The sequence below is a fragment of the Cannabis sativa genome, unplaced genomic scaffold (assembly GCF_029168945.1).
Source record: "Cannabis sativa cultivar Pink pepper isolate KNU-18-1 unplaced genomic scaffold, ASM2916894v1 Contig7, whole genome shotgun sequence".
In the NCBI taxonomy this organism is placed as follows: Eukaryota; Viridiplantae; Streptophyta; class Magnoliopsida; order Rosales; family Cannabaceae; genus Cannabis; species Cannabis sativa.
Genome location: NW_026870043.1, coordinates 1,320,612 through 1,392,700, shown reverse-complemented (window position 1 = coordinate 1,392,700; position 72,089 = coordinate 1,320,612). Strand labels below are relative to the sequence as shown.

Here is a 72,089-nt window from a genome sequence, read left to right as displayed (position 1 = left end):
AAATTGAACAATTAGAACTCGAAAAATTCAATATATAAAATTGTTTTTGTAAACATGAAACACTAATCAAGTTTCTACTAAAGTTTGGAATAAATAAAACATTTTCTAAAAGTAAAAATCTTTTTGAATGAAACTTAATACGGGTCGTTCGTCTAGCTTTGACCGATACTAACTCGTTATTTCCAACTTTAAGCTTTAACTCTTCTGGGTGCAGATTTTTCCAAGTTTCAAGCAGCTGCAGTGAAGAACAAACATGGTTAGTAGACCCAGAATAAACAATCCATGTGGATTTGTCATTCTCTAAAACACATGATTCAAAGACAAAAGCATTACCTTCCTTTGAACTGTTTAGAAGCCGGGGACATCGTTCTTCTTGATGTCCCTCTTCATTACAATTCGAACATAGAAGATTATGTCTAATAATTGTACTTGAAGAAGCAGCTTTGTTAGAGCCTTCATGTTTAATCCTCTTCCTCTGATTAAAGTTGGCAAAACCAGGAGGTGGCATTGCAATCAAATTCCGTTCATGAGCTCTTAATTCTGCTTCGAGCTTATCCATGTTGGAGGAGTTAAAATTGTTGATCATGTAAGATACAACAAATCCATTATACTCCGGAGGAAGACTATTAAGAATGAATTGTACCCATTGTTCCTTTGATAATTCAATTTCAAGTAGATTTGCCTTTTATCAACAATAGGTGCGAGTTAATGCAACTACCAGGATGCATTTTCACACTATAGAGTTCATTGGCTAAGACCTTGGCTAGGAGTGGATCGGGGTGAGGGTTATTCATATTGGCACTACAACACATCAATAAAACAGAAGTAAGGTTTTGGTTCAATAAATTCATACACATGTTTAGAAAATAACAAAGAATCACATATGTTATAAAAATACTAAATTTAACATAGTTTATTTTCCCAGGTTTCCAACAAACTGATACAGTGTCCCATTTAGGCAAGAGTCAAAGCATCATCCATTGAATAGAGTTGTCAATTAATCTAAAATGATAAACATTATAGCAACCTTTTATTCGATCAAGATTGGAATCCAACGCTGTCCCGTTTAGGCAAGAGTCGAGGCTATTCTATCTTATGAGCTTCAACCATTTTTTCATACTTATGTAAGTCTTATACAGTCGCAACCATTAGGGTGATCAATACTAATATAAAAAACTTACAAAAATACTTATCTTTCTAGATTAAATGATGCTAACTTGCTAATGAACGTTCCTCCATTAGGGAGGATTACTCACTAAAACAATAGTTATGTAAAACCAACAATGGAGATCAATACAACACACAAAACAACATGAAACCATCCAAATCACAAACAAATAGTTTTAAGTCCAAATTTCTTGCAAGAAAATCAATTACCATGGCTCTGAGGTCAGTTGTTGGAATTATTTTACCAGGATCTTAGATCTACTCACAAGTATGTTGATTAACATCCTAAATATGAACTTCTAAAACGATTAAAAGTAAACACATATAAAGTATGAGAAACCTTACATTGGGTGCAGCAGAATAATATGTCTCCTTCCACTCAGATCTCTAGCCCTTGTATCCTTTCTGTCGCAGAGTATTATCAAGATCTGAGCCCGAATATCCTTCTTTGTTGAATCTGGATTCTTCACGATCTTCCACATTATGATTGAGGTACCAGTTCCTGTGTGTGGGCACTACTCTATCACTAAGGGGTTTCGAAACAATCAAAGAAGAAGAAGAAAGAGAGGTGGCGATTAGGTTTTAAGAGAGAAGGCTCAGGTTTTTCTCTGAAAGGAATAAGATGCATTGTCACTTTCCTGAAGTAATCACTTTCTATTTATAGAATACCACATAGGGTTAGGTTTGAATTATATGGCATTAAAATAATGCAAATATTAAATGATAAAACCCTATGCATGTGGCCGGCCATGGCTTGTGGATATGGGCCTCACTTTTGCGATTTTGCTGTTTTATCATTTCTGCATCCCAATTTCTCAAAAACGCTAATTTTTAAAATTCAACCACTTAAATGTCAATTTCAACTATTTAATAACCATAATTAATTATTAAATAATATTGTCATTTATTATATTTATTAATTAGACTAACCAAAGTCTCTTAATTAACAAATATACCCTATAAACTCTTTCTTTACAGTTTCGCCGTTACTTAGTGATAAATTCACAAATAGACATAGTCTAACTTGAGAATTATAATTGATTAATTAAAACCAATTAAATGAGTCTTACAAGTAGTATTGTCTCAACTAGTGTGGGGACCATGGGCCTATATATCCGTGCTTCCAATAAGCAGATCAAGAATTTACCTCTTAAATTCACCGACTTATTAATTCTTCGTTGAATCCACACATAGAACCTAAAATTGCACTCTCAGCTATATAGAACGCTCTATATGTTCCACCATATAGACATGCTATTAATTATCCATTGTTACAATCCTAATTTGATCAATGATCCTCTATATAGATGATTTACACTGTAAAGGGATCAAATTACCGTAACACCCTACAATGTATTTTATCGTTAAAACACTTAACCCCGTATAAATGATATTTCAGCTAAGTGAAATGAGTACTCCACCATTTATTTTTGTTTGGTCAAGCTCGAAGGAAATCATCTTTTACTTTCTATTCGCCAGATAGAAGCTATAGATTCCATATTTATGTTAGCGCTCCAACTTAATTGCACTACCGTGTTACCAAAATGTACGTATCACCCTGACCCAAAAGTAGGCTTAACTAACAAATCAAAGATTACGAATAACACTCTTGAGACTGAACCTAATCATATCAGGATTAAGATCATTTGATCTAGGATCAACAAGGTGATATTGAATTGAATAGATATTACGGTAAGTTTAATAAATCTATGTCAAAGTTCAATATCAGTCCCTTCTGATGTATACTCCATGCATCCAACCCAAGCTTTACTTTAACCAATACTCTGGAAAGAACATAGCATTTTTCCAAATGCAAGTAAACTCTTTTGTAGATTGTCATATCAGGAAAACCCAAGTGTTCTGATAAATCTAGGAATCTTTAATCACATAATCATGTTTACTTTCCACTGTGCTGACAACACAATAAACAGGAACAAGTATGTGAAAAGGGTTTGGATGAATTTATAAATCAAATAGACACATAATTGATAAGGTGAACCAAAACATGCACAAATGAATGAAAAATACTTCTGTTTATTTAATGATATTGAATAATGCGGATTACATTGTAATGGAGTGTATTTAGGGCATAAAACCCAACATTGCCACCATTAGGGTGATCAATACTAATATAAAAAACTTACAAAAATACTTGTCTTTTGAGATTCTACGACGCTAACTTGCTAATAAACGTTCCTCCATTAAAGAGGATTACTCAATAAAACAATAGCTATGTAAAACAAACAATGGAGTTCGAATATCCTAATAATAATAAAGCTCGTTATTTAAAGTGTATTTTCTTCTAATATTTATTTTAATCAATTTATTTTAAATATATATTTATTTAATTAAAATTTCCAATTTACAATGAAAAATTTTAAATATAAATTTTAATTTAATATTTATAAAATTATACTTAGATGGATATGAAAAGAAAATGAATTATTTCTATTTTCGGAATAATTTCCAATAAATATTTAGAAAATTATTCAATTTAAGTTGTTTCAAAATTAATTTAAATTAATTTACAAATCAAATTTAATTTTCTATAAATATATATTGCATTTCCAAAATTGAAGTATTTAAGAATACAATTTTCGAAATTGCTTGTTAAAATAAAAAAAAAAATAATTCCTGGAAAAAATTATTCTAATTTTATGTTGGCCCAATATTAATTTACAGCAAAAAATATAATTTTTCTATTTAATTAAATATTAAAGAAAAATTTCAAATATTTAAGTATCATGATGAAAATCAACTTAAATATTAATTTTCTATTTAGTTCAATACACTAGAAAAATACTTCAAGCAAAACAGATAATAATTATCTAGACTTTCATTGACTAATTAATTCATTTTCTAATAATAATATATTTTAATTGATTTATTTTAATTAATCATTAAATTAAAAAATCATTGATTTCAGTTGGTTCAAAAATAAATAATTTTCAACTTTAATCTATTTTTCAAATAAAATTTCAAATTTTTGAATTAAAGAAATACAATTTCGAAATATTGATTAACAAAAAAAATATATTTGAAAATTATTCAAATTTAAGCTATTATGAAATTTTAAAGAAAATTTCCAACTTAAAATAATTTTCTATTTAAGTAATTATTATGAAAATAACAATATTTAAGTATCGTGATGAAAATTGAGTTAGATATTTAAATTTTCAATTTAATTAAATGTATTAAATTCGAGAAATAAATAATTAAGTATAGAGGAGACTTAATTATTAACTCTAGTTTAATACTAGGAAAATATACTTAACTTAGATTGTACCAAAATTAATTATTAAACAATTAATTTTACAATTTAAAATATTTTCCTAATTTAATATTAGAAAAAAATGACTAGTTCTAGAAATAACTATCTAGAATATATTTCAATAACTAAGTGTTTTTCAAAAATTTGAAAAAGTATCTAATTTAAGTTGTTATAGAAAAAAAAAATCTAAAATATCCAACTTAAATATTTTTCAAATAAAATTTGATTAAATATCAAAATTAAATTGTAACCACCTAATTTGAAAAATATTCCATTTTAAGTTGATGTATATTTAAAAAAATATCAACTTAAATATCTTAAGAATCTTCAATAACCAATTCTTAGAATTCCTCAACTTAATTTTGAAATTCAAAAGATATTAAAATTTAAGTTGATAAAAAAAATTAGTTAGAAATAACTAATTTACAACTTAAATATGAATATTTAATGAAATAATTAAAATAAGTTTCAGAAAGAATCTAGTTAGTTATAATTCTATATTTAATTAAATACAAGAAAAATACAGATAGTTTATCTAGAAATAATTTCGTTAAACTAAGAGTGTTTTTCTTAAATTAATTTAAAAAAAAATTGAAATTAATTATGTTGCTAATCAATTTTATTAGGTTGAACCAATTTAATTAACCTAGCACAATTATCAAAATCAGGCAAATGGGCCTTCACAGTTGGGGTAGTTCATGTGAGGGGGAGCTGGGTTCAGTATGTCGTACCCACTTCTACTTGCCCCCAACTCTCACATAAGGCCCAAAAGAGAGGAATTTAACCTTAAAATGAACAACAATTATTAATTGAATAGACCCATAAACTAAATGGGCCTAAATAAAATCTGTCAAGGTGTTACATTTTATTTAGCAACAACCTATATGCATCTAAACATAAAGCAAACATATAGGCTCACACAGGCACACAGATTTGGATGGATCCAATCATGTTACTAGGTCACACACAGATGAAAGAAGAATGTAAAATTTACCTGTTACAAATTATTTACTTGACCTATTGACAATTGAACCATGGGTTAAAATCACATCATTGGATCTGTCAACAAGTTAACCATGGCAATTTAGATCAAGCAATAATAGGTTTTATAAAACTTACATACAAGCTAAAACACATACTCCTGCAACAAGATGAATTTGGATAGTTGGATGTAGGATTTATTTAATTTTAAATAAATTAATTTATAAAAAAAATTCAAAAAATAAATAAATAAATAATAACAAAATATTTTTTCCTGTTTTTTAAAAAAATTAAATAAAAATTTTAAAATTAAAACCTACAATTTTGAAAAATTAGGTTTCAACTAACCTAAATATCATTTCAAAAAAATATGCTAACCATGTTTTAAATTTTTCATGTTATTTTATAAATTAAATATTCAATAAAATTGAATGATAATAAATATCTTTTCTGATTTTATAATTTAATTTAAATAAAAAATAGCAAAATTTAAAAGTTATCAAAATATCTTATATCTATTCAAAATATCATGATTATAGTAATCTTATTTTAAATTTAAATAAGGTCAAATAATTTAAAAAAATAGAATAATAAAAAAATTTAATATCTGATCGTAAATTTTAAAATAAAATAAAACAACCAAAATTTAAAAATAAGATAGATAATTAAGCAAAAAAGATAGATATTTACCTAATTTCAAGTTCAAATTACACTAATATCTCAAATTAATTTTAAAAATTCAAATTAATTTATTTCTAATAATTAGATTTGAAATATGAAAAGTAAAAAATCAAAATACAAAACTACATAAAAAATCAGAAGTTAATTCCATGAAATAATATGAGAAATTGAAGAAAAATAAAAAAAAAATGCATGTGGTACGGACAGTACCGCGTGTGCTAAACAGGGAGGTGGGCCGAGTTTCCTCGGTGCTGGAGGCTGCAAGCATCCATTTCGCGTGCGGATGAAGGGCATCAGGACAACCCGAGCATGTTTCCTCAGACATGGGCTGTCCGAACACTCACTCGTTGTCCGCGCGCGTGAGGGTGTGTCACCACCCTTATCTTTTTTCAAATCTTCAAAAAATCATAACTAATTCAAATAAAATCGAAATTAAGTTCTGTAAAAAGTGAATTGCTGAACTTTTTCCAAACTATCTGATAAAAGAAATTCCAGAAACGAAAATTCAATTATTTTCACAAAATTTCACAAGCATCAATCAATTATCATATAACACACAGATCAACATGAAACTATCCAAATCAACACATATCGTCGTTTTTATTCATATTTCATGAAAGTAAATCATTACCATGGCTCTGATACCAGTTGGAAATATTTTACTAGGATCTAGATTTACTACCATGTATGTTTCATTAACATCCTAATATGAATTCTAAAACAATGAAATAAACACATATAAAGTTTAGGAAACCTTACATTGGGTGCAGCGGAATATAATGACTCATTCCCTTCAGATCTCTAGCCCTTGATTCCTTTCTGTAGCAGAACATAATCAAGATCTGAACCTGGATCTCTTTCTCTCCTTCCTTGATACTGATTCTCCTTCTTGTTGATTGGATTCTTCACAATCTTCCACACTATGATTGAGATACTACTTGATGTATGTGGGCACTCACTCATTCACTCAAGGTTCGAAAATTTAGAGAAGAAAAGAGAAGAAGAGGGTGGAAGCTATGGTATAGAATATGAGACTCAATTTTCATCTGACAGAGTTAAGTGTGAATGTGAGCCATCACTATCTATTTATAGGTAACCACTTAGGTTTAGGTTAGAATTATTTGGCATTAAAATAATGTAAAAACTAATGATAAAAGCCATTAAGTGTGGCCGGCTATGAGCTTTGGATATTGGGCTTCACTTATGCAATTTTGCTGTTTTATCATTTCTGCATCTTATTTTCTCAAAAATGCCAATTTTCAAATTCAATCATTTAAATGCCAATTCTAATTATTTAATAACTAAAAAATAATTGTTAAATAATATTGTAATTTAATATTTTTATTAATTAAACATACAAAGTCTCTTAATTAACAAATAGAACCTAGAATCTCTTTTCTTACAATTTTGCCCTTGCTTAGTGAAAATTCATAAACTAGACATAGTCTAACTTTAGAATTATAATTGATTAACTAAAATCAATTAACTCAGTCTTACAAGCAGTATGGTCTCAACTAGTATGGGGACCATGGGCCTATATAACCGAGCTTCCAATAAGCTGAACCGAATTTACCAAGTAAATTCCCTAACTTATTAACTCCTTATTGAATCCACACTTAGAACTTGGAATTGCACTCTCAGTCATATAGAACGCTCTATATGTTCCACGATATAGATACACTATTAATTATCCATTATTATAATCCTAATTTGATCAATGACCCTCTAATGGATGATCTACATTGAATATGGACTAAATTACCGTTACACCTTCAATGTATTTTATCCTTAAAACACTTAGCTCCGTATAAATGATATTTCAGCGAAGTGAAATGAGATCTCAACCATTTATCTCTGTTTAGCCAAGCTCGAAGGATATCATCGTTTCACTTCTAAATTCCTATAGAAGTTATAGATTCCATATTTATGTTAGTGCTCCCACTCAATTATACTATCATGTTCCCAAAATGTACGTATCACCCTGACCCAAAAGTAGGCTTAACTAACAAATCAAAGAACATGTATAGTACTCTTGAGATCGAACCTAACCATATCAAGATTAAGATCATTTTATCTAGGATCAACAGGTGATATTGAATTGAATAGATATTACGGTAAATTTTAACATATCTAATCAAAGTTCAATATCCGTCCCTTCCAATGTATACTCCATACATCTGATACTTGTAAACTTTGCTAATGCCCTGGAAAGGACATACCACTTATCCAAGATGTAAGAATACCTATCGTTGATTATCATGCCAGTCTAAATCCAGTGAACTGACAAATCAGGGAATAAATTTTCAAACATATAATCAAGATTATATTCCACTGTGCTGACAACACTATAATCATTAACAAATTCATATGTTCTAGACTTAAATAGGATTTATACATTATATATATAATCATGAAATAAATCATGTGAACCATGCACTTTAAGGGATTCAGTTTTATGTTGTATTTCTTGAGGACTTTGAAGCACTCCTCCAAGACATCTATATGCCCCCAGCCTTCCTGAATTTGACGAGCATATCATCCACGTGCACTTCTACGTTTCGTCCGATCTAGTCTTTGAACATCTTGTTTACCAATCTTTGGAATGTAGCTCCGACATTTTTGAGAGCAAATGGCATGACCTTATAACACTACAGACCCATATCTATTAGGAAGCTTGTATGTTCTTGGTCCGATGGATGCATCTTGATTTTATTGTACCCCGAATAGGTATCCATGAAGCTTAATATTTTGTGCCCTGTTGTTGCGTCCACAAGTTGATCTATTCTTGAGTGTGGAAAGCAGTCTTTTGGACACACCTTGTTGAGGTCGGTGAAATCAATACATACTTGCCATTTTTTGTTCGGCTTGGGTACCAGTACAGGATTAGCAACCCAGGCTAGGTAGAAAGCTTCAATTATGAAATTATTGTTGTACAGCTTTTCTACCTCTTCTTTTAGCGCTAAGGCTCACTCCTTGTCCAACAATCTTCTCTTTTGTTGAACAGGCCAAAAATAAGGCTCAATATTCAGGACATAGAAATTATAGAAGGATCGACCTTGACCGTATCCTCATGTGACCATGCAAAAATGTCTAGGTTCGCTCTCAGAAATTTCATCAATGCTAATTTTACTTCGAGAAACAAACCTTTTCCAATTTTGAGTCTCCTGGTCGATTTCAATTTCTTCTAATTCTTCGACTAGACCAACATTGGTATTTTGTTCCCCAAGTCGGGGATCCACATCTTCATCCCCGCCTTGGGTGGTTCCCTATTTGGCAATGTTTCTTCCCTTGTCTGAACTCTGAGTAGAGGATACTTCCTTTATAGCCTTGGTTAGGGCAAGGTTGTAAAATTCCCGGGCAACCTATTGATTTCCTCTCAGGCACCCAACCCCATTCTTTGTTGGAAACTTGAGGCATGAATGAAATATCGACGAGATAGCCTTTCGGTCATATAAGCTGGTCGGCCTAACATGACATTAAAGACTGATGGAACGTCCAATATCAAAAATTATGCCATTATAGTTATGCTCCTCGGAGCTTCCCAGCAGAGAGGGGTAGGCAAATTTTCCCTAGAGGTGCAACACTTGTTGGGAATATTTTACCAGGATCTAGATTTACTAACAAGTATGTTGATTAACACCCTAAATATAAATTCTCTAAAAAAAATGAAATAAACACATAAGAGTTTAAGATAACCTTACATTGGTTGCAGCGGAATAATATGACTCCTTCCGTTCAAGATCTCTAGCCCTTGATTCCTTTATGTAGAAGAGCATTATCAAGTTCTTAACCTGGATCTCTTTCTCTCCTTCGAGTTTGGTTACCACCGTCTTACTAACTATAATTGAGTACTTGACTTGCTATGTGTGGGCATGGCACTCATTCACTATGGGTTCCAATATGTGAAGAACAATGAAGGAGGTGAAATCTCTATAGAAGGAACTCTCTCATCTAGGTTTGGTTGAATAGTCAAGTTGAAATTAATTGGATGAGTGAGAGTATCATGTTCCTTTTATAGTGTTTCAACTAGGGCTTAAGGTTGAATTATATGGATTAAAAAAGAATAAAATATTGGGCAAAAAATCACACTTCGCCGTACACTTAAGTGGACAAATCTCTAGTTAGATTTTTGCCACTTCATTTCAACCACTTATTCTTTTTTTCAATAATACAATATTTTCCAATTCAAACCCATAAATGCCAAAACTATATATTTAATCATTATAATTAATTACTAAATAAAATTTCCATTTATGTAATTTATTAATTAGACCATACAAAGTCTCTTAATTAACAAATTGATCCCAAAACCTCTTTTCTTCACAATTAACCCCTTGCTTAGTGAAAATTCATAAAAAAAGACATAGTCTAATTTTAGAATTATAATTGATTAATTAAAATCATTTAACTGAGTCTGCAAGCAGTATTATCTCAACTAGTGAGGGGACCATGGGCCTATATAACCGAGCTATCAATAAGTAGATCTAGAATTCACCAAGTAAATTCTCAACTCATTAATTCCTCATTGAACCACTACAGAACTTGGAATTGAATACAATCTCAGTTATATAGGACGCTCTCTATGAACCACGATATAGATATGTTATGATTATCCATTGTTACAATCCTAATTGTCAAGAATACTCTATAGATGATCTACATTGAATAGAGACAAATTTACCGTTCTACCCTTCAATCTATTTTATCCTTAAAATACTTAGCTACCTATAAATGATATTTTAGTAAACTAATATAATTACTGAAATGAGATCTCAATCATTTATCTCTATTCAGCCAAGCTCGAAGGAAATTATCGTTTCACTTTTATGTCCAGATAGAAGCTATAGATTCCATATGTATGATTAGCGCTCCCACTCAATTGTACTATCATGTTTCCAAAATGTACGTATCACCCAGACCAAAAGGTAGGCTTAACTAACAAATCAAAGAACACAAATAACACTCTTGAAATCGAACCTAACCATGTAAGGATTAAGATCCATACGCCTAAGATCAACCATTGATATTGACTTAGAAAGATATAACGGTAAGTTTATGATATTTTATCTAAGATCAATATCGTTCCCTTCCAATGTATACTCCATACATCCGATACTCGTAAACTTTGCCAACGCACTGGAAAGGACAGAACAATTATCCAAGGTGTAAGTATACCTATCACTGATTATCATGCCAGTCTAAATCCAGTGAACTGACAAATCAGAGAATTAAACTTTTGAACATATAATCATGATTATGTTCCACTGTGCTGACAACACTATAATCATGAACAAATACATATGTTCTAGACTTAATAGAATTTATTCATTAAATATAATCATGAAATTAAACATGTGAACCATGAAACATATAATGATTTCTGATCTTTATTAATTAGTAAATCTGACTATATTGAAATGGGTTTTATTTAGGGGACAAAACCCAACAAACTCACACTTGCACTAATATAAAACAAAAAGTGCATTTCAATTAATCTCAACACCTTGATATGCAGATCAAGTGCAGTACGTAGTATTCTCTCTGTAATAGGATCTGACAAGTTGTATTAAACACAACCTTTCTTCCACCATTACATTTCCTTAATCACAAAATCGTTGATATTGTGAAATTCCTCTCTATATGTCTACTCCTCTAGGGATACTGAATTATTTACTTTTTGGCAACTACTTTTGTGTTAGTCAGGAAGTAACACTAGTAGTTAATAAATGTTTGTACAATGCAAAAAAATGTATAGAGCTTTCCATAGACTAAATAAGTATATTTCCTGCAACTTTAACATTCAGTCTCTCTGGTAGACTTAGAGACTTCAGATAGGTTTTTACACTTCTCCAAAATCACTACTCCACCCCCAGAGTAATAACCATCTCATCAGCAGACTTTCTACCACTAAGGCAAGTCTAGAAACCTGATTTGGTGTAGTCTAAGAGTATTAAATACCACCCTTATCGACTAACATATAGTTCCTCTTCTTGATCTTAAAATTATTTTGATTGTCTTCCAATGTTCCTTTCCTGGATTAATCTAAAATCCCACTCAACAACAAGTGTCGTGTCTAATGCATTGCAAAGCATATCTGAGACCTCTCACTGTTGACTCAAAGATTGCCATTAGAAAAATGCTCCAACATCTTACTAAAATAAGTTTCTAGCACTAGAGTAATTAATTAACCAGGTATACCACAAGCCATAGGTTTAGATAAAGTCAAACCTTTAATACAAGGAACAAGATGTTTTGTTAAGTCCGTCGAAAAGACTTATTTTCAAAAATTTCCTTTCTTGTCCTTGTAATAGAAAACCTTTAATAACTCAGTATGAATAGTTTTAACCATAGTTCTATTGGCTTTACTTGTTAGTTCATTATTCTGACAATCCATTTCTTTTTTAAACAAACAATGGATTTTAATCACAAATGTCTCCAAAGTTATAACAAGTGGAGTTCCTTGAAACCCTCACACTACAACGAGGTACCGTGACTATCTGTCTAAGAATCTAAATGGTATTGACCTCTTCGATTGTGTCAAGACAAAAGAGGCAATGGGGCCATCTTATTTTGAATAAGATGATAGAACAGTTTTGGAATCAAGAAAAAAAAATTGTCTCCTCTATTTTGCTACTTTCTTTTCAGACTTAGTCATTTTCTTAGAAAGTAGTATTTGTTGAAACAAACAATTTCTTATCTAATGACTATGCGATGGTCCACACATAATCACATAGAATAGCTATCAAACATGAAAACCTTAGTTAACAGTTTCAGCTTTTCTAAAGATCTTGATCAGGTCATCCATGATTCTATTAATTGTTTACACTAAGTACACAACTATTCCATCATTCTAAAATTTTCTTATCACTAGGGTAAATCCCTAGAAGGACTTATGCAACTACAAGTAACTAATCATAGACCTTATACTTTCATCAATATACAAATCGAATTTCTAGGGAGGTAAGTTTGGATACAGTTCAAAAAAAAATGAACTTAATGATCTTTGAGCTGCATTTCCTGGGTTCTGTATTGCGGGATCCACTGCCGATGGATTTGCTAGATCGACCACGCCTGTACGAGTCTGCACCACCATCGTGCTTATGATTAAATTTGAAGTAAAGAGTGAGTTTGTCATTCTGTCTCTTAATAACAGCACCAAAATATTGACCTCGCTTTTGGCCAATGACAATAAGTCTTAATTGTAAGCGACAAGTAATATAATACAAATGTAATATAGTAAAATAAATAAAGAGATAGAGTTTTTGAAGAGGTTCAGCCCCGAGCAGTTCGGTAATAGCCTACTCCCCTTTATTTGTATTGACTTAAGAACAAAGAAGGCAGTGATTCCTCTCTTAGAGCTCTTACAATGATACTAGATATGTTTTTTCAACCTTTTGCCCAGTGAAAGTAAATCACTATTTATAGGGCTATAAGCTTTTAGGGAAATGTTTCCTTCTGTTTACAATGTCTATAATTGGTAAGATTACACATTAAATACAGAATACAATGACTAAGGGATTTGGACAGCTTGTCTTATCCTTTTGATATGATCCCAAAGTTATAGGGATTGCTTATGTAATTCACGATGTAAGTGTTGAAGTGGCTAAGTGTTGGCATGTTGTTCGGACTGTCCACTTGCCCAGTCAGGAAGGCTCCATCCGTGTAGATATATGCGGTGTTATGTTTGGCATATCTCTTTCGAGCAGGTGTTAGGTTATTTTTAAAATTAATTTCAGATTAAGTTTAGTATATTTTTAATTTAGTTTTAATCGTGTTTGGAGCATTTTCACGCTTGTTATCTTTTATTTTTGCACATTTAAAATGGAAGAACATTAGAAAAATATCAGAGAAAGAAGATGGGAAAAAAGATAAAAATATCTCACAAAAAGATGATATTTAAATAGAGAAAACTGTGCAAGAAAATAAAGCTACAACTTCAAGCCTGAATTCGACTATCTTATGATTAGATTTTTGAAAGAGTCAAAACTAAAAAGTTCTAGATCTCTCTTTTTTCTTTCCGGAACATCTTGAATCATCAAATTTTAAGCAATATCGAGAGAGATATGGCTAAAATACTATCAGTCGACACAGTAGAAAAATTACCGTCGAACTCCAACACGGGCAGCGGCATGGCTTTAGCATGCCGCAGCCCGCCCCCCTAAACAGCACAAAAATCGCATTTTTCTCTCACGTGGGTGTTGGGGGTTTCCTAGTTCGAATAGGCATTTAACATGTGCGTTTTTATATCTTTTTAGTCCCTGAAAGCCTATATAAAGGGTGAACTGGAGTTGATTTCAGTCAAGCAATGTGAGAGGGAAAAAGGAGTACGAATTTTAGAGACAGAAGTCAATACTAGAGGCATTCTGCAGAGGGTTTTTAGCATTATTTTATTCTCTATCTTCTTCTCTTTCTTAAAGTTAATATGTGCGATTGTGCTCTCATAAACATGTGTAGCTAAACATTTAATTAGGGTTAGATGGAGATTGTTTAACATTGTTTTATGGTTTTAATATGATTTATTTTTCCCCTAATTTCTATGTATTCTATTTCATTTGTGGTTAACTACTTTTAATTGCCTGATCACCAATTAACTGTCTATGATTTTGATGCGAGATCTGAGAAGTGTGTGTCAATTATGCTATAGTGAAATAGAACTAAATTTCGATATAGGACGAGAGTACCTATATGGTTTAGATAGCTTATAAGGTTTCTATGTTTAATGCCTGTTGCATGTTAAATTTATCACGAGAGTAGAAAATTTGCATGTAATTGAGATTTATATATCTGAGAAGACTATAAATTACCTTAGTAAAGCTGCTATTGCATAGAAATTAACATTAGGAAAATAATCATATTAGTCCATAATCAATAGAAACAATTGAAATCGAAGCCCTAGTTTTTATTAACTGTTAATTTTCTTAAATTGTTTCTCCTATCATTGTTTTTATTATTTTTCTAGTTTTAACCTATTCTTAATTTTTATTTAACAAAATAGAAGTAAAAGTTTAATTTTAGCGTATTTAACTACAATCCTCGTGGGATCGACCTCACTCTTGGTGAGTTTACTACTTGTCACGATACGTGCACTTGTGTGTGCAAAATAACACAGCAAGTTTTTTGCGCCGTTGTAGGGGATTGTTAGTTAATATTATTAAAAATTAAATTTTGTTCTAATTTGGTTTTTCTTCTTAGTTTTTGTATTAATTTTGTTGTTTCAAATTTTTATCTTTTTAGAACTAGTATAGTTTTATTTTTTTTAATTTTACTAATGTTTTATTGATGAGTTTGACCTGCAAGGTAAATTCAGATGTTATACCTTGAGGATTTTGCCCAACAACACAATGAACCATTCTATTCTGCTTGGAGGAGATTTAAAGAGTGTGGAGAGAGATGTTATCCCACTTTCTCAAGTGGATGTTTTACGTGGCTCTTTTATAATGGACTTAACGATGAAACAAGAAGATGGGTTGATTATGAAGTAGAGGCAACTAGAGCGCCTCTATTAATGAGAGGCTATGATGCAATAAATCTGTTGAATAATATGGCAGAATTTGATTACGACTGGCAGTGGGATCAATCACTTCAGGTTTGGAGTCACCAATACCCACCTTATTCCCCAAATTCATCTCAACAAACTGAAAAAGAGGAGTAACTACTAGCACTTCTACAATCACTTCCAGGAGAGATTAATCGCTTAACTGACATGGTGAGATCCTTATGTGATAATTCAATGGCTCATGATTCAAAATGTAATAACTCCAATGATGAAAGTTATGAGAGTTATTGGTACAATGAAGAAAGATTATTATTTGAATACAAGGAAGATAATGAGCCTACAATTGAAGATGAAGATCCTTTTGAAGTGGTATTAACTCAAAATTTGGCTACATTAGATTCTTGCTTGGTTAATAATGAATGTCGTGGAGTGAATGAAATCATGGAAGAGAATGAATTCATCCATGATCAAGAAATCATTGAACATGAAATCACAAGTGAGGGTATGGATAGCCAAGTGGAGAGTGAGCAACAAGAAGAATGGTTGTTGGATGAAAGTGTAGATACTGTGACATTGAGGAAGAACATGGCATCATTAATTCAACTTCATCAATGATATTGAAAAATAAACCACCAATGGATCCATATATTTCATCAACACCATATTATATCCTCTACGAGCTACGAAAGGCTTCTCCCGAAGCTCATCACCCAAAGTCTTATGTTGTTGGTACTGACTTTGATTCAAACTCATCGCTTGCCAAGCTTGAAGGGAAGTACAACAACAATTTTCAAGTTGTCTTGCATGACGCTTATTATGGGCGTCAACCGCTTATTGATATGGCACCCAGGTAAGTTTCCTTTCCTATTTCTTTAGTGTCACATTGAGGACAATGTGTCACTTTAGTTTGGGGAGTGACTTAAATTTTTATTTTTAGTTTTTTGTTTTTAAGTTTTATGTCTTTTAATTTTTAATTTTTAGCTTTTATTATTGTGAGTGAATTTGATTAATGTGAGTCAATTTGAAAGTAGGTAGATAGCATGATTTGAAAAGTTCATGTATTTTTCGAAAAATTCGCGTGCTTTGTGATATCACATTCTTCACTAATTTTAATTTTATACTTAAAAGAACATAGAATCATATTAGGTAATATTCTAGTAATTGAATTGGTTTACGTATGCTAATTTTATATGTGAAAAGTTGTTTGTAAAATTCTAGAACTTGCTTGCTTGCTATTTGAGGCGAAATAATAAATTATGCATGACTAGGAAAGTGATTTAGGCAATTTTTTGGATCGATTGTGCCTTTCAAGCCATTCCTGTAAATTTATCCTAGTTACCCTTTTTGAGCCTTAACCTATTCTTTGTTCTACACATATTGAGCCTAAAAAGATAAACCCATGAATATCCATGATATTTAACCCTAATTATACAATAAGTAGATCTTTAGTTTGGGGGAATTTTGATGGGAAGTTTATTGTATGTGTGTGGAAAAAAATGTGAAAATTGAGAGAATATAAAAAAGTTGATTGGCAACAACTTGAAAAAAAAAAGAAGAAAAATCTGACAAGCTGTGTCAAATCTAGATAAAAAAAAGATAAATATAAAGTTTTTGCAACCTTGTTGAAAAAATATCTCTCATGTAAGTGAATTGCATTCTATAATTTCATGAGCTAAATAAAAATAAATTGAAATCTGTCAAGGGTGTAATTGAACTGAAATTCTGGATTATATGTATAAGTAAATTTTTCATAATCATGTCATTGAAGCTACTTGAAAATTACTCATGTTTTGGAGATTGACTTGTTTAATGTTTATTTGGTATTTTACTCGAGGACGAGTAAAAGCTTAGTTTGGGGGAATTTGTTAGGTTATTTTTAGATTAATTTTAGATTAAGTTTAGTATATTTTTAATTTTGTTTTAATCGTGTTTGGAGCATTTTCATGCATGTTATCTTTTATTTTTGCAGATTTAAAATAGAAGAAGATTGTAAAAATATCAGAGAAGAAAGATTGGAAAAGAGATAAAAATATCTCACAAAAAGATGATATTTAAAATAGAGAAAACTATGAAGGAAAATAAAGCTTCAACTTTAAGCCTGAATTCGACTATCTTCTGATATGATTTTGGGAAACGTCGAAACATAAAAGTTCTAGATCTCTCTTTTATCTTCCGAGAACATCTTGAATCGTACAATTCCAACCAATATCCAAAGAGTTATGGCTAAAAAATATCAGTCAACGCAGTAGAAAAATCACCGTCGAACTCCAACACGGGCCGCGGCATGGCTTTAGCATGCCGCGGCCCGCCCCCTAAACAGCACAAAAATCATATTTTTCTCTCACTTGGGTGTTGGGGGTTTCCTAGTTCGAATAGGCATTTAACATGTGTGTTTTTCTATCTTTTTAGTCCCTGAAAGCCTATATAAAGGGTGAAATGGAGTTGATTTCAGTCAAGCAATTTGAGAAGAAAAAATGAGTACGATTTTCAGAGGCAGAAGTCAATACTAGAGGCATTCTGTAGAGGGCTTTTAGCATTATTTTATTCTCTATCTTCTTCTCTTTCTTAAAGTTAATATGTGCGATTGTGCTCTCATAAACATGAGTAGCTAAACATTTAATTAGGGTTAGATGGAGATTGTTTAACATTGTTTTATGGTTTTAATATGATTTATTTTCCCCCTAATTTCCATGTATTCTATTTCATTAATGCTTAACTACTTTTAATTTCCTGATCACCAATTAACTATTTATGATTTTGATGAGAGATCTGAGAAGTGAATGTCAACTATGCTATAGTGAAATAGAACTGAATTTCGATATAGGACGAGAGTACCTATATGGTTTAGATAGCTTATAGGGTTTCTGTGTATAATGCCTGTTGCATGTTAAATTTATCACGAGAGTTGAAAGTCTGCATGTAATTGAGATTTATATATCTGAGAAGACTATAAATTACCTTAGTAAACCTGCTATTGCATAGAAATTAACATTAGGAAAATAATCATATTAGTCCATAATCAATAGAAACAATTGAAATCGAAGCCCTAGTTTTTATTAACTATTAGTTTTCTTAAATTGTTTCTCCTATCACTGTTTTTGTTATTTTTCTAGTTTTAACCTATTCTTAATTTTTATTTAACCAAATAGAAGTAAAAGTTTAATTTTAACGTACTTAACTACAATCCACGTGGGATCGACCTCACTCTTACTGAGTTTACTACTTGTCATGATACGTGCACTTGCGTGTGCAAAATAAAACAATAGCAGGAATGTGAATTCGATTCCACGTGTCATCAGTATGTCACGCCACATCAGAGTACCAATTTTGGGATAACAAGAGGTATTGCTGACAGACCTCGTTTTACTCACAGATCGCGTCCCACTCATAGAGTTTGTCTTTGAGTGACTCGCGGATTTACTGGTTCCCATACCCTCTCAATCATTAGCTCGTTGAGTACTTTCTCCCCTTTGAGTTGGACGAATGTGTGTTCTTGACCTCCTCGAGGTCACGCTTGCTTCTTCATGCTATGCTCTTTTCCCCTAAGTGTGGTTTGTCGTATTTCCCCCATTAGGGTTTGTACGAGTCCTATATGGATTTGGGAAGAACTCTGGTGATTTCTTGTAGGTGACCTATGTTCTCCAAGTTGAGTCTTAAAATTCTCCTCATTGTCATGAGGAATTTCTCATTCATCCGTTTCCGGTTGCCTCCCATCTTCATTTCAGTGAGAGGGTTCTGGCTGATCATTCTAATTTTTAGGGGGTATCTCATTTTCCCCAATGTGTTCTTCTCGTGTAATTTCCTGTCTCCTAGTTTTTGAGCCACGAGGTCTGCCTCATGGTCTTCTCACTCCAGGTTCAGGTTGAGTTTGAGCATTCATCCCTTGTGTCACCCTGGCCGCAGCTGCATCACGTTCTAATTCAGCGTTCCGCCGATACGCCTCTTCCAGATGACATCTTAGGCGGCGGTTTTCCATTTCATAAGTACCTTCTCCCATAGGCTGGGCACCTCCATGATTGGGCTCTTCATCCCTCGTCCTAGGGCTCTGGGCCCTCCCACGCTTAGTTCTCTTCGTGCGTGCTATCCACGTACTAGGACCAACATCGGGTTGGGTTCTCTGTGAACATGTTGTCCGAATGCTGGGGCCACCCTCAGGTTGAGTCCTCTAGGAGCGGGTGATCTGTCGAGACCGTGGGTTGGTAGACCTTCTGGAGCCCATGGGCTCTTTCCCAGAACGATGATTAGTTTCCTCCTGTGGGTATTGACATTTTCTGGGTTTTTAGCCATGAAGGAGGTGGTTTTTCTTCAAAAGAAAAGAGGGTTTTTTCTGAGCTTTTTCACATGGGCTCTCAATGAAAGCACCAAACTGTTAATGCAGATTTTTGTTACTAAATTTGAGCCTAACCGTAACACTCTCACACAGAAAAAATAAAGTTTTAAAAGTAAAAGTATGAACACAGGGTTTCTTACGTGGTTTTGCAGTTAAAATTATGCATAGTCCACGAGTCAATCTTATTCAGATCTCTAATTGTTTTCTCAGGGCGTCTTTTGTATGAGTTTTTCCGTCCCGTTTTTGTTCATGCTTGCCACTACTTATAATTACATAGTGGGCAGTTAATTACAAAATTGACTATAATCTGTTTACAACAATCATCCCCTAAAATCAAGGGGTTTGATTACATATCACGTACTGTAAATTCGTTTATTATTTGAAAATCATACATATGTGATTTTTCCGATTTTACTAGGTCAAAATGATCGAGTATTTAAACATGTATTTAATTGTTGTATCTGGGGATGTCTCGAGAGAAGCTTAGTTCCAATGATCACAACAGCGAGTTGGGGCCATTTTTTCCTACCAAGGTCGATGATACACGTCTTGTGACAATCGCAGTTCTTATTTACAAAGAGTTCTTCGAGGCTCGTTTGAATCTTAGCTTTTGACTTGTCAGGAATGTAAGCCTCACGAAGAAAATTTTTGGAGTTAACTGGGTGAAGTTACTGGAAGCCTTCCCATAGCGAAATAGGCACCTCGCTTACTAGGTCTCGAAATAACCCGAATGTTGCACTTAGTTTGTTCATTATAAGTGCTTCTGCAGCTGATATGGGTCGCTTTTGTCTTCCTAGATGTAAGTTACTTGATGCCTAGCTATTCACATTCAGCGACATATGGTTTCTCGCAAATATACTAAGCAATAGCTTGTATATTGATTCCTCGATTAAGACCTTACAGTCAGTAGGTTACAAATATACTTTGACACTTACGTAATTAATGTGTTATTCCATACAAAGCAATTGCATCGATCCATATTCCTTTTATCCTAACACGTGTCCCCCACTGAGATGGTAGCTGAATTTTGAGTATAGCAATAGTTAATTATTAAATAAAATTGACATTTATCTTATTTTTTAATTAGATCATACAAAGTCTCTTAATTAGTAAGTAGACCCAAAAACCTCTTTTATTCACAATTAAGCTCTTCTTTAGTGAAAAATCAAAAATAAGACATAGTATAATTTTAAAATTATAATTGATTAACTAAAACCAATTAACTGAGTCTGGAAGCATTATTATCTCAACTAGTGAAGGCACCATGGACCTATATAACCGAGCTTCCCACAATGAGACCTAGAATTTACAAAGTAAATTCCATAACTTATTAATTTTGCCTTGCACCACCATAGATTTGGAATCGCACACTCAATGATATAAAACACTATATGTACGAAGATATAGATACATTATGATTATCTATTTTTACAATCCTAATAGTAAAAAATCCTCTAGAGATGATCTACCTTAAACGGGTTAAATTTACCGTTCTACCCTTCAATGTTATTTATCCTTAAAAAACTTAGCTACCTATAAATGATATTTCAGTAAACTAATATAATTACTAAAATATGATCTCAATCATTAATTTCTATTAAGTCAAGCTCGAAGGAAATCATCGTTTCACTTCTAAATAATTATAGAAACTATAGACTCTATATTTATTATTAGCGCTCCCACTCAATTGAACTACCATATTCTCAAGATTAAGTATCTACCAGAACAATTGGTTAACTTTCATGAACAACTTGAAGAACATAAAGATAGAACAGTAAGTTTATGATATCTTATCTAAAATCAATATTGGTCCAATCAAATGTATACTCTATACATCCGATACTTGTAAACTTCGCCAATACCCTAGAAAGGACATAACACTTATCCAAGGTGTAAGCATACCTTATTGCCAATTATCATGTTAGTCTAAATCAAGTTTACTGACAAATCATGGGACTTAAACTTTTGAACATGTAATCATGATTATACTCTACTCTGTTGACGACGCTATAATCATGAACCAATACATATATACGTTCTGAACTTAATAGAATTTACACATTAAACATAATCATGAAATAAATTATGTGAACCATGCAACATTGAATGGTTTCTAATCTTTTATTAATTAGTAAATCTAATTATATTGAAATGGGTTTTATTTAGGGCAGACATCCATGGGTTACTAGACCAATAATTTGTCTTTAAGGGGTCTAGATGGCCAAGCAACCTTAGAAAAAGGCTTGTCGACCAGCGTGTTCCTTTGACACGAACTTTGACTTTGTTTTTCTTTCAAGCCTTGATGAAACTAACGTTTCACGTGGCAACTCCTAGGGGTCTTTGAGTGCTCTTTATGAGCACGGGAAGACCTTGGAGGCTGCCCTCCTGGCGAGGGACCAGACTATATCTGAGATGGAGGCTATGAACCTAGAGAATCAGAGCATGATTTCCGGTTCGGAGACTATGCTTTGTACTAGGAACAAAGAAAACACCACGCAGGCTGCTACTATTACTAGGATGGAGGCTGACCTTATGGGGTGTGAAGAGTAGTTGAGAGCAACCCTTGCTGGCTAGCAGGCCATATGGGATGAGTATTTTGACTTGTCTTCAGAACTCATCTGTGAGTTCAAGCTGCGCAACTCCAATGTTTACCTTTCATACATGGGCAATGAGGCTTTCCTGGAGAGCATATTGGCTCAAGGGAAAGCGTTGTTCGAGAGACGGTTAGGAGTGTACCGGATTGTCGTCCAGCCAGAAGGCGGGATGTCTTACGATTACGAAGATGGGATACGTTCCTAAGAGGACTTATCCAAATGGGCTTGACCCACTTTACCTTTACTAAAGGACCCACTGATGAGCCTTCGATGCTGACCTGGACTCCACGTGTCCAAAGCTAAAAATGTGGATAACAATATATTTTAGCTATGCGGTCATTACAAAAGCCTTCTTCAGAAAGGACTCTTCGTGAAGAAGACTCTGTATTTATATCTAGTCATATAGAAGGCATTTTGATAATTAATATTTATAAATATTTTATATATTTATTAAAAAGTAAATAACATCATTTTAGTATCAGGTTAAATGTAATTTATTCATTTTTTTTGTTTAATTTCCTAATTAATCACAACTATTTATCAATGATGTATTGACTTATTTATCGAGATTTTGGGAAAACTAATTATAAATAATCAGAACTGAAGAAATAAATAATCAAAAGAGAAAAAGCAAGAAGGACACAAATAGTTGTTACGTGTTTAGGGAGTTAACTAGCTCTAGTCCATGAGTCGATTTTATTATGTAAATCTTTAGCTTGGAAAACCTTTGGGAATACAATAAATGTAAGTTCTCGAGTTTTTTTGAGCAAGTATTGTAAGAGAATTCAACATCTAATTTGTAGGATTCATTGGGTATTTATAGTATTTCAAGAATTACTCTTAGTTTTTCTTTTCCCTCTATTTGGAAGTTTATAATAAATTACACACTTGGGCTTCCTCGTGAAGTCTAGCCCACAAAGGAGAAGATATGTTGACTAGGCAGATTGGATTCGGTTGGATTTAATCAAAATCGTGTCCTACAATTGTGGAAATTAACTATGAATTAATTACTTGATATCTATTTTAGGAATTTTTTCTGTTTACCTTGATGCGGTTTTCTATTGAGATCTAGCGAACAAGTATTTCCTTATTTTTTCATTGAAATAAAAAGGGAAATTAGACTGGTCTTCAAGGAACACGATGTCTTACCCTTTTGGCCTAACGATACTGGACCTGCTTTCGGATACGAACTGTCACTAAGGAAGGTTATTCGATCACGGAGTTGTGATACGTTGTTGGAAACTCTTGTCTAAATGAGCCTGTCCCACTTTACCATTTTTAGGAGATCCACTAGTGGGTCCTTGATGCTAACCTAGATTCCACGTGTCCAATACCGAAAATGCAAATAATATGACTTGTTAATGCATCTTTTTGTTAACCAATATGAGCCTCACGGTATGACTCCACAAAGAAGAAATAAAAGTTGTAAGAATAAAAATATCAACACAAGGTTTTTTACGTGGTTTTGCAGTTAAAATTCTGCATAGTCCACGAGTCAATCTTATTCAGATTTCTGATTGTTTTTGTCAAGGCCCCTCTTGTATGAGTTTTCTCGTCCCCTTTTTTGATCTTGTCTGTCACTTTTTATAATTATATAGTGCACAGTTAATTACAAAGTTGAGTGTAATATGTTTACATTAATCATCCCTAAAATCATGGGATTTGATTACATATCACGTAGTATAAATGCGGTTTATGATTTGAAAATCATATAGCTATGATTTTCCCGCTTTTACTGGGTCATAATGATCGTGTTTTAAATCACGTTTTTTAATTATGGTTTCTGGAGTTGTCTCGACAGAAGCTTGGTTCAAGTTATCTCAGTAGCGAGCTTGGGCCATTTTTCCTTCTGAGGTCAACGATGCATGTCTGATGTCAATCGCGGTTCTTATGTACAATGAATTCTTCAGAACTCATATGAATGTTAGCTTCTGACTTGCTAGGGTTGTGAGCCTCGCTGACGCTAACGGGATGAAGTTATATGAGGTCTTCCCATAACGAGACAAGTACCTCGCTTACTTACTCTTGAGTCGATCCGTTTGTAACACTTAGCTCATACACTAAGGACTTTTGAAATTGGTATATGTCGCTTTTGTTTTCCAATGTGTACTGTCATTGATGCCTCGCAATTTGCATTCAGCGTCATATGGTTTCTTGCCAATATGCTAAGTACAAGTTTGTATATTAGTTCCTCGCCTAAGACCGTACAGTCTGCAGGTTACAAATATACTCTGATTCTCATGTAATTAATGAGTTATTCCTTATAAAGCGATTGCATCGATCCTTATTCCCCTTATTGTGACACGTGTCCTTCACTGAGATGGCAGTTGAATTTCGGGTATAACATTACTAAAAGTAAGTATATTCATCATGATTAGGAATTTGATGTAACTTTTAAAAATATTATATATATATATCCTACATTTATTTCTTTTATATAAAGTTATTTATTTTTGTGAATAGTTAGTTGCTTGTAATAGCCAAACAAGGTTATGCTTACACGAGCTTGTTGCCATGTGTATTATTGTTATTAGATGGACAGAACATAGGAAAGAAAACTTTGACAAGAGATCCGCCACTATTAATAAATAAACTAGAAATAAAAAAAATTGACACATAATTGCCACATAATTACGATGCTTAGAAATGCTAAGAGGCACCAATGGTGCCTAGAATTCTCGGTGTCATATTGCTATTGACGCAATTAAGTATCAGGTCTCATATACTTTAAGGTAATAACTTTCGGAAAATATCGATAACTAATCATAAGGCGTAACCTCTAGGTGGTGCTAGGCACCACTGGTGCCCAATAGTAATGCTCTCAATGTTATCAAGGTTCTTAGTACCACTATGAGATAGCATCGTATAATTGGTTAGCGATTTTTATAATCTTTATTAAAGTAAAATATAAAAACTGATATTGAATGACATCAATAGCGATATTTTTTTTTTGATGAATCAGTAATTTCATTACTCAAAAAAAAAACCTTTTTTTTTCTACAAACTAAAAGCAAGAGAGGCCTTTAACTTTATCTATACAATATTAATTACAACAAGTACAACCATTATCTATCACTTTGTTTAATCTTTTTTGGCATCAAAAGAATTATTCTATTCTTAACTACCCACTTTAATTGCTGCATTACTTCAGAAATCATCACCCTTTTGGAATTCCAAATTTTATCATTCTTAGCCATCCACAACATGTAAACAAGAGCAGCAATCCCAGCTGCAAAAATACTCCTTTTAAACCTGAAAATTTTGGCTTTTCTCACCCATTTCATCAAGCTCTGTAGTGATGTAGCAATGGTATTCAATCTCAGCCATTCCTTCAATGGCCTTAGGCAAGCTGAAGCAAAACTATAGTTGGAAAACAAGTGCTCTGCTGATTCAGCATAAATATTACAGAAAGTGTAAAAATCGTGATCAATCAGTCCATGTTTTAACAGTCTATCTCGAGTTTTGAGTATATTTACCATAGCTAACCAAAGTAGGAAGCTATGTTTTGGTACATTCAATCTAGACCAGACTTCATTGCTTCAAGAAACCTTCCCCCGATCCTGTTCAAACTAACTGTTACCATTTGCAATTTTATATTCTTTGGCAGCAAAGACATCTTGCTGCACTAGGAACTAATTTTATCTTTGAGCTCCACCATCTTCCTCCAATACAAACTCCCATTCATCGGAGCTTTGTACCCCAACCATGTTTGTAACACCCTAACTAACTTAGGCATATTACGTGATTTTAAAACATACTGTGCAGCTCGTTGCTAATCAACGAGGTTTATGGAAAAACGTGATTAATTAAAATTTTGCTTTTTAATTAAACTTATAAAACCCTATTACAAAAGACTCGGGATCCCGATTATAAAAATATTTACAAAAATTTTAATTGTTTAACTGTTACATAAAAATAAGGGTCGTCTAACGACCAGTTACAAAATCAGCCTTGCTGTCCCGAGGATCGTACGCTCCAGGCCTAACCGCCCCGACATGTACAATCTCATAAGCTCGCTCACGGTCCATCAGCTCTAGCCTTGCCTTTACCTACACATCAACGTAGAACTGTGAGTCGACAGACTCAGTAAGAAAAGCATAATAATACTCATACATAATTCTAACTGCCGTGTCCAACACGATACTGAGTCCCGCTACTGCCATGTCCAACATGGTACTGAGCCACTACTGCCATGTCAAACATGGTACTGAGCCACTACTGCCTTGTCCAACATGGTACTGAGTGCTGAACGTTCATAGGGACGGTACTATTGACACGTAACAACCTGATCGGTCGAACCGGTCATACTCCGGCTGCTGGTCATACTCCAGCCTGTACCGACGTGTTATTATATCCTCCTGATCGGTCGAACCGGTCATACTCCGGCTGCTGGTCATACTCCAGCCTGTACCGACGGGATACGTCAATAGCACGGAACCACCAACCAAGTGTCAGCCTGATCGGTCAAACCGGTCATACTCCGGCTACTGGTCATACTCCAGCCTGTACCGACGTGACAGGGTTGGATGGTTCGAAGCCAACATACAACTAATGTAATCTAATAGGCTTCCTACATGCTCGCTAAACATGTAATCTACATATGCATACTGTTATACTAATCTTACCTGGATTCCGATTTCAGGTGTGCCGGTCAACCTGACTAGAACTGAAGCTGAGCGGCGGATTACTGGCTCCTAAACCATAAAAATCACAACGCTATAAGTGACACGCTAAATCACTTCCCGGGGACCAAAACTAGGAACTAAAAGTTTCCCTGTCGATAAAAAGCATGGAAATACCCCCTAAAACATAAAAACGAGGAAAACTAGGGTTCTGAAAAATTCCCCAACCGGTAGACCGGTTGCCCAACCGGAATTCCGGTTCTGGGAATTACTGGACCCTCATCCGAATTCGGTTGCACAACCGGAATTAGGTTCCTCGCAGAATTTTTCAAAAATTCCTAACTCAACCAAATCAAACCCAATTGGTTCCAAACCTTCCAGACCTGCTCTAAATACCCCAAAGAACAAATCTAAGGCATCAAACTAACCCAGAATTCACAGATACACAACTTGCCATTAAAGCTCAAGCTTTGAGTTCTAAACTCAAACTTGAGCAATTCCCACAATCATGCATTCAAACAAGCTAGAATCTACTAAATCATGCATAAATAAGCCTCTGAAATCAAGTAAAATCATACACAACAACCCAGCAACAGATTCACAATATTTTCACCAAAATCACATATTTAAGCTTAAGAATTCCAAACCTTGAACAACACAACTATCATGCATTTCAACCTAACTAAACATAATTAATCCAACATTTTGAACATAAAAACAACAACAATCACAAGCAAGAACAACATCCAAATTAACATGCATTTACTCATATTTTTCATCAAAAACTCAAGAAATTAAGGAAGGGAGAAGATGAGCTAACCTAGCTTGCAAAGGATCTTAAGATGAGATGAATCAACAAGTAAAAATCAATGGAGAAAACCCACTCCTTGCTGCTCAATGCTTCAGCCGAAAATGAGAGGAAAAGAGAGAGCTTTTCTTTTTCAAAGTTTTTTCTAATTTTTGCTAAGTGTTGAAATGAGAGAAAATAAAAGAATAAAGCCACTTAACTATTTTATTTCAGCCACTAAAACACATAAAATAACTATTTAAATTCAAATAATCAAATCACATAAGACAAAACACTAATGGGGCAAAAAGACCATTTTGCCCCTCTACCAAAAAATCACACAAGTCATACTAAAGGGGTATTTTGGGAAATTCTAAATTCCCGGCCATTCTCGACATTCCCAATGTCTAAAACCCGTCCCCAAACTACTAATATACTAAGTTGTGATTTCTACTGAGCCAAACGCCGAGTTCCAAAATACCGGACACCGGAAATGCAAAATATGCAAGCTACTGAATAACATAAATAACAGTATAATAAATTATTTAAATAGCTATAAATAATTTCATAATTAATCATAAACAACTGCTAATTTCCAAATTAACTAAGCGGGCTTTACAACTATTCCCCCCTTAAAAGGATTTCGTCCCCGAAATCTAACCTGAATAAGTCTGGATATTGAGCTCTCATATCTGACTCTAGCTCCCAGGTGGCTTCCTCCACCTTGCTGTTTCTCCAGAGAACTTTGACCAATGCTATGGTCTTATTCCGAAGGACTTTATCCTTTCTATCCGGGATCCGCACCGTTTGTTCTTCATAAGTCATGTCCGTGTGAAGGCTCTCATAACTGAGTATATGAGAGGGGTCTGAAACGTATTTTCTCAACATCGAGACATGGAATACGTTGTGAACTGCTGACAAGGCTGGAGGCAATGCTAACTGATATGCCACTTGACCTATCTTCTCGAGAATCTCGAAAGGTCCTGTAAATCTAGGGCATAACTTGCCTCTTTTCCCGAAACGTTTAATCCCCTTCATCGGAGATACTCATAAAAACACATGGTCCCCTACTTGGAACTCAACATCTCTGCGTTTCGGATCTGCGTAACTCTTTTGTCTGCTCTGCGAGGCAAGCATTCTAGCTTTTATCTTTTCTATCGCCTCATTGGTCCGCTGTACTAACTCCGGACCTAGGTATTTCCTCTCCCCTGTCTCATCCCAGTGGATAGGGGATCTACATTTCCTACCGTACAACAGTTCATAGGGAGCCATCCCTATCGTACTCTGATAACTGTTGTTGTAAGAAAATTCTATCAACGGTAGATACTTACTCCATGAGCCTTCAAAGTCCATAACACAGGCTCTCAACATGTCCTCCAATATCTGAATTGTCCTTTCGGACTGACCATCTGCCTGTGGATGGAATGCTGTACTGAATTTCAGCTTTGTACCCATTGCCCGTTGCAAACTTTGCCAAAATTTGGAGGTGAACTTCGGATCCCTGTCCGAAACTATAGACTTCGGTACTCCGTGAAGTCTTACTATCTCTCTGACGTACAGTTTTGCCAACTGATCCACTGAAAATGTTGTTCTAACCGGCAGAAAGTGAGCAGATTTCGTAAATCGATCCACCACTACCCAGATGGAATCAAGTAAACTCGTGGTCCTAGGTAACCCGACCACAAAATCCATCGTAATGTCCTCCCATTTCCATTCTGGTAGGGTTAGAGGCTGCAACACCCCTGCTGGTCTCTGATGTTCAGCCTTAATCTGCTGACAAGTGAGGCATCTCGATACGAATTCTACCAAATTCTTCTTCATACCGCTCCACCAGAAGTACGGTTTCAAATCTTGGTACATCTTGGTGGTGCCGGGATGCAGAGAATACGGGTTAGAATGAGCCTCCTCAAAGATCTCATTTCTAAGTTCCACACTGTTCGGAACACAAACCCTGGCTTTATACAAAAGCATCCCACTATCTGACACTGAAAAGTCCTTGGCTTGACCAGCCAACACCTCATCTCGGATTTTCACTAACTCCGGATCTGTCATCTGAGCGACTTTTATTCTTTCCAACAGATCAGATTGCAGCGTCAAGTTGTGAAGCTGACCTACCACAAACTCAATGCTGGATCTAACCATATCCTCTGCTAGCTGAGGTGAGATCTGAACCATACTAGCTACTTGCCCGGGACCATTTCTACTCAGGGCATCGGCCACTACATTGGCTTTTCCGGGATGATAGAGGATCTCACAATCGTAATCCTTCACTAATTCCAACCAACGCCTTTGTCTCATGTTCAAATCTTTCTGAGTAAAGAAATACTTGAGACTTTTATGGTCGGTATAGATCTCACACTTCTCCCCATAAAGGTAATGCCGCCAAATCTTCAGTGCAAAAACCACTGCGGCCGATTCTAGATCATGAGTCGGGTATCGCTGTTCATAATCCTTTAACTGACGGGAGGCATAAGCGATGACCCGATCGGCTAGCATCAATACACACCCCAAACCCTGTTTGGATGCGTCACAGTAGACTACGAACTTCTCCTTGTCCGAAGGCAAAGCTAGCACCGGAGCAGTAATCAACCTCTGCTTTAGCTCCTGAAAGCTAGCTTCGCACTTATCTGACCAAATAAATCTCTGATTTTTCTTTGTAAGCTCGGTTAGGGGCATTGAGATTTTGGAGAACCCTTCCACGAACCTACGGTAGTACCCAGCTAAACCCAAGAAGCTTCGAATCTCTGTCACTGTCTTCGGTCTCGGCCAATCCCTGACGGATTCAATCTTCTCGGGATCCACCTTGATCCCATCTTTACTCACAATGTGCCCTAGGAAGGACACCTGAGACAACCAGAACTCACATTTCTTGAACTTGGCGTAAAGCTTATGTTCTCGAAGTCGTTGCAGTACCATTTGAAGATGTAACTCATGCTCCTCTTCTGATTGAGAGTACACGAGGATGTCGTCGATAAACACAATCACACAGATATCGAGGAAATCCTTGAATACTCTATTCATCAGGTCCATGAATCTTTGCGGGAGCATTGGTTAGTCCGAATGACATAACCAGAAACTCGTAATGTCCATACCTAGTGCGGAAAGCCGTCTTTGGAATGTCCTCCTCTCGGATTCTCAACTGATGATAACCCGAACGGAGATCAATCTTAGAAAAGACCGTCTTCCCCTGAAGCTGATCGAACAAGTCATCGATCCTAGGTAATGGATATTTATTCTTCACCGTCAGCTTGTTCAACTCCCTGTAGTCGATGCACATCCTCATAGATCCATCCTTCTTCTTGACGAACAAAACCGGGGCTCCCCAGGGTGACACACTAGGCCGAATGAACCCTATATCAAGCAACCCTTGGAGCTGAATCTTTAATTCCTTAAGTTCAGCTGGAGCCATTCTGTACGGGGCTTTGGAAACCGGTTCCACCCCTGGTGCCAAGTCAATCACGAAATCAATCTCCCGCTGAGGTGGTAACCCTGGAAGTTCTTCGCGAAAAACGTCCAAAAATTCCCGAACCACTCTGATGTCCTCTGGCTGAATGGTGTCTGGCCGAGTGGTGTCCACCACCACGGCCAGAAACCCTAAGCAACCGCCGTGCAACAAATCTCTCGCTGACATAGCCGAGATCACCGGGATCCGAGATCCCTGAACTGAACCAACAAATACAAATGGTTCCTCACTTTCCGGTTGGAAGACCACCATCTTCCTTTTACAGTCAATGCTCGCCGAATATTTGGATAGGAAATCCATTCCTAAAATAATATCGAATTCGACTAAACTCATCTCTATCAGATCAGCGCTTAACTCTCTACTATCTATCCTGATCGGCATAGACCTAATCCACCTATTGGAGATAACCAATTCTCCGCCAGGTAACAGGGTTCCAAACCCTGATTCATATCTATCATAGGGTCTACCCAATTTACTAAAGACTCTGGCCGCCACATAAGAATGTGTAGCCCCAGAATCAAACAGCACTGAATATAGCGAGTTGTTAATAGAAAGCTGACCTGTGACAACTGATGGGCTGGCATCTGCATCAGCCTGAGTAATAGCGAACACCCTGGCTGGAGTGGGTATCGCTGGAGCTCGCGGTGCCTCTGGTCGGAGCTGGGGACAGTCCCTCTTGAATTGTCCGGGCATGCCACAACGAAAGCATCCCTGACCTTTGCAATCACCCCGATGGTGCCTCTTGCAGCTAGGGCACTCGGGATAGGAGAATCGGGTCTCAGTACAACCAGGACGACTCCCTCTGCTCTTGTTCTCCCGGAACCTTTTGTTCTGACTCGAGCCACCGGAAGCAGTGGGTGCTCTCTTCCTCTGATCAATGGCCGAACCACTACTCCCCCTGCTATAGCCTGATGCAGGAGGGGTAGGAGCTCCGCCACTCACCGGAGTACTGGCTGATTCTGACATGCACCCAACTGCGCCCTCAGCTCGCAGTGCCTTCTCCACCATCTGAGCATAGGTGGTGCTGTCGTCGGTGGTGATCATCAGGTCATGCCTGATCCTGGCATTCAACCCGTCTAGATACTTCTCCTTCTTACTGAAGTCGGTCGGCACAATTCCCGAGGCTAACCTCGCCAACCGATCAAACTGAGTAGTATACTCAGTGACGCTCATGTTCTCACGCTGGGTCAGGTGAGCGAACTCTTTCCTCTTGGCGCTTCTGACCGCCTCATTGTAGTATTTCGCATTAAAGAGTTCCTGGAACCTTTCCCAGGTCATGGTGGTGACGTCATGGATCTGAGACACCATGTCCCACCATACCAGAGCGTCCTCCTGGAACTGGAATGTGGCGCACACCACTCTGTCGTTACCGGTGACACCCATGAAATTCAGTATCTTGGTGATCACTGTCAGCCACTGCTCGGCTTTCATCACGTCCGAACCTCCCAGGAAAATCGGAGGTGCTTGCTTCCGGAACCGCTCATACAGAGGTTCCAATCTATGGGCCGCCACCACTATCTCGGCCTGGGCAGCAGGGGCAGGTGCCACTGGAACTATGAGCACTGGAACTGCAGGAGCACCCTACTGTCTCAACCTCTGAATCTCGAGATCTTGTTCTTCGATCCGGGCTTGCATCTCCGCAAACCGTAACTCCCAATTCTGGGCTCCCTGATCGGCTGGGGGAGCCTGGGCAGCCTGTGGCGGGTTCTCATCACCCCGGCCACGAGCCCTGCCTCGGGGACCTCTACCTCGGCCCCTAACAGGTGGGGGAAACTGAGCTCCCTGACCTTGATTCGACCCCACTGAGTTGCCCTGACTCCTGGTGGTCCGCCTGGCGTCCATCTGATTAGAACCGCCTGCGAAACCACGAGTTGGCATATCAGGTCGTATTCAAGGAGAGCTTACTAATGCCGCTTAATTTGGAAATTAAAAACGAAACATGCGCCTATTCTACTATCAGGCTACTAACATGCTTCCTAACAGGCTTTTCTTTTGCATAACTAAATAAAATAAACTACTAAAGCAATAAAGGCTTACTGAACCGTGAACCGAGCTAACTGCTGATGATGATTGTACATGTCGTGACGATCTTCGGAAGACAACCTGGCGGCTCTGATACCAAATTGTAACACCCTAACTAACTTAGGCATATTACGTGATTTTCAAACATACTGTGCAGCTCGTTGCTAATCAACGAGGTTTATGGAAAAACGTGATTAATTAAAATTTTGCTTTTTAATTAAACTTATAAAACCCTATTACAAAAGACTCGGGATCCCGATTATAAAAATATTTACAAAAAGTTTAAGTTTAACTGTTACATAAAAATAAGGGTCGTCTAACGACCAGTTACAAAATCAGCCTTGCTGTCCCGAGGATCGTACGCTCCAGGCCTAACCGCCACGACATGTACAATCTCATAAGCTCTCTCACGGTCCATCAGCTCTAGCCTTGCCTTTACCTTCACATCAACGTAGAACTGTGAGTCGACAGACTCAGTAAGAAAAGCATAATAATACTCATACATAATTCTAACTGCCGTGTCCAACACGATACTGAGTCCCGCTACTGCCATGTCCAACATGGTACCGAGCCACTACTGCCATGTCCAACATGGTACTAAGCCACTACTGCCATGTCCAACATGGTACTGAGTTCTGAACGTTCATAGGGACGGTACTATTGACACGTAACAACCTGATCGGTCGAACCGGTCATACTCCGGCTGCTGGTCATACTCCAGCCTGTACCGACGGGATACGTCAATAGCACGGAACCACCAACCAAGTGTCAGCCTGATCGGTCAAACCGGTCATACTCCGGCTGGAAGTCATACTCCAGCCTGTACCGACGTGACAGGGTTTGATGGTTCGAAGCCAACATACAACTAATGTAATCTAATAGGCTTCCTACATGCTCGCTAAACATGTAATCTACATATGCATACTGTTATACTAATCTTACCTGGATTCCGATTTCAGGTGTGCCGGTCAACCTGACTGGAACTGAAGCTGAGCGGCGGATTACTGGCTCCTAAACCATAAAAATCACAACGCTATAAGTGACACGCTAAATCACTTCCCGGGGACCAAAACTAGGAACTAAAAGTTTCCCTATCGATAAAAAGCATGGCAATACCCCCTAAAACATAAAAACGAGGAAAACTAGGGTTCTGAAAAATTCCCCAACCGGTAGACCGGTTGCCCAACCGGAATTCCGGTTCTTGGAATTACTGGACCCTCATCCGGAATTCCGGTTGCACAACAGGAATTCCGGTTCCTCGCAGGAATTTTTCAAAAATTCCTAACTCAACCAAATCAAACCCAATTGGTTCCAAACCTTCCAGACCTGCTCTAAATACCCCAAAGAACAAATCTAAGGCATCAAACTAACCTAGAATTCACAGATACACAACTTGCCATTAAAGCTCAAGCTTTGAGTTCTAAACTCAAACTTGAGCAATTCCCACAATCATGCATTCAAACAAGCTAGAATCTACTAAATCATGCATAAATAAACCTCTGAAATCAAGTAAAATCATACACAACAACCCAGCAACAGATTCACAATATTTTCACCAAAATCACATATTTAAGCTTAAGAATTCCAAACCTTGAACAACACAACTATCATGCATTTCAACCTAACTAAACATAATTAATCCAACATTTTGAACATAAAAACAACAACAATCACAAGCAGCAGCAACAACATCCAAATTAACATGCATTTACTCATATTTTTCATCAAAAACTCAAGAAATTAAGGAAGGGAGAAGATGAGCTAACCTAGCTTGCAAAGGATCTTAAGATGAGATGAATCAACAAGTAAAAAGTCAATGGAGAAAACCCACTCCTTGCTGCTCAATGCTTCAGCCGAAAATGAGAGGAAAAGAGAGAGCTTTTCTTTTTCAAAGTTTTTTCTAATTTTTGCTAAGTGTTGAAATGAGAGAAAATAAAAGAATAAAGCCACTTAACTATTTTATTTCAGCCACTAAAACACATAAAATAACTATTTAAATTCAAATAATCAAATCACATAAGACAAAACACTAATGGGGCAAAAAGACCATTTTGCCCCTCTACCAAAAAATCACACAAGTCATACTAAAGGGGTATTTTGGGAAATTCTAAATTCCCGGCCACTCCCGACATTCCCAATGTCTAAAACCCGTCCCCAAACTACTAATATACTAAGTTGTGATTTCTACTGAGCCAAACGCCGAGTTCCAAAATACCGGACACCGGAAATGCAAAATATGCAAGCTACTGAATAACATAAATAACAGTATAATAAATTATTTAAATAGCTATAAATAATTTCATAATTAATCATAAACAACTGCTAATTTCCAAATTAACTAAGCGGGCTTTACAATGTTTGTTGTTTAATGTATACATTGTGCACCCATTTGACCCACAAAATTATCCTTCTTTTCTTAAATTTCCCACACATGTTTGACCATGGTACCAGAGCTACAATTTGGAATATGCATCAGACATAAACCACCAAAGTTCTTTGGACAACATAGCTTCTCCCAAGCTACAGACCCTACCCCACACATTAAGCTTTTACTTGTCCACAAAAAACTTCTGTAGATGGCTTCAAGTTCTTTAATAATCTGCTTGGGAAGGAACATTAATTGACACCAGTAAATATGAATTGATAGCAGAACAAATTTTATTAGTACCAACCTACCTAGCCAAATTCCTTGTGCTCCATGTCATAATTCTTGATGTCATCCTCTACACTAAGCTGCTACAATCGGATGCAGCAATCTTCTGGGCACATATGGGCACACCAAGGTACTTGAAGGGGTCATGTTGTCTTATGGAGCCAGACATATCTAACACCCTTCTAACTTCATGCTCACTCATTCCACTATAGTACACTACTAACTTAGAGTTACTAGCCAGCAACCCTGAAGTTGCAGAGAACAGTTTTAGAGCTTGCATCATAAAAAACATGCTTTTGAAGTCCCCTTTACAAAACATTAACACATCATCTGCAAAACTCAAATGGTTTAACCCCATGTTAGCACACCTTTCATGGAACCAAAATCTTTTTTCTTCCCAACCTTCTTCATTATTCTACTGAGATATTTCATACCCAGAACAAAAAGCAATGGGGACATTGGATCACCCTGTCTTAGTCCTCTCTTAGCTTCAAAGAAACCATGCATGGTTCCATTGAACATAAGAGAAAACATTGGTGTTCTTACACATATCATGACACAGTAAATGAATTTCTCAGGAAATTACAAAGCTTGCATCATTTCCTTAAGAAAATCCTAATCCAATGTATCATAAGCCTTTCGTAGGTCAAGTTTGATCATGAAATTGGGCTTAGCTACCTTTCTTCCATAGTTCCTTATTAAATCCTTGCAAATCATGAAATTGTGTGCTATATACCTACCCTTAATAATGCCTCCTTGATTAAGAGAAACTAAATCAGGCAGGATGTTCTTAAGACTAGAACGTATTAATTTTGTAGCAATCTTATATAGCACATTACAACATGAGATAAGCCTAAAATCACTCACCAAATTAGGACTCTTGACCTTTGGAATGAGGGTGAATACTGTTGAATTGATTTCCTTCAGAAGATTACCTGTCTAGAGAAAAGATCTAATAGCATCACTCACATTCTGTCCTATCAAATCTTAATTATCTTGGAAAAAGAAACTCCCAAACCCATCATGACCAGGACTCTTTATTCTAGGAATATTAAACACTGCTTGCTTGATTTCTTCACTGGTGTATTCAGCTAGCAATACTTAAGCTTGCTCCTTGGACAAAACAGGTCCTTCTGCAATGACAGCCAGCTTGAATTTTTTTCCATTGTTGCAATTTTGATCCAAGTAGCTGATTGTAATATTCCATGAAGGCCTCTGTTACCTCCTCTGGTTTGTCAACTCTATCAACTCTAGTATTAACAACAAATAATACTATTTTGTGCTCTCCTATCTCTTAAACTAGAAAGATAGAAGGCCTTATTCCCTTCCCCATCTTTAATACAATTTACTTTGGATTTTTTCTACAGGAAAGAGTCATATATTTTATGAATCTCTTGAAAATTCACTCGGGCATCCTACTCCTTCTACTCCGAAACCAGATCACTAGGATTCTTTTGCACAGCTTCCTGACATTCCTCCAGGTTAGATTTAGCCTTCAAGTCCAAGGTCTGAATATATGAGAACCCCTACAGGTTAATTCCTTTGAAACCATGGTTTAAAGCCTTCATCTATGTCACTACTTGATACATACTAGTCCCATGGATATTAACCTTCCATGCATCTTCTATAGCCTGCTTGAAAGAAGGGTGATTAGAAAACATCCTAAAATACTTGAACGGCTTCCTACCACTTTGGATAATAGGCAACACTGTCAATAAAAGCAGAGGTGTGATCAAATAGCCCTTCATTAAGGAACAAGGCTTCAGCATTCATGAATTTACCCATCCATCTCTGATTTGCCATGACCCGATCTATTTTCGAGTAAACTCTATCTTCCTTTTTTTGATTATTGTTCCAAGTGAAAAAACTACCACTTTGCTTTACATCTTCAAGCTGACACTCCAAAACACATTCCTTAAACTTGAATGGCAGTAAAGCTCTCTTTTCTCAATTCTCTCCCCCTTCTCCTGTATGTCATTAAAGTCCCCTAGGAATAGCCATGGTTCATGCACCTTAAGATCTATTAGTTCTTTCCATAGTAAACTTCTTCCATCTTCACTATTAAAGCCATAGACAAAAGAAACATAGAAACTATCTCTATTATCTAAAGTTGTAACCTAAAGATGAATCAACCGGCTTGAGCAAAATAGAATATTCATAGTGAAACTCCCTGAATTCCAAGCCACAATTATCCTTCCCCCTTAGCCCATGCAATGTTTGCTATGAAGCATCAATTAGAAAACATCCTAACATACAAGGCTCCAAGCTTTGGAGCCTTGACTCTCATCTCGAGGAGACCAACCAGCCCCACCTTGTGCTTCTCAATGAATTTCTTCAATTCCTACTGCTTTTGTTAGTTGTTGATTCCCCGGACGTTCCAACTTAGTATCTTATCCATTGTGAAGAGGAGGATCTCCCCCTCCTCTTGTGTCTCCAATTTTGGGCCATTACTCTTGATTAAGTTCTCTTTGCTCTTGAATATGACCTTCTATTTCCTTTAGCACATTAAAAGCATTCGAGGTTTGAGGGTCAGATATTGCTATCTGATTTTTTTGTTTCCAGCCATCTGAAACAAGCTTGAAACCTTCACCATCAGCCTCTTTTCCTTTGTCCTCCTTAGGCTGCTCAATTTTCTTCTCCTTTACAACCCATTCTTGTTTCTTTCCTTCTTTTTTCCTGAAATCTTCCACTTTGTGACCTATACCTTTGAAATGCTTACAAATTATGGGTTTCCACTCATAATTCACCGCAACCGAAACATCATTCCCATATTCATTCTCAAAATGAATCATATCAGGAAAACCCTGATTCATGGAAACCTTAATTAACACCCTCAGGTATGCCAGCTTATCTCTGCCCTTTGTAACCTCATCAATCATAAGAGGCTTCCCTAGCTGACCTATTATCTTGAAAAGAGACCTTTGACCTCAATACTTCAATTCCAAATCCTCAAGCTAAATCCAGATTCGAACTATTCGAATATCCTCCTTTTTGAGGTTGAAATTTGGATCCCATGCTTTCATAATAACTGGACGCTTATTAAAGAATATGTGCCCCCAGCTAACACTTCATCCCTGATCTCACTGCTATTGAATCTGATTATAAAAATGCCATAAGAAATCATACCTATTTTATCAACTTTGTCCTTCCAAATCCTTCGAGCAATGCCTTCAAGGACCGAGAAAGATGGATTAGCACCTAAGACATAGCAGACAATGGCTGATTTCCAATAAGCAACTTCCTCTTCTAGATCCTCCAAGGTTATTCTGACCTTCTTCTCTGTACTCTGATTAGCAAAGGAGGATTCCAGGTTCCTCATCACAGCCCCTGATTTGAGTATTGGTGGAGTAGACTTTTGTCCTTTTGAGATAGAATCTTGGCACTTCTTGTTGGAAATTATTTTACCAGGATCTTAGATCTACTTACAAGTATGTTGATTAACACCCTAAATATGAACTTTCTAAAACGATGAAATAAACACATAAAAAGTTTAGGAAACCTTACATTGGGTGCAGCGGAATTAAATGACTCCTTCCGTTCAGATCTCTAACCCTTGTATCCTTTCTGTCGCAGAGTATTATCAAGATCTGAACCTGGATCTCTTTTTCTGAATATTTGATGCTGAAACTCCTTTTGCTGAAAATCTTTCTTCACGATCTTCCTCACTATGATTGAGGTATTGCTTGCTGTGTGTGGGCACTACTCTAATCACTAAGGGGTTTCGAAATTATCAAGGAAGAAGAGAGAGAGAGAGAGGGTGGCGGCCAAGGTAGAGAGAGAGGCTCAGGTGTTTCTGAATGAAAAGTGTGTAATTTTCCTGAAGCCTTCACTATCTATTTATAGCATTCCACTAGGGTTAGGTTTGAATTATTTGGCATTAAAATAATGAAAATATCAGAGGTAAAACTCCTATAAAAGTGGCCGGCCAAGGCTTATTGGATTTGGGCCTCACTTTTTGCAATTTTGCAGTTTTATCACTTTTGTATCTGATTTTTTCAAAAACGCTAATTTTCTAATTCAACCATTTAAATGCCAATTCTAACTATTTAATAACTATAAATAATTATTAAATAATATTGTCATTTATCATATTTATTAATTGAACCATACAAAGTATCATAATTAACAAATATGCCCCTAATAACTCTTTCTTTACAATTTCGTTGTTACTTAGTGAAAATTTCAAAAATAGACATAGTCTAGTTTGAGAATTATAATTGATTAATCAAAACCAATTACATGAGTCTTAAAAATAATATTATCTCAACTAGTGCGGGGACAATGGGTCTATATAACCGAGCTTCCAATAAGTAGATCAACAATTTATCACTAAAATTCACTAACTTATTAATTCTTCGTTGAATCCACGCATAGAACTTAGAATTGCACTCTCAGTATATAGAATGCTCTATATGTTCCACCATATAGATGCGTCATTAGTTATCCATTGTTAATTTGATCAATGATCCTCTATATGAATGATCTACACTGTAAAAGGATTAGATTACCGTAACACCCTACTATGTATTTTATCCTTAAAACACTTGACCCCGTATAAATGATATTTCAGCTTATATGAAATGAGTACTCCACCATTTATGTTCGTTTGGTCAAGCTCGAAGGAGATCATCCTTTGCTTACTATTCACCAGATAGAAGCTATAGATTCCATGTTTATGTTAGCGCTCCCACTCAATCGCACTACCGTGTTCCCAAAATGTACGTATCACCCTGACCTAAAAGTAGGCTTAACTAACAAATCAAAGAACACGAATAGCCTTTCAAGATTGAGCCTAATCATAACAGGATTAAGAACATTTGATCGGCGATATTGACTTGAATAGATTTGACGGTAAGTTTAATAAATCTAAGTCAAAGTTCAATATCAGTCCCTTCCGATGCATACTCCATGCATCCAACCTGAGCTTTACTTTAACCAATGTTCTGGAAAGAACATAGTATTTCTCCAAATGCAAGTAAACTCTTGTTGTAGATTATCATATCAGTAAAACCCTGAGTCTGATAAATCTAGGAAACATTATTCACATAGTCATGTTTACTTTCCAATGTGATGACAACACAATAAACAGGATCAAGTATGTGAAAAGGGTTTAAGATGAATTTATAAATCAAATAGACAAGCAATTGATAAAGTGAACCAAAACATACACAAATGAATGAAAAATACTTCTGTTTCTTTATTGATGTTGAATAAAATAGATTACATTGAAATGGAGTTTTATTTAGGGCATAAAACCCAACAAACTCCCACTTGCACTAATATAGAACTAATCAGTACATATCAATTAATCCTAAATTCTGACGGTGCTTTTCAAAAGCTGTTACGGCCAAGACTTTGGTAAATGGATCAGCTAGGTTGTCCTCTGTGTCAACTTTCTCAACTAGTACATCCCCTCTTGCCACGGATTCTCTGATAATGTGATACTTCCTTTCAATGTGTTTGCTTCTCTTGTGGCTTCGAGGTTCTTTACTGTTTGCTATTGCTCCATTGTTATCACAAAGTAGGACCAGAGGCTTTTCCATTCCAGGAACGACACCTATACTGGTGAAGCACTTTCTTAGCCAGACAAGTTCTTTAGCAGCTTTGGCTGCAGCTATGTATTCAGCTTCCATAGTCGAGTCCGATATCGCGGTTTGTTTTGCACTTCTCCAAACCACTGCTCCACCCCCAAGAGTAAACACCATCCCAGATGTAGATTTCCTGTCTTCAAGACTTGCCTCGAAATCTGAATCAGTGTAGCCTATGTGATTTAAAGCACCACCCTTGTAGACTAACACAAGATTCCTTGTACTCTTTAAGTATTTCAGAATATACTTAACTGCATTCCAATGTTGCTGTCCTGGATTAGACTGATACCTGCTCACGATTCCCACTGCATAGCAGATGTCAGGTGTAGTGCATAACATTGCATACATTAGACTTCCAACTGCAGAAGCATAGGGAATTTTCGCCATGTCCTCTATCTCTTGAGGATCAGTCGGAGACTGTTCCTTAGATAGACGGATACCATATCTAGAAGGCATGTTTGCCCCATTGGTGTTGTTCATGGAGAATCTCTCTAAGACTTTGTCTATGTAGGTTGTTTGAGAGAGAGCAAGAGATCTGTTCTTCCGGTTTCTGATAATCTGAATACCAAGAACATAGGCTGCTTCACCCAAATCTTTCATATCGAATTGAGTGTTGAGCCATTCCTTGATGTGATATTATACTTTACAAGAGCACTAAGCACCATGGGTACCTTTTAGCATTTCACATAGAGCATTATTATTGAGTAAGAGTGTATCCTAACGACAGGGCCGGCCCTAGGCATAGGCGGGCTAGGCCCGCGCCTAGGGCCCACACTTTCTGGGGGCCCAAAATAAAAAAAATAAAAGAACTTATTAGCCTTTTATTTAAGTAAAATTTAAGTGTATTATGAGCAACAAATATTCATAGCTTAGTTGGTTAAGGTGGATAACATAATGTTTAAGGTCATGGATTCTAATCCCATAATACTTTTATTTTGATTTTTTGAGAGCCCGAAAATTTAATTCTCTACATAGAAACTCCCATAACAACTCACAGAGCAACTAAATCGCAATCAAAATCTACATAACAACCTGCATGGAGCAACTCAAACTGTAAATTTAAAAAAAAGTTAAAAAATAATATGTGGATTAATTTTTCTAAAAGCTATTGTATTAAATTATAAAGAACCTTATATATAATTATACCAATAAGACTATTGACATATAAATGTGTGCTAGGCACCATGAGCAACTTTTAGCATTTCTCTTTCTCATAATACAATATATGTTTGATAAAAGGTCCTTCCCATGCCATTGCACGTGTGATTAGTAGAAGTTTCATTTTTAGATTTCCACACAAAACAAATCTCGAGGCAGGAGTCGCCTAGCACTGGTGTTTGGATACACGGATATAGAATTCTTCAATGCTTCCAATTCCAAATAATATATGTACCTATACATTTGTACCGAACCGAAGACCTACCAGCTATGAATGCTTCCACTTCTCCCATACCCTTTTGCCCTTCAAATTCACTGTCGGCGAGATTTTTATATTTATTTATTTTCCTTTAAAGTTAAATATAAGAAACAATTAAATAAGAAAGCTTAGCTGTTTGTCTGTACTTTGAGTTGTACAAAATAGGAGGCACACATATCTTAGATATCTTTGAAAATCATTTCATTTCTTCTTTCCACTCACCTTCCAAATGTCCCAAACCGATGTCTAATGCTTCCTACTTTCTTTATTCAATCATCTACACACAGCACTACTCATTCCAACTCTGTATATATATCATCCTCTACTTCAAAATCTCTTACTACACCAAACCCGTTTAGGTTTTAACTATTTTGTTTTCTCCCTATTGATCTGTAGCTACCTCTCCCACCCCACTATTTTTGCAAATTCAGTGCTCATTAAAACACAATGACTACTACTTCTTCTAGCTGCAATAGTGTGATAATATCGCCTAGAAAGCTTCGATCCGATTTGTATTCGTATTCGTACCAAGATGATTCCAATATCCCATTAGTGGTTAATGTGTTGGCTTCTCTTATAGAAAGAAGTATGGCACGAAACCAAAGGATCATCTCCAAGAGTGGGAGTAGTGGTTGTAGTAGTAGTACGAAGAAATGGAGTTTGTCTAGTGGATCAGATATGAGGACTCGAATCTTTGATTGCCATGAGACTCCAGATATGACCATTCAGTCCTATTTAGAAAGAATTTTCAGATACACAAGAGCAGGGCCCTCTGTGTATGTCGTTGCCTATGTTTATATTGATCGTTTTTGCCAGACCAATCCTGGGTTTCGAATTAATGCTCGAAATGTACATAGGCTTCTCATTACTACAATTATGGTGGCTTCTAAGTATGTCGAAGACATGTAAGTACATATTTATACATTTCATCGAAACATTTGATTATTTATCATTTAGTTTTCGAATGTTAATGAGTTTGATTATTTATGCAGGAATTATAGGAACTCTTACTTTGCAAGAGTTGGGGGACTAAGCACTAATGAGTTGAATAAGTTGGAGGTTGAATTTTTGTTCTTGATGGGGTTCAAGTTTCATGTGAATCTAAGTGTTTTTGAAAGCTACTGCTGCCATTTGGAAAGAGAAGTTAGCATTGGGGGAGGTTACCACATTGAGAAGACATTAAGATGTGCTGAAGAAATTAAATTCTCCAGCCAAATTGAGCAAGGGAGATTTAATCAAATTGCTCGTGTTATGCTATAATGATTTATAGTTAAAATTAGTTGATGATGATAGTCATCAACTTATAAAAAGATTTTTTCTTTCATTTTTTGGGTATGTTTTTCCTATATACAAGTGAGAGTGAGACTGTAATTCGCTGTATAGAATTGAGGTATATAAGTATAAATAGAGGATGCCGGATTTATTACTTTGGTAAATTTTAATGGTTTCTTGATTACATTAATGATCATTTAAAAAAAAATCATATTTTGAACAAATCAAAAAGGTTAATTTGTTCTCAAAATTTGGTTGGGTGTCTAATCAAATGATAAACAACTTATTATTCAAAAATAATAATAATAATAATAATAACCCACTTTTTTTTTATTTATTTTGTATTTTTTTTGCTATCAAATGATAAGCCAACACATTTAGGATTGGTAATATTTTTTTTTTAATTTTTTAATTATAAAAACAAAAGTAAAATTTTTGTTTTTCAAATTTTATTTTTGAAAAGTGAAAAAGCGTTCTTTCACTACTTGTGTTTTACAATTTTAAAAATAAAAATAAAATGTGTTCTTTAAACTTCATTTTCATATTTATTGTTTGATTTTATTTATGTTGGTTCCAGGTTCAGGGTCGAGTTCTGGTTTGGTGCTATGGCCAAGGCTGGGTTTGGGTACTACTCGGGTCTAGTCAAAATTTAAAATATTGATTAAGAAAAAAAATCTATTTAAAAAAAAACTACTGAAAAAATGATTTTTTTTGTCTTCAAAATTTTAAAAATTTTGATTCTTAATTAATAATTTAAAAAGTGAACACTTTATAAAATATAATTTTAAAAAATATTTTCACTTTTTTAATTTTAAAAACATAAAACTCATTAAAAAAAGTATTACCAGACATCATTTTAATATATATTTATATATATATATTTGATTTTTTAGATTGGGTTAGGATGATTCTAATTTAGAACCTCCTCTTTATCAGTTGTGAAACTACTAGATTATGCATATGAGTACACCACACTTAAATCTTATTGTGATGGTATAATTTAGTTTATTTATAATCACGTAGAAATGATATTTTGCCACTAATATAATTTAATTAGAGCATTTTCAATAAAAAGCTATAAATATGGTGTATTACTATTTAAAATATTTTGCTAAAATTTAACTCAAATAGTAATGTAAAATGTGTGTCAAATGTGGCCCAAGCTAACAATTATGTCAAATTTAACACAAAAAATAGCATGAGTCAAATTTTAGCTCACAATAAATACTAACTTTTTTAATTACCTCTTCGTCATTCATTAATACTATTTATTAATGAAAAATATTTTTTTATATTTATAAGATATTAAAATAATATAAATAAGATTAGATGTTTGGTATATTTTGAATGAGAATTAATGGCAGTATTAGTTTTTATAGCTAATTTGTACCTTGTGCGCACAAATACAAAAAATTGAGCCAAATATAATTTTATAGTATATTTTTGGCTAAATTTAACTCAAAATATACATCATCCATCGAAGATGATCTTATCTTCTGACATAGAAAATAGTGGTTAGACCATCTCCAATGGAAGATCTGAAATTTTAGTTAAATTTGACACAAAAAATAAGTTTGTGCTATATTGAGCCTACTATTTACATTTGTACTCCAATGCACAAGTTGTAAAACAGAAAAAGATAATTGAATATATTTATGGTTGTTTACCGAGATTTTCGGAAACAAATTCATATGAACTTAATGAATTGTAAAATATTAAATAATAAACAAATGGATTTTTTACGTGGCTCAGGTGTTGATGATTCTTCATCCATGACTTAGTTGTATTAGCCTTCTTTGGCAAGTATTTGAGTATTACAAATGTTTACAATGACAAACTTTGTATTCCTCTTCTTTCTCTTACAGAAGAAAACTTTCTAGGAATTTTGGCAGAGGTTTTGAAAGTAAAAATTGTTCACCTTTGTTCATATAAAGTAGAGGTATTTATAGGCACACATGGGGGTAAGGGCACACCCTTTACCCATCTAGTATTTTGTACTCTACTTATAGCAAGGGCTGGTACTACAGTCAGGAAGATTTGACCATAGGTGATAAGAAGCTTCTCCATCGTGTGGTGTATAACTATAGTGGGAGATTTCGTACAAACTAGGACACGTGTTGTGCAAAGGTTTCTCCTTTGCAAAATACTCTCTACATAGGCTGTTGGGCGAAAGGCATGTCCAGAGGTGCGTAAACGCACTACCATGGCCTAGCATGGGGGATAAGATCCGATCTTGTGTTAGAAAAAAGTTTAACTGCCTATAGAGTAATTTCCATATGAAGCTGATGTTGTTATTGGCTTTGAGTCGACTGTCACGTCCCGAGACCATTACACGAGAGGTCTCCACCAAGGCTTGACTATGAATTATAAAAACTGTTCATATTAATAAACAAAGTAATCAATTGTGGCACACTTGTACATTTTTTTGGGGCACACATATGGTAAGGCATACTACTCTCCAAGTGAGCTGAGAAGTCTAGATGTCTCCAATTTATCGGTCACTTGTCTAAAACGTAGCTTATGGCCGAATAAAAACGTAAAGTGTATACAAAGGTTATACATAAAGAGGGTTATTACATTAAATTTTAAACAAAGCTTATGGGATCTCGTCAAGGTTGTGAACCTTTGCCTATTTGTAGTACCGACATAAGTGGTCTACATTCCAGGTGTGAGCGACCCTCGATCCGTCCATCCTCTTAAGGTGAAACGTGTTGGGTTTTATGCCCTAAATAAAACTCTATTTCAATGTAATCCAGATTATTTAATATCAGTAAAGTAACAGAAGTATTTTTCATTCATTTGTGTATGTTTTGGTTCACTTAATCAATTGTTTGTCTATTTGATTTATAAATTCATCCAAACCCCTTTCACATACTTGATCATGTTTATTGTGTTGTCAACACAGTGGAAAGTAAACATGACTATGTGAATAAAGTATTCCTAGATTTATCAGAACACTGGGTTTTACTGATATGACAATCTAGAACAGAGTTTACTTGCATTTGGAGAAATGTTATGTTCTTTCCAGAACATAGGTTAAAGTAAAGCTCAGGTTGGATGCATGGAGTATGCATTGGAATGGACCGATATTGAACTTTGAAATAGATTTATGAAACTTACCGTAAATATCTATTCAATTCAATATCATAAGTTGATCCTAGATCACATGATCGAAATCCTGATATGGTTAGGCTCAATCTCAAGAGTGTTATTCGTGTCCTTTGATTTGTTAGTTAAGCCTAATTTTTGGTCAGGGCAATACATACATTTTGGGAACACGGTAGTACGATTGAGTGGGAGAGCTAACATAAATATGGAATCTATAGCTTCTATCTGGCGAATAGTAAGCAAAGGGTGATTTCCTTCGAGCTTAACCAAATGAGATAAATGATTGAGTACTCATTTCACTTAGTTGAAATATCATTTATACAGGGTTAAGTGTTTTAAGGATAAAATACATTGTAGGGTGTTACGGTAATTTAGTCCCTTTACAGTGTAAATCATCCATATAGAGGATCATTGATCACATTAGGATTATAACAATGGATAACTAATGATGTGTCTATATGGTGGAACATATAGAGCATTCTATATACTGAGAGTGCAATTCTGAGTTCTATGTGTGGATTCAACGAAGAATTAATAAGTCAGTGAATTTAAGTAGTAAATTCTAGATCTGCTTATTGGAAGCTCGGATATATAGACCCATGGTCCCCCCACTAGTTGAGATAATATGTAACGCCCTAATGCTAAGGCACGCTACAGTGCTTTTTCAATAATTGTGCGATCTTTGCTAATCAAAGAAATTTCTCGAAAAACGTGTCAAATTAAAACTTTTGCATTAAACATTAAACTTTGTAATTTAATAAAATATTTACAAGTGCCGGGATCCCGATTTTTAAAACTTTACAAACTTTACTTTTTAAATATACATTCCAAAATATACAGATTTACAGGTCGCACAGCGGTTGTTCAAAATACAACTCCCAGATGTCCCGAGACCGAACACTCCAGGTCGCGCTGCTTGACATGCACAATCTCACCCGAGCTCAGGATCACTCCTGTTCAGCCTTCGCCTTTCCTTTACCTACACATGGAAGCGCAGCGTGAGTCAACAGACTCAGTAAGAAATGCATATAACATACCATATAATTTCCGACCTGTACATAGGCGCCCATACACCTATTTACAGAGCTTAACAGATGAGCATGAACGTTCAATACCAGGGTACGACCACTATACCACATTCACAACGTACCTAGCCGTACGAGTGTTGGTAGGGTTTACTTCGATCAGTGAGTAACACTGAGTGATGTACCACACACCGTAGCATTTTCCTATGCTTGTGTTGGTATCACCGTATCGTACTCAAATCAACAACAATCACTGTACCAATGCACTCTATAACTTAATTATACAAGTGTTGGTAGTGTTTAACATAACTCAAGCATGCATATATAAACACATATACACACATTCAGATAATCACATCATACATTATACACAGTCCTTACCTGTTTTCCGAATTCAAGTGTGCTGGCCGACCTGAACGGAATTCACGTGCTAGATGGATGCCCTAATCACAATAACGGTAACACAGATGAGTGACTCGCCAAATCACTTTTCGGGACTTAAAACTCGAAACTAAAAGTTTCCCTATCAATAAACCTCATGGCAATACCCTATATAACCCAAAATTGGCTAAAACTAGGGTTCTGGAAAAACCCCCAACAGGCAGACCGGATCCAACCGGTATCCCGGTTCTGGGTCACCAACCGGTCGACCGGTTGGTATAGACCACCCAGAACCGGAATTCCGGTTCATCTGCAGAAACCCAAAAATTTCTCCCCCTTGATTCAAATCAAGCCCAATCTTTACCAAACTCTCCAGTATACCTATACAAAGCATACACAATGATTTCCAGGCAGTAATTCACAGAACAAACCATCACAACCCAAGTTGCCATTAATGAACAAAGCTTGAACTTTAAACCTAAATTTGCATAAAAACTATCTACAGCCATTAAAACCAGTAGCTAGGACTTAGAATCAACTCATCTAAACCCTAAAATTCGGACCCTAAACTTACCTAAACCTAACAGCCATTATATCACAATTTCACTAATTCAAACTAACATAAACTTGAAACTTCACATACACAAAGATTCTAGGGTTTACCTTGCTTTGATTCCTCTTGAATTCTTAGCTGAAAACACAAACTCAAGCTCCCAAAATCCTTGCCCCTTGCTGCCTTCGAAGAGAAATAGAGAGAAGAGAGAGTTCCTCTTGATTTTTCTTTGATTTTCCTTTACTTTCCAAATGAAAATGAGTTAATTACTTAACTCTTCCAAATTAGATGCTAGGTGTCAACTATATGGGCAGCCACCACATTAAGCTTAACCAAAAGACTAAAATGCCCCTAGACTTAAAACTAGGGTATTGTTGGAATTTATTTTACCAGGATCTTAGATCTACTCACAAGTATGTTTATTAACATCCTAAATATGAACTTTCTAAAACGATAAATTAAACACATATAAAGTTTAGGAAACCTTACATTGGGTGCAGCGGAATATAATGACTCCTTCCGTTCAGATATCTAGCCCTTGATTCCTTTCTGTAGCAGAGCATTATCAATATCTGAACCTGGATCTCTTTCTCTGAATCTTTGATGCTGAAACTCCTTTGCTGATGATCTTTCTTCACGATCTTCCTCACTATGATTGAGGTATTGCTTGATGTGTGTGGGCACTACTCTAATCACTAAGGATTTCGAAATATATTGAAGAAGAAGAGAGAGAGTGGTCAGCTAAAGATAGGGAGAGAGAAAGGCTCAGGTTTTTCTCTGAAGGAAAAATAGAAAATTTAAGTGTAAATTTCCTGAAGCCTTCACTATCTATTTATAGCATTCCACTAGGGTTAGGTTTGAATTATTTGGCATTAAAATAATGAAAAAATCAATTTAAAAAAGCTACAAAGGTGGCCGGCCATACACTTAATGGATTGGGCCTTGGGCTTTGCAATTTTGCAATTTTAACACCTTTTGTATCTGATTTTCTCAAAAATGCCAATTTCCTAATTCAATCATTTAAATGCCAATTCTAACTATTTAATAACTATAAATAATTATTAAATAATATTGTCATTTATCATATTTATTAATTGAACCATACAAAGTATCATAATTAACAAATATGCCCCTATAAACTCTTTCTTTACAATTTCGCCCTTACTTAGTGAAAATTTCACAAATAGAGATAGTCTAACTTGTGAATTATAATTGATTAATCAAAACCAATTACATGAGTCTTACAAGCAATATTATCTCAACTAGTGGGGGGACCATGGGTCTATATAACCGAGCTTCCAATAAGTAGATCAAGAATTTAGCACTAAAATTCACTAACTTATTAATTCTTCGTTGAATCCACGCATAGAACTTAGAATTGCACTCTCAGTATATAGAATGCTCTATATGTTCCACCATATAGACACATCATTAGTTATCCATTGTTATAATCCTAATTTAATCAATGATCCTCTATATGAATGATCTACACTGTAAAGGGATTAAATTACCGTTACACCCTACAATGTATTTATTCCTTAAAACACTTGACCCCGTATAAATGATATTTCAGCTAATGTGAAATGAGTACTCCACCATTTATGTTCGTTTGGTCAAGCTCGAAGGAGATCATCCTTTGCTTACTATTCGCCAGATAGAAGCTATAGATTCCATGTTTATGCTAGCGCTCCCACTCAATTGCACTACCGTGTTCCCAAAATGTACGTATCACCCTGACCTAAAAGTAGGCTTAACTAACAAATCAAAGAACACGAATAGCCTTTCAAGATTGAGCCTAATCATAACAGGATTAAGAACATTTGATCTAGGATCAACTAGGCGATATTGACTTGAATAGATATTACGGTAAGTTTAATAAATCTAAGTCAAAGTTCAATATCGGTCCCTTCCGATGCATACTCCATGCATCCAACCTGAGCTTTACTTTAACCAATGCTCTGGAAAGAACATAGTATTTCTCCAAATACAAGTAAACTCTTGTTGTAGATTATCATATCAGTAAAACCCTATGTCTGATAAATCTAGGAAACTTTATTCACATAGTCATGTTTACTTTCCAATGTGTTGACGACACAATAAACAGGATCAAGTATGTGAAAAGGGTTTCAGATGAATTTATACATTATGTACATATAATCATGAAATAAATCATGTGAACCATGCAACATTAAATGTTATTTCTGATCTATATTAATAAGTAAATCTGATTATATTGAAATGAGTTTTATTTAGGGCATAAAACCCAACAAACTCCCACTTGCACTAATATAAAACAAAAAGTGCGTTTCAAATAATCTCAACACCTTGATATACAAATCAAGTGTAGTAGTAGTAAACTCCTCGTAATAGGATCTGAAAGGTTGAATTAAACACAACCTTTTCTCCACCATTACTCTTCCTTAATCACAAAATCATTGATAATGTGAAATTCCTCTCTATATGTCTACTCTCTTGGGATACTGGATTCTATACCTTTGGCAACTACTTTTGGTTAATCAGGAAATTAACACTAGTAGTTTAAGGCAATTTGGAATGGTGCCAAAGATGTATAGAACTTTCCTTAGACTGAATAAGTACCTTTCCTGCAGCTTTAACATTCAGTCCCTCTCTGGTAGACCTAGAGACTTCAGATAGGTTTTTACACTTCTCCAAAATCACTATTCCACCCCCAGAGTAATCACCATCTTATCAGAAAGATTTACTAGCACATAGGCAAATTTCGAAATCTGATATGGTGTAGTCTAAGAGTTTTAAACACACCCTTATAGACTAACATATAGTTCCTCTTCTTTATCTTAAGATTTACTTGATTGTCTTCCAATGTTCTTCTCCTGGATTAATCTGATACCTACTCATTACTCCCACTCAACAGCAGGTGTCTGGTCTAAGGCATACAAAAGCATATCTAAGACCTCTCACTGTTGATGTAAGAAATTCTTTCATGGCTTTATCTTTTCTGGAATAGTTAAGACTTTTCCTTAGATAAATAAAATCTATGTCTAAGAAGTTGTGAAGCTTCTATAGATTGCCATTAGAAAGAAAATGCTTCAGCATCTTACTAAAGTAAGTTGCTTGCATTAGAGTAAGTAATTACCAGGTATACCACAAGCCATAGGTTTAGATAATCTCAAACCTATAATACTAGGAACAGGAAGTTTTGTTAAGTCCATAGAATAGACTTATTAACGAAAATTTCCTTTTATGTCCTTGTAATAGAAAACTTTAGGTCATTCCATGTGAATGGATTAAACCATAGTTCTATTGGCTTTCTTCTTAGTTTCTTATCTTGACAATCCATTACTTGTTTAAACTCACAATGGATTTTAATCACTTGTGTCTCCCAAGTCATAAGAAGGTGAGTTCCTAGAAACTCTCCCACTACGACAAGGTACCGTGAATTATGTCGAAGAAAACTAAATGGTATTGATCTCTTCGGTTGTGACAAGACAACAGAGGCAGTGGGATCATCATATGTTATATAAGATGATAGAACACTTTTGGAATCAAGAATAAATATCTCCTTTATTTGCTACTTGTTTTTCAGACTTAGTCATTTTCTTAGAAAAGTAGTATTTGTTTGAACAAACACTTTCTTATCTATTGACAATGGGATGGTCCACCCCTAATCACTTAGAAAAGCTAACAAACCATGGTTAACAGTTCTAGCCTTTCTTAAGATTTTGATTAGGTCATCCATGAATCTAGTAATGATTTACATTAAGTATACAACCATTACATCATTCTGAAATTGTATTACCATAGAAGGACTTAGGCAACGACTAGTAACTAATCATCAATATGCAAATCGAAATTTCTGGGGAGGTAAGTTTGGATATAATTCAAAAATCAATGTAATGATCTTTGAACTGCATATCTACTAACTATTTCTCCACCCCTATCAGTTCGCAAGATCTTTAACCACATACCTTAATGGTGTTTAACCATTGCTAGAAATTGATGAAATTTTTCAAACATTTCAAATTTCTTTGCATAAGGTATAATCTAGAGTTATCGTTTTAAGAATACAACGAAAAACTCATATCTACCCCTGAATGTGCATCCATCTGCGAATGAGATGAACTTACTTTCAGTGGATATAGGCATATTAACTCTTTGCAGAGATTGATCTTGTCAAATCCACTATGAACAAGATACAAGTGCCATAGATTAAAAAAATGTGGTAGTGTCTATGATGACATAGGTTTAGTTACATCAAAGAGTTCTTAGAATACTGCAAGTGGATCCACAGTCACGGTATCACCTAACTCATATTCCATACAGTTTTAATCCATTAATAGAAGATGGATATTAAACACTTGAGAAAGTGTAACTGTATTGTATTCTGGAATTAGAAATATAAGAAAATTTCTGTTTGGATTCTAAAATTAAAGTCAAAGACTTAAATTCAACCAAATATAATGAGTAATTCTATCTTGGACCACCACTACTGATACAAACTCTAAGTCAGATTTGCCCGTACAAGTAGGAGATTTCTAAGATTGAGGATTTTTATCAATTGGGAATAGAATTTCAGGATTATAATCATAAGCGTCATTTAATTTCTTAAGAGAAAATATAGAATGACATGAAATGATTTATAGACCATTCATCCAATGATATGTTATTAAGCTAATTCGAAATGAATAAGCTAAGAGGAATTAGGATAATTTCGTTTAAAATAAGAATCCAACGATGCTTCGATTAGCGAAAGTCAAAGTAATCTTATTTATATAATCTTCTTGTTTCATATCGTAAAAATACTAGTCTAAGGTGTCATCAATTGATGAATAACTAGATGTCGCATATACAATATTTATCTTTCGAGATCTAACACTATTATGAATGTCTAATGGTGAAAATCCACTAGGGATTTATCTCATTAGATAAACAAGCCAAGTTAGACCAACAATGAAGATTCGAAATTAAACTACAACTTAATAACAGAAAATAACATGGTTCAATATAAATTCATACATAATTCAGAAATTATAAACATATAGCAAGTAGGAATGACAAGTGAAAATACTAAAACTTACAATCCTAAATAATTTCCAAGGTTTTTCAACAAACTGATACAGTGTCCCGTTTAGGCGAGAGTCAAAGCATCATTCATTGAATAGAGTTGTCAGCTCATCTAAAATGATAACCATTCTAGCAACCTTTTATTCGATCAAGATTGGAATTCAGCGTTGTCCCGTTTAGGCGAGAGTCAAGGCAATTCTATCTTATGAGCTTCCACCATTGTTTCATAATTTGCAAGTCAAGTATGGTCGCCACCATTAGGGTGATCCATACCATACAAAACACTTACAAACTACTTATCATGCGAGGTTAAACGGTGCGAAATTGCTAATGAACGTTCCTCCATTAGGGAGGATTACTCACTAAAACAAACGCGGTGTAAAATCCACAATGGAGATCGAATGTCTCTAGATAATAAAGCTCATTATTTAAAAAAAAATTGTATTTTCTTTTATTCTCTTTATTTATTCTATTTATTTTAAATATATATTTATTTAATTAAAATTTCCAATTTAGAATGAAAAATTCTAAATATAAATTTTAATTTAATATTTATAAATTTTACTTAGATGGATATGAAAATAACATGAATTATTTCCATCTTAGTAATAATTTCCAATAAATATTTAGAAAAAATATTTAAGTTGTTACAAAATTAATTTAAATTAATTTACAACTCAAATTTAATTTTCTATAAATATATATTGCATTTCAAAAAATTAAAGTATATAAGAATACAATTTTCGAAAAAATGCATATTAAAATAAAAAATAAATCCTGGAAAAATTATTCTAATTTAATGTTGGCCCAAAATTAATTAATAAAATTAATTTACAACAAAAAATATAATTTTCCTATTTAATTAAATATATAAGAAAAATTTCAAATATTTAAGTATGATGATGAAAATCAACTTAAATATTAATTTTCTATTTAATTAAATACACTAGAAAAATACTTCAAGCAAAAATATCACCTATGTAGATTTTCCTTTGACTAATTAATTCAATTTCTAATAATATACTTTAATTCAATTTATTTTAAATTAATCAATAAATGAAAAAATCATTGATTTAAGTTGATCCAAGAATTAATTAAAATAAATAATTAATTTACAACTTAATCTATTTTTCAAGATAAAATTTGAAATTCTAGCATTTAAGAAATGCAATTTCGAAAATTGATTAATAAAATAAAGAAAAAATATATTTTGAAAATTATTTAAATTTAGTTGAAAAATTAAATTTCAACTAAAAATAATTTTCTATTTAATTAAATGTCATGAGAAAGAAATATTTAAGTATGATGATAAAAATCAGCTTAGATATTTAATTTTCAAATTAATTAAATGTATTAAATTCAAGAAATAAATAATTAAGTGTAGAGAAGGCTTAATTATTAATTTCTAGTTTAATACTAGGAAAAATATACTTAAAATAAATTGTACCAAAATTAATTATTTAAATAATTAATTTCACAATGTACAATATTTTCCTATTTAATATTAGAGATAATAAGTAGTCTAGAAATAACTATCTAGAAAATATCTTATTTGACTAAGTATCTTTTCCACAAAATTTGAAAAAATATCTAATTTAAGTTGTATTAGAAAAAATCTAGAACTTAAATATTTTTCAAATTTAAATTTAATTAAATATCAAAATTAAGTTATAACCACTTAATTTGAAAATATTCCATTTTAAGTTAATATTTGAAAAGATATTAACTTAAAAAAAATATCTAAAGAATCTTAATAACCAATGCCTAAAATTCCTCAACTTAATTTTGAAATTTTGAATTCAAAAGATATTCAGATTTAAGTTGGTTAGTTGAAGATAACTAAATATCAACTTAAATAGGAATATTTAATGAAAAATTTAAATTAAGTTCCAGAAAGAATCTAGATGGTTATAATTCTATATTTAATTAAATACAAGAAAATACATATAGTTTAGCTTAGAATATAAAATTCCTTAAACTATATTTTTCTTAAATTAATTTCAAAATAAATGAAATTAATTATGTTGCTAATCAATTTTATTAGGTTAAACTAGTTTAATTAACCTAGTACAGTCATTCAAATCAGGCAAATGGGCCTTCACAATTGGGGTGGTTTGTGTGAGGGGGTGCTGGGTTCAGTATGTCGTACCCACTTCTATGGCTCCCAACTCTCACACAAGGCCCAAAAGAGAGGAATTTAACCTTAATAAGAACAACTGTTATTAATTGAATAAGCCCAAAACTAAATGGGCCTAAATAAAATCTATCAATGACTATGACATTTTATTTAGCAACAGCAACCTATATGCATCTATAATCAAATTAAACACATAGGCTCACACAGGCACACTTTGGATGGGTCCTATCATGTTGCTAGGTCATACACAGATGAAAGAAGATTGTAAATATACCTGTTACAAATTATTATCTTGACCAAGGGAGCCATCAGATCATTAGATCTGGCAAAAAGTAACCATGGCTATTTGCAATCAAGTAATAATAGGTTTTGAAAACTTACACATAAGCTAAAACACATACTCCTGCAACAAGGTTAGCTGGATAGTTGGATGTAGGATTTATTTAATTTTAAATAAATATTTAATTTCGAAAATAATTAATTAAATAAAAAAAAATAAAAAAAATTTCGAAAATTTTTAAAAAATTTAAAAAAAAATTCGAAATTTAAAAAAAAATTTAAAAATTAAACCTACAATTTTTGAAAAATTAGGTTTCAACCAACCTAAATATCATTTCAAAAATTTGCTAACTACTTTTAAATTTTAAATGTTATTTTATAAATAAAAATTAAATAAAAAATTAGAAAAGATATAAATATCTTTTTCAAATTTTAAATGTAATTTAAATAAATAAAATAACAAAATTTAAAAAATTAGCAAAATATCTTATATCATTTAAAAATTAAATGATTATAAATATCTTATTTTTAAAATTTAAAATAAGATAAGATATAATCAAATTTTAAAATAAGATAGATTTTTTTTTTAAGCAAAAAGATAAATACTAATTCTATTCAAATTCAAATTACACTAATATCTTGAATTAAATTAAAAAAAAATTAATTCAAAATGATAATTAGAATTGAATTAGGAATAGTAATAGTATATATACAAAACCATACAAAAAATTGGAAGTTAATTCCATGAAAAAGTATGAAAAATTGAAGAAAATTGAAAAAATTCGAAACTGTACGGACAGTTCTGCGATCGCAGGAAACTATCAGCACAGCCCCGATTTTCTCAAATCTTCAAAAAATCATAACTAATTCAAATAAAATCCAAATTGAGTTCTGTAAAAGGCTAACTTGCTTAATTTTTTCCATACTATCCAATAAAAATAATGCCAGAACCGAAATAACAATTATTTTTCACGAAAATTTCACAATCATCAATCAATCATCAAATAACACTCAATACAACATGATACCATCCAAAGAACATACAAACAATCGTTTTAAAGTCCAAATTTCTTGCAAGTAAATCAATTACCATGGCTCTGATACCAGTTGTTGGAATTTATTTTACCAGGATCTTAGATCTACTCACAAGTATGTTTATTAACATCCTAAATATGAACTTTCTAAAACGATAAATTAAACACATATAAAGTTTAAGAAACCTTACATTGGGTGCAGCGGAATATAATGACTCCTTCCGTTCAGATATCTAGCCCTTGATTCCTTTCTGTAGCAGAGCATTATCAATATCTGAACCTGGATCTCTTTCTCTGAATCTTTGATGCTGAAACTCCTTTGCTGATGATCTTTCTTCACGATCTTCCTCACTATGATTGAGGTATTGCTTGATGTGTGTGGGCACTACTCTAATCACTAAGGATTTCGAAATATATTGAAGAAGAAGAGAGAGAGTGGTCAGCTAAAGATAGGGAGAGAGAAAGGCTCAGGTTTTTCTCTGAAGGAAAAATAGAAAATTTAAGTGTAAATTTCCTGAAGCCTTCACTATCTATTTATAGCATTCCACTAGGGTTAGGTTTGAATTATTTGGCATTAAAATAATGAAAAAATCAATTTAAAAAAGCTACAAAGGTGGCCGGCCATACACTTAATGGATTGGGCCTTGGGCTTTGCAATTTTGCAATTTTAACACCTTTTGTATCTGATTTTCTCAAAAATGCCAATTTCCTAATTCAATCATTTAAATGCCAATTCTAACTATTTAATAACTATAAATAATTATTAAATAATATTGTCATTTATCATATTTATTAATTGAACCATACAAAGTATCATAATTAACAAATATGCCCCTATAAACTCTTTCTTTACAATTTCGCCCTTACTTAGTGAAAATTTCACAAATAGAGATAGTCTAACTTGTGAATTATAATTGATTAATCAAAACCAATTACATGAGTCTTACAAGCAATATTATCTCAACTAGTGGGGGGACCATGGGTCTATATAACCGAGCTTCCAATAAGTAGATCAAGAATTTAGCACTAAAATTCACTAACTTATTAATTCTTCGTTGAATCCACGCATAGAACTTAGAATTGCACTCTCAGTATATAGAATGCTCTATATGTTCCACCATATAGACACATCATTAGTTATCCATTGTTATAATCCTAATTTAATCAATGATCCTCTATATGAATGATCTACACTGTAAAGGGATTAAATTACCGTTACACCCTACAATGTATTTATTCCTTAAAACACTTGACCCCGTATAAATGATATTTCAGCTAATGTGAAATGAGTACTCCACCATTTATGTTCGTTTGGTCAAGCTCGAAGGAGATCATCCTTTGCTTACTATTCGCCAGATAGAAGCTATAGATTCCATGTTTATGCTAGCGCTCCCACTCAATTGCACTACCGTGTTCCCAAAATGTACGTATCACCCTGACCTAAAAGTAGGCTTAACTAACAAATCAAAGAACACGAATAGCCTTTCAAGATTGAGCCTAATCATAACAGGATTAAGAACATTTGATCTAGGATCAACTAGGCGATATTGACTTGAATAGATATTACGGTAAGTTTAATAAATCTAAGTCAAAGTTCAATATCGGTCCCTTCCGATGCATACTCCATGCATCCAACCTGAGCTTTACTTTAACCAATGCTCTGGAAAGAACATAGTATTTCTCCAAATACAAGTAAACTCTTGTTGTAGATTATCATATCAGTAAAACCCTATGTCTGATAAATCTAGGAAACTTTATTCACATAGTCATGTTTACTTTCCAATGTGTTGACGACACAATAAACAGGATCAAGTATGTGAAAAGGGTTTCAGATGAATTTATACATTATGTACATATAATCATGAAATAAATCATGTGAACCATGCAACATTAAATGTTATTTCTGATCTATATTAATAAGTAAATCTGATTATATTGAAATGAGTTTTATTTAGGGCATAAAACCCAACAGGTATTTCTAAAGCTAGGGGTAAAATGGTCAAAATCCATAACCCCGCTCAATCCCGGTAATTTATTTTCTCTAAAATATGCCCCACTACAAAATAGGGTTCTAAAATTACCCATGTGATTAATCTAGCCATCCATCGCATTTTCCGTTGTCGCCGAATAAAAATTACAAAAATAACATATTACACATATAAGCTAGATAATACCCCTAGAGTTTAATAAAATCTCCGAAATTGAGAAATTATAACTCTAATATTTATTTCTAAATATTGGGGTCCACATTAAAATTTAATTCACAAATAATAATAAAATAATAAAAATTAGTGCTAATTGCCTTTACTAATTCATAAACTAGAGCGGTCATTACATAATATTACTTGTAAGACTCATTTAATTGATTTTAATTAATCAATTATAATTCTCAAGATAGACTATACTTATTAAGGGCAAAACAGTAAATAGAGATTTTGAAGGACATATTTATTAATTAGGAAACTTTAATTAGTTTTATTATTAATAAAATAAAGGACAATATATTATTTGATAATTAATTTTAATAATTAAATAATTAGATTTGTCATTTATGTGGTTGAACAAAGGAATTGGCAGTTTTTGACAAAACAACTATCATTGTAGGAAAAGGAAAGTTGGAAAAGTGGCAAGCCTTGTTTCCACAATGCCTAGGCCGGCCGCATAAGCTTCCTTTTCTCTTTGATTTTTTCAATTTTAAATGTCAATTAATTCAATCATAGCCCTAGGTGGTCTTCTATAAATAGAAGGCAAAGGCTTCAGTTTTCAACAACACATTCACAACATTATTCTGACAGAATTTTCTCTCTGAAAATTCTCTCTGAGCCGCCACCCTCTCTCTCTCTCTATTCCTTCACTGTTTCGAAATCTATAATTGTTAGAGTAGTGCCCACACACATCAAGTAATACCTCAATCATAGTGTGGAAGGCTGTGTAGAATTCAGAAACAACAAAGAAGGACTATCGGGCTCAGATCTTGATTATACTCTGCTACAGAAAGGAATCACGGGTTAGAGATCTGAGTGGGAGGAGACATATATTCCGCTGCACCCAATGTAAGATTTCTGATACTTTTATGTGTTTAATTTTCCATTGTTTTAGAAGTTCATAATTAGGTTGTTAAATCAACATACTTGTGAGTAGATCTAAGTTCCTGGTAAAATAACTTCCAACAAAACGTTCCTTGGCCCACCTTTTCAAGTATTTCGTAAGGGCCTTCCAAGTTTGGGCCAAGTACTCTCACCCCCAGTTCCTGCGAAGCAGGGAATATTCTCCTCAAGACAAGATCTCTAACGTCAAATGTACAACTTTTGACCTTGGAATTGATGTGTCCAGCAATTTTGCCTTGGTACATCTTGAGTTGGACCTGTGACTGTTCCTCCAGTTCTTCGATTAAGTCCAACGATTCCTGGAGCAAGGAATGGTTCCAGGAAGGGTCAGAAGTATCTGGTCGATGAGAGGGGACTATGGTTTCAAGTGGGATCACTGCTTCACACCCATAGGCCATTGTGTATGGCATGTGTCTTGTTGAAGTTCTCTCTATAGTCCGATAGGACCCAACGAACTCAGGGAGGTTCTTTCGGCCAGTGAATTTTACAATCTTGGAGTTTCTTCTTCAACGTAGTTTTCAGGACTTTGTTCACAGCTTCCACCTACCCATTGGCCAGCGGTTGGGCTACAGTTGAGAAGCTTTTCACGAATTTATGTTGGGCACAGAAGTCGGTGAAATGCTTGCTATCAAACTGTTTCTCGTTATCTTAGACAATTTTATATGGAAGTCCGTACCGACACACAATATAATAACAAAATCTAGGGCCTTTTTAGAGGTGACAGTGTTCATTGGTTCTGCCTCAAACCACTCGGTGAAGTTATCAACCGCGACTATTGCATATTTGACTCCTCATTTCCCTGTGGGGAGGGATCCTACTAGGTCAATTCCCCAAACTGCAAAAGGCCATAGGCTACTCATAAGCATTATCTCACTGGGTGGTGCTCTCGGAACCTTAGAGTATCTTTGGCATTGCTCACACTTCTTTACATATACTATGCAATCCTTTTTCATTGTGCGTCAAAAGTACCCCTGGCGAAGGATTTTCTTGGAAAGACTAGGCTCTGAAGTGTGATCTTGGCAAAAACTTCCATGAACCTTATGGATTACTTATTCAGAGATGGCTCTTCCCATTAGGTGTCTGGTGCATGTCTCCCGGATCGTCGAGAAATCAAAGGATGAAATCTTATAAGTTATCTCGATTAATCCTCTCAGTTAATACATCTTTTCTCATGATCATGTCACGTGTCTTTCGTCTGAAAAACGTGTGGATAACAATAGTCATTTAATATTTTATTGAGAATATAAAAAAAATTATTATTGTTTATTCTTTTATTATTTATATAATAGTAATATGGTAAATAAGAAATGTAAAGTTTAGTAAAAGTCAATAAATCACAATATCTAGTGGCATTATAATAAATATAAAATTTGTATTTATTGTTGGCTAAATTTAACATAGTATTATTTTTTGTGAAAAGTTTGCCATAATTTTTAATATGTGTCAAATTTAATAAACTTTTTAGAATATCATTATGTAATATTTTTTTTAATGATGTGTACGTCAAAATACCTATTGATTCATAACATTGCAACGCTACTACAATGTAAGCCTTTAGCTTCCCTTTTTTCAACCCAATTACAAAAAGGGAAGCTAAAGGGTGTGAAAATATCTGCATTGACATTTAGAGGCGGTTTTTTGGTAAAAACCGTAGGTATAGAATATATATATATATCTATGCCGTCAGTTGGGGGTTGGGGAAAAATCAGGGTTTTGTTAATAACCCTATGGCGTCGGTTATTGGGTATTAACCGACGCCATAGGTGCCACCTTTATTCGACACGTGGCACCTATGGCGTCAGTTATACCCAATAACCGACGCCATAGGGTTATATATCAGACCCTTTGTGCTTCTTCTTCCTCACTTCCTCATTTCACAGTAGCCCCAAACCCACGAAAAAACCCTCACCAACCACCACTAAAACAACCTCATTCTCCCTCATTTCTTAACCATTTTACCCCATTTTTGTCTTAAAATCTTCTATTTTCTATACCTAAACGTATACTGTATAAAAAGTTTTGTTTTTTTCCCCTCTATATACAAAACCGAACCTATTATAAAGAAAGGTGGTGGGTGTAACTCCGGCCACCGATTTAGCGGAGAAAATGTTGACTCTCAACGTCCATTAAGGTATAAATATGCTTTCTATTCATTTTATTTATGTACATTGGTATTATTTCGTTTTTGTAAATTTTTTTAGAATTTTTTATTTTATTAATATTATATTGTGTGTGTTCTAGAGGTGGTCGGATTTTCATAGCATTTTATTGCTGGATTGCGTTTATAAGGTAAATATTTATTAACTTGATAGATAATATATATGTATATATTTTGTGTTTTATTATTGAATATGTGTTTATATATATGTTGTGTGTATATACTATTTGTGTATTTTGTGTATTTGTATTGTATATATATTTGTTGTGAATGAGAACGAGAGGTAGTAGGAATTTAATTAGTTTAGAGATAAAGTTTTTAAAATAATGGTAGTGTGATATATAATTGATTATATATGTATATATATTTATATGTTATTTCTAAAAAAAATTAACTATGAAAATTAGCAACTAGCTAGTAACTTGCTACTTTGTTTAATAACTAGTAAGTAATTTAATAATTAAAATTTTAATTTGGTTGTATATTGCATTATGTTATAGGTTGTGTGCTAATATTTGAGGGTCGACATATTTCGGTGTTGATCGGATTTGCAGTAGGTATATCCATCCGCTAACCTTTTGTTAGTATAATTAATTATCAATGCATGCTTAGTTGAGTTTGAATATCTTAAATATGCATCCGTAGTGAAGTAGGTTCTGCGAATACGTGTACTGCGGTCGGATGGGTGAATAAATTTTGTATTGTTTATGTTAGTTTCTTTGTTCTGTATTGTTATATTTGTTTTGTTTGTTGCTTTAGGCACTTTTAAAATTTTTGGGAACGTCCAATTACAGCTGTTATGCTGCGAAAATTTCGGTAGAATTTGGATCAAATTTTATTATAAAAAACATAAATGTTAAAGGAAAAGTACATAACATAAATAACTAGGTTATTACTCGCTAGTTGTAAGAAATTAGGTGACATAACACATTCATATTGGACTCAAAACATGTTCGTGTTAGTAGGTCTTTATATTTGACTCAAAACATGTTCGTGAAATTAGGTGACATTTGTTTTATTTGTTACTTTAGGCATTTGTCTTGTATAATCTAATTGATGTGTCCATGCATTTATTATACTTAGTAGGTCTTTATATTTGACTCAAAACATGTTCGTGTTAGTAGCATGATTATCAATGTGAAAGTTGATATTTGAAAGGTTCTCAAATTTTGTTTTTTAATGGTGTTAGGAAAATGTTACTAATAGGTTTAAATTTTTTGGAAACGTTCAATTATAGCCGTTATGCTGCCGAAATTTTTTGGTAGAATTAGGATAATATTTAATTTTAGTTTCTCTTAAACTTGGTTGTTAGGATTTTATCGGAAGTGACTTTATCGGAAGTCAAGTACATAATTTTTGGTACAAGGTATGTTTTCTTTAACTTACTTTTATAACAATATTTTTTATATATATTTAGATAATCCTTAAATACTTAGAGTAATTTTCGAATAATATTAATACATAGGATATATATTGTTGAGTGTTAAGGATAGATATAGTAAGCTAAAAAAAATACAAAAATATTGGGATAATATTAGTGAAATACATTTGCTTAGAGTAAAAGTTTTTTTAAAAAAAGTAAATGTGTAAAGATATTAAATTACATCAAAATTAAAAAATTACACATTATTTTTTATTAAATATACTAATTATTATACAAAACATAACTTAAAAAATTATAAAAATAATAATATTATACTAGAAAAATACAAACCCATATTATAAAATTTAAATGTATAAAAATATTAAATTACATAAAAATTAAAATATTACACATTATTTTTATTATTCAATAAACTAATTATTATACAAAACATAACTTAAAAAATTATAAAAATAATACTAATATACTAGAAAAATACAAACTCATATTATAAAATTTAAATGTATAAAGATATTAAATTACATCAAAATTCAAATATTACACATTATTTTTATTAAATATACTAATTATTATACAAAACATAACTTAAAAAATTATAAAAATAATAATAATATACTAGAAAAATACAAACCCATATTATAAAATTTAAATGTATAAAAATATTAAATTACATAAAAATTAAAATATTACACATTATTTTATTATTCAATAAACTAATTATTATACAAAGCATAACTTAAAAAATTATAAAAATAATACTAATATACTAGAAAAATACAAACTCATATTATAAAATTTAAATGTATAAAAATGTTAAATTACACAAAAATTAAAATATTACACATTATTTATTATTCAATATACTAATTATTATATAAAACATAACTTAAAAAATTATAAAAATGATACTAAAATACTACAATACAAACACATATTATAAAATATAAAATATTAATAAAAAAATACCTAATATACAAATACTTAGAGCAATGTAAATTTGTATTTATTTAACTTTTTGATTTAATTTTATTTATGCTTTAATTTAATTTAATTAATAATACAAAAATAAATTCAGATTTTTAATAAATGTAAAAAAATATATTAATTAAATCTGAAAAAAAATTTTAGGAAACCCCTATGGAGTCGGTTATTTTATAAAAACCGACTCTATAGGGTCCCTATGGCGTCGATTATTTCATAATAATTGACGTCATAGGGTATCTATGGCGACGGTTATTTCATACCCCTTTAGTGTCACCCGGATCAGCGTCGGTATCGAATTTTGCCAAAACCGACGCTGAAAGACCTTAAAAACTGCCTCTAAAGTTCAATTTTATAGTAGTACATGCAATATATATTGTCATGGTTTTTTATTGAATTTAATGTGGGTTCCCCTGTAAACACCCATATTTGTGAGTATGATTGCTGATTGTGTTAGTTGTGACCCTTTGTTTACTGAAGCAGTCTGATCTAATAGTAATGACCTGCATCACCTCATTATTAAGGATGATACTGCAATTGGAAAAGTTTGAAAGTGACATCTGTAAATTAATTAAGCACATAATTGCTAGTTAGTACATACTGACTTTTTATAAAAAATTATATAATGATAAATACATCTGGCCTTCCTTTAATCATAATTTAATACTGAATTTTTCCCCAGAAAACAATTAATTATATATAACAAATATATGCATGCATTAGCATATGCATATATGCATATTCGTGTAGTTTATTATCACACCGATACCTGCATAGGATCTAGCATAGAATAGAATAATATCGTAAGGTAGTACCAACAAACGACAAGTTAATCAACAAGGCATATAAAAAAAACAGATTTGAGAATAGTGACAAGATGTTGATAGGAAATCTTCTCTTTTGTTATAATTTAGGATAAGATATATAAAGTTTCATTATAAAATTAATTAGTAGTTGAAGGAGTAATTTATTTATTATATATATGGTATTTTATTTTTATACACTAATAATATGAGACTAACTCTTATACACCCTCCTTACGTTTGGAGTTAGAAAGTGTGAGTATAACGAACCACCTTTAAGAGACCATAATCGCATTTAAAAGAATCCTACAAGGTCAAATCAAAAAATTTGTAGGTATACACGTCAAAGACTCCACCACTGAAAACTAACACACATTGGCTAAAAGATCTCAAATGAAAAATAACACATTCATAGTTTTACAAATTAACAATGTGGGTGTAACTTTAATATATTTATTTTACTTTTTCTTATACATATTGGAAAAAAAAATAAAAAATATGAGATTTGATTAAATTAGAGTAATTTGATGTAAGAATCCAGTGTTCAATATTATTGTCGTTTAGTGAGTACCATAGGTCAAATCTGTTGTCGTTTAGTGAGTACTATTGATTAGCCCCTAATATGCTCCGGACACGGACCTAACGTAACCTCTGCGATCAATTAGTTAAGTGATAATTAAGTTATGAATAATAATGCACGATTGGACATTACTAGTTGGTACGAGATTATTTATGAGCTAACAACATCTTTATAATTACATGTATATTTATATAAATTTTTGTATAATTAATTTGAAGTTTAATGTGGTTTGTAATAGTTACTAATCACAAAGAAAAGTAAGTTTTGGCTCTACGGTAAATTTTTGCCGACGAGTAAATTGGCCAACAAAAGTTGCTGGCAATACTTAGTTGAGAAAGTCATGTTTGCCAACGAACAATTGTATTTCGCCGGTGAAAGTCGCATCTACCAGGGACAAAATTTATTGGTGAAACATTGAGGCACCGACAGAGCCTCATCGAGAAAGTTTTGCCAACTAGAAATATTGTCAACAAAACATTTTCGACGTATTTCTTCATTTATGGGAAAATTTTGTCGGTACATGTAACTTTGTTGGCAAGACATTTTTTTTAAATAGTTTTACCAGCACTATATAATGCTCCAGTAAATTTATTTTGTACTTTTTTTAAATAATGAAATATATATGTAATTTGAATGTAAATTAAAATTAATTTTAAAATTTCATAAATAATAATTCAAAATAATGAACATAATTTCGAGAGTATATTATAGTTACACTAAATTTTTGTAAACATTATAGAAAAAATTAAAAAGTGGTTGTCATAGTTTATGAAAAATACTAAAATTTACACTGAAAATACTATAATAATAATCACACTTTCAACAACATCATCGTCATCATCGTTGTTCTGGGTGGGAGGGGTGACCTGTGATGAAGATCCAGTGCAAGGATGACATATTGGTTGAATCAGGGACAACTCGGGCATGTTGAAGACAGGAATGATGCTAGAGAAATACCTGAACTGGTCCTAGAACTTACTTTGATTTTGATTTAGAGTATGCATCCTTTGTTGATGATAATTATTACATTCTTCTGATCTTCTGTACTTTGTTTCAGCGCCTCGTAATCTTAGACGTTGACTGTAGCTTGCCTGCATGGACTTGCCCTAGGAGTTTCCCTTTTGGCCAAGCCCTAAGTCTAAGCAAAGGTCCAATGCCTCTCAAGTGACGTGACCGCTCACTAAGAACCTATCACAACAAGCAGGTCTACAGTTTATTGGGTCAGATCTACATTGTATTTACCAAGGACATCACTTTGCATAGGTTGAGGTTTGTGTCTGTCAAGCTTACTAATTAATTGTTAAAATTCAATTGAAATTAAATATAAAATGCTAGAAAAAATTTTCTAGTGTTCTCTCTGAAGAACAAAGTGCCTATTTGTCTTCTCGTTTGATTACTGATAACGATTTTATTGAGTTAGACTGTATTAATCCCATGAAAAAGAAATCTAGTGGTACAAGGTAATGTGAAATTGAACTTGATATGTCCAAAGAATATGATCGGATAGAATGGTATTTTATGGCTAAGATTATGGATAAGTTGGGGTTTCAAGCTTATTTGATAGATACGTTGTTGACTGTATATCTATAGTGGAGTACTCTAATCTTTTTAGTGGAAGACTTGCTGGTTCTATTCATCCTAAGAGGGGCCTTAGACAATGTTACCCAGTGTCTCCTTTTTTTTTCTTGTTATGTGCCAAAGGTTTGACTGTATTGGTTAAGAAAGATTATGCTAATAACTATCTTCGTGGCATTTCTTATGGGACTATGGGGCCAATTATTTCTCACTAACTTTTTGCAGATGATAGTATTTTTTCTTTATAGTTTTGGTAGATACATGTGAGAGATTCAAATTGCTTTTGGCTTGGTATGGTGTTGCTTCACGTCACAATATCAATTTCCAAAAGTCTATTGTTTGTTCCAACCTAAATGTTTATGTATCTGGCAAAATGATATGCTTGGTTCGCTTGGTTTTATGGGAGAGTGTCATGAAAAATATTTGGGCCTTCTTTGTTAGATTGTTCGCTGGTCAAAATAAATCACTGTTGTTTGATTCTGTATGAGAGCAGATCTAGAATTAACTCAATGGTTGGAAGTCAAAATCTTTTTCTACGGCAGGTAGAGAGATTCTGGTTAAAGTTGTTATTCAAACTTGTTATCCTGATTTTTGCTCACTTGACGTGGCATGTCCACGTGGCCAGAATTAATACCATGTGGGAGTACAACTCGCCAACAAGAAGGCCAAGCCATCTACTCAATACTTCAACCAATGAGGAATCTGAGTACTTAGGTGGGATAACAAAGTGACGAACTAGCCACCTCAAAAGGGGTGGTCGGCCACCCCTGGCCAGCTCTATGGCTGGCATAGGCTTCCTAGCTTTTGCACATCATATGACCAGCCAGCATGCACTCTACAGGTGCATGGCCGGCCAGCCTTTGTCCTAGCATGATTTCAGTGCGCAGCTTTCATCCGTGGACAGCAAGTCAAACTACAAATTGCGCCTTAATAATCCACGAAAATAGAGGGAAATATCAACAACATCCCTATTTTTGAGGGACAATTTAGTCATTTGTATTTTATTAATTTATTATGTAAAAATAGCTTTTTACCTATTTTTAAGGGATATTAGGAATGTAAGCTCTCCTATATAAATAGCATTAGCCAAACCCTAAAAACCTAGTCTAACACCCTAAGCCTTAAGCTCTAAGTCTAATAACTCATCTTATCTCCCTCTCTCTCTCTCTCTCACATGCCCATTGCTCTACTCTTGCTTGAGATTTTCCAACTCTAGTTCTCACATTGTAATCTTAAGAGAGCTACTTTAGATCCCATCACTATAATGGTGTAAGTAGTATTGTTAACGCAGATTTTCGTTAACCAAATTTGAGCCTCACGATTATGATTCAACAGAGAAATAATAAACTTATAGAAAAATAACATGGAAACACTAGGTTTTTACGTGGTTTGCAGTTAAAATTCTGTATAGTCCACGAGTCAATCTTATTCAGATTTCTGTGTCTTTTTCTTTTAGGGCCTTTTTTATGAGGGTTTTTTGTCCCCCTTTTTATATTGTTTGCCACTATTTATATTTACATAGTGATAGTTAATTACAAGGCTGACCAAAATGTGATTACAGTTATCATTCCTTAAATCGTGGGATCTGATTACATATTACAAAATGTAAATGTGGTGCATGATTTTGAAAATCATACAACTGTGATTTTCCCACTTTTACCGAGTCATAAATATCGTGTATTAAACACGTCTTTAATTGTTGATTCTAGAGATGCCTCGATAGAAACTTGATTGTCGTGATCCCAATGGCGAGCTGAAACCATTCTTCTGTTCGAGATCGACAACATACGGCGATCGCGAATATAAGGAAATCTACTGACTTGCCAGGGTTGCGAGTCTCGCTTCTGCTAGTTGGATGAAACTATAGGAATTTTCCTCTTAGTGAGGTGGTCGTCTCGCATTCTTATACTTCCAAGCTAGTTCGACTTTTATACTTAGTCTACTTATTTGTGAGCCAAGGTATGTGTTATTCTTCTATGGGGCCTCGGTATTCTTTTTTAGCCACATATGGTTTCTCGTTAAGACTCTAAGTACTAGTTTGTACATTGATTCCTCGCCTAAGACTATACAATCAGCGGGTTGCAAATATACTCTAGTACTTACATAATTAATGAGTTATTCCATAAAAGATACGGCATCGATTCACATTCCCTTTATCTTGACACGTGTCCTCCAGCAGAATTTTGGGTATAACAATTGCCCCTTAACAAGTTATTTTTTAGTAAAAAGAGCTTTTTAATAATTACGGAGGGCATTTTTTCCAAAGTCCTTTCTTAGAAAGGACACCTCCTTTGATTCTAGTGGTTGTGTGGTTTCGAAGATCATTATGAATCGCTTATTCATATTTTGGCTTTGTGTATAAAAGGACGGCTCAAGCTTGTCATTTTTCACAAACCTTCTGGCTCTTTTGTGAAATCCATTTTCATAATGGATTACTTCCTTCCTATCAAAATGTCCTTTCTGAGTTTAGAAGTTTATCTTTCCTGACTCATAATACCCAGATGCACCAACAAATTTTCATTCGTTCCTACAGATTTCAAGCCTCAACTACAGCATGAAACGATGGATTCCAAGGCTTACGAGCTTCCAACCAATCCGAACCAGGGGAACCCCGTGACCTGCCATAACCAATCCTCACAAGTGATCCCAAAGGGTATAGATCTTGTAAGCGATCTCAAAGATCCTCCTCAGGTTGATGAAGAATTCCAAAGGAAGATCGGCATGGTTTCAGGTAGATTTGGGGAGGAAGTTGGCGTGGTTTCTATCAGAGTAACCAGCCAACTTAAGGCCTTATCCTGTGCTAGGGGATCTTTGCGTCAGCTCTGTTCAGTATTGAGAGATTTCTTGAGGCTGGTGTTGGGTTTTATGCCCTAAATAGAACTCATTTCATATAATCAGATTTACTTATTAATAAAGATCAGAAATAACATTTTATGTTGCATGGTTCACATGATTTATTAATGTATGAATTCTTTTTAAGTCCAGAACATATGAATTTGTTAAAGATTATAGTGTTGCCAGCACAGTGGAATATAATCTTAATTATATGTTGAAAAGTTTATTCCCTGATTTGTCAGAACACTGGATTTAGACTGACATGGTATAATCAGCGATAGGTATTCTTACACCTTGGAAAAGTGTTATGTTCTTTCCAGGACATTGGCAAAGTTTACCAGTATCAAATGTATGGAGTATACATCGGAAGAGATCGATATTGAACTTTGATTAGATATATTAAAACTTACCGTAATATCTATTCAATTCAATATCACTTGTTGATCCTAGATCAAATGATCTTAATCCTGATATGGTTAGGTTTAATCTCAAGAGTGTTATCCGTGTTCTTTGATTTATTAGTTAAGCCTACTTTTGGGTCAATGTGATACGTACATTTTGGGAACACGGTAGTGCAATTGAGTGGGAGCGCTAACATAAATATGGAATCTATAGCTTCTATTTGGCAAATAGAAAGTAAAGGATGATTTCCTTCGAGCTTAACCAAACGAACATAAATGGTGGAGATCTCATTTCACTTAGCTGAAATATCATTTATACAGGGTTAAGTGTTTTAAGGATAAAATACATTGAAGGTGTAGC

At 34.1% G+C, this 72,089-nt stretch overlaps 1 protein-coding gene across 1 annotated transcript; it reads left to right on the top strand.

Moving 5' to 3' along the window:
* The first annotated feature begins 43,208 nt into the window (after positions 1-43,208).
* LOC133033391 (cyclin-U2-1-like) lies at positions 43,209-44,508 on the top strand. The gene is made up of 2 exons (XM_061108107.1): positions 43,209-43,977; positions 44,065-44,508. Exons 1-2 carry the CDS (start codon positions 43,520-43,522, stop codon positions 44,330-44,332), a joined length of 726 nt encoding a protein of 241 aa, XP_060964090.1. The 5' UTR covers positions 43,209-43,519; the 3' UTR covers positions 44,333-44,508.
* The last annotated feature ends 27,581 nt before the right edge of the window (positions 44,509-72,089 follow it).

Coding starts and splice junctions, on each gene's coding strand:
- LOC133033391 (XM_061108107.1), top strand. CDS start 43,520: ATGACTACTACTTCTTCTAGCTGCAATAGTGTGATAATATCGCCTAGA. Junction 43,978..44,064: donor TCTAAGTATGTCGAAGACAT/GTAAGTACATAT, acceptor TTATTTATGCAG/GAATTATAGGAACTCTTACT.